This window comes from Juglans microcarpa x Juglans regia, chromosome 3S, assembly GCF_004785595.1.
Source record: "Juglans microcarpa x Juglans regia isolate MS1-56 chromosome 3S, Jm3101_v1.0, whole genome shotgun sequence".
NCBI classification, from domain to species: domain Eukaryota; kingdom Viridiplantae; phylum Streptophyta; class Magnoliopsida; order Fagales; family Juglandaceae; genus Juglans; species Juglans microcarpa x Juglans regia.
Window position 1 is genome coordinate 6,592,765 of NC_054599.1, and position 59,139 is coordinate 6,651,903.

The following is a 59,139-nucleotide window of genomic DNA, read 5'->3' on the forward strand; positions in this document are numbered from 1 at the left end:
CGGGACACCCTGCAGGAGTCGCTGGATACTCAGACAATGGAGTTGGGGAAGCTGGAAAAGGTTATCCGGTGACTTCAGGAGGAGAACTTGAAGTTGAAGAAGCAATACAACTCTGGCACTCGGTCATACAACTGGCTCAATAAAGAGTACGAGTCCCTTTCCGACTCTCTGAAGAAGAAAAAAGAGTCCTACAAGTCTAAGTCACGGAAAGTAGAGGACATAGAACTCGAGATCGCCCTTGCTTGCGCTACAAAACTCGAACATAAGTCCTGGGTAGATGAGGCGATAGCCAAGTTGGCTGAGGTGGAACACTAGTTGTCCACCAACAACATTCTTGTCAAGGAGCTGAAGAGCGACTTGGCAGACGTGAATGACATGGTTCCTCGCATTGAAATGAAGAAGGACCCATTTGTCTGAAATCAAGCCTAGATGTATGGTTACATAGAGGGCCTGAAAATGATGTGGGACCATGTGCTAGAGGGCCCCCAGGGCAACTTAAGGTCCCTTGACTTGGCGAAGCTACCGTCGAACCTACAAGCACTGAAGCACGGGACTTCCATAGGCCTGGAATGGATGCCAAACGCCTTCCCGGATGATCATGCTAGTTGACTTTTCGATGTTTTTTTTTTTTAGCTTGCACACTTTGTATCACATATATTCATTAATAACATACTTTTTCTTCTTCTCGAACTCTTTGTCTTCCTCTCTTCTTTTACTCCTTTTTCTGTACTTTCTCTGTTGGGGAGTGTAACAGTGTTGAAAGCAACTCAGATCAATCAACATAAAAAATCGAGCCCTAGATGCAAGATGATTAAACTTCGTTAGGGAGGTTGAGCAGTTCGTAAGACTGGACTCACCTGATAGACTTTGCCCTGTAAACTTGTACATTTGTAGGCTTAATGGTTAAAGTTGTAAGACTCGAGCAGTTCGTAGGATTTGTAAACTTGATGGCCTTGCCCTGCAAACTTGTAAACTAGATGGAGGTCGAGTAGTACATCAGACTAGACTTGACTTGTTGACCCTCAGCGCTAGGGGTGTAGAGCAGTACGTTGAACTGGACTCACCCTATGCCTTGTAAACTGGATGTAGGTCGAGCAGGACGTCAGACTAGACTTGCCTCATTGACCTTTGCAAGTGTGATGAGGGTCGAGAAGTACATTATACTGGACTTGCCCTATGCCTTGAAAACTGGATGGAGGTCGAGCTGTATGTCAGATTGGACTCGTCTCGTTGACCCTCGCATGTGCGAGAGGGTTCGAGCAGCACTTTAGGCTAGACTCACCCTATAAACTTGTAAACTAGATGGAGGTCAAGCAGTCTGTTAGACTAGACTCGCCTCATTGACCCTGGAAGGCGCAAGGGGGGTTGAGCATTACGTTAGATTGGACTCGCCTTGTAAACTTGTAAACTAGATGGAGGTCGAGCAGTACGTCAAACTGTACTCGCCTCATTGATTTGGACGGGAATAAACATATTCCTAGGAAACAAACACAATTTCATTTATTGCTTAGACGTTATTGAAATAAACTACAGCTTACACTTTCAGCAAAAGAACTTCCGCATGTGTTCGGTTTTCCATGAGTGTGATTAGTCATTTCCTTATGAATCTTTAAGTCTATACAAACCTGGGCGATTGTTAGCCGTGACTACGTAGGGACCATCTCATCTAGGCCCAAGCTTTCCTTCATCCTGGGTGGTTGTCCCAATTTATCTCAGCACTAAGTCTCCAACTTTGAATGATCTCAGTCAGACTCACTGGTTGAAGCAGCATTCAACCCTTCTTTTGTTGACCATCGTCCTTACCTCTGCCTCCAACCTTCTTTCTTCCAATAGATTGAGCTCTTCTTCCAGTCTCGAACTATTAGAATCTTGATTGAAGTGTTGGGTTATGTAGGTGGGCATCCTTACTTAAATGGGTGCCACTGTCTCATGTCCGTAGTTGAGGGAGAATGGAGTTTCGCCTGTCGGGGTCCTGATCATAGTTCGGTAAGCCCACAGAACCCTTGGGAGTTCTTCCGCCCACACTCCCTTCTTGTCGTTGAGCCTTTTCTTTAAGGATCCCCAGCAATGTCTTATTGGTCATCTTGACTTGCCCATTGGACTGCTGGTGTCCTAGGAGGAATACTTAAACTTGATCCTCAGATCCTAGCACCAATCATGGTAATGATCCAAGTCAATCTGTCTTCCATTCTCCAATATGATAAAACGAGAGATACCAAATCTACACACGACAGCCTTCCATAGGAACCGGCTGACATTGCTTGTCATTATCGTTGTCAGGACCTCTGCTTTAACCCATTTAACGAAGTAGTCTACAACCACCACTGTAAATTTTACCCTTCCTTTGCCCAGAGGAAGGGTGCCAACCAGGTCAACGCCCCACTGTACAAAGGGTCATAGTGGCGTGATTGACGTCAACTCTTCTGGTGGGCAATGAAGTACCGGGAGACTCCTGACTTTGAGGGCACATGGCCAGTAGTATCTCACACTCATTACTTTGCCCGCCAATACTTTTCCTCCCTAGTGGTTACCACACACGCCTTCATATACCTCTGCCAGGATCTAATGCGCTTGCTTAAGCGAAACACACCATAGGAGAGGCATGAAATAGCCCCATTTGTATAGGACCCCATCAGTTAGGATGAAGCAAGCCGCTCTATTCTTGATTTTTCTTCGTTCCCACTTATTGTCGAATTGTCGAGTAACTCGTTAGCATCTAGGTACTTAATTATATCCATGGCCCATTCCAAAGCTCTTAGCCTCACCTTTGAGATGTCAACCCCTATCGCAAGCATCTCTATTATCTTGACCACTATCTGCTCTAGTAGGGGTGAGTCTTCTTGCCCAGATGCAGCTCATGCCAGCTTGTCAGCCTTTTGGTTGTTAGCTCTCGATATTTGCTGAATCTGAAAATATCTAAAGTGGCTGCGTTTGTTTCCCACCAAAGTCAAGTATTTTTTCAATTTTTCGCTCTTTGTGATGAACTCTCCCTAGACCTGGTTGACAACTACCTGGGAGTTGGTTTTCACCTCTTATCTCATTAGCTCCTAGCAACTCAACGACCGCTAAGCCAACCAGCAGCGCTTTGTACTCTGCTTCATTATTGATAGTTTTGAACGTCAATCTAATGGCGTAGTTATATTTTTCTCCTACATCACTAACGATATGCACCCTTACTCTCCCTCCAGCCCAACAGGATGAACCATCGACGAAGACCTACCATGGCTTCACGGGAGGTGCATCTTGTATCTTTTCTGGGAAGTCAGTGAACTCGGCGACGAAGACTGTCAGTACTTGCCCTTTGACAGGGCTTCTAGGGACGTATTCGATGTCGAACTCACCTAGTTCTACTGCCCAATTCATCAACCTACCTGAGAAGTCTGGTCATTGTAAAGTCTTCTTCAGAAGAGCTTCAATCAAGACCCGTATTGAGTGTGCCAGGAAGTATGGTCTTGCTTCGAGGGTATCTTGCTTCTATACTCCAGAAAGTAAAGCTAGTGTAGTAGACTGGCTTTTGGGAGTCCTTCAAATCCCGCACTAGAGCCGTAGAGACTACATACAAGGAGTTGGAAAAATACAGGATCAAGATTGCTCTTAGGGTTGGCTTGCCAGAGCAGGGGAGGGCTGGTAAGGTACTGCTTAAGGTTCTTGAATGCCTGGTCACATTCATCATGCCAAGTCTGCGCCTTCCACAACACTTTGAAAAACGGTTGGCACTTGCCCTTTGCTTGGGATACAAATTGATTAAGAGCTACCACTCGACTGGTGAGCCTTTGCACATCGTTGATGCTTTAAGGTGGAGCCATGTTGACTATGTACTTCACATTTTCTGGGTTTTCCTCTATTCCCCGCTTTGAGACCATGAAACCCAAAGATTTCCCAGACTCTACACTGAATGCGCACTTTGCCTGGTTAAGTTTCATCTAGTAGTGCCTTAGCACCGCGAAGGCCTCGCGATGATCGACTAAGTGATATTCAGGGGCCTTGCTCTTCACAAGCAGGTTGCCCATGTAAACCTCCATGCTTATCCCAATCTGTTCCTTGAACATGCGGTTGACTAACCGCTAGTAGGTGGCAACTAAATTTTTCAAGCCGAAGGGCATGTTCATGTAGCAGTACAACCCCTATTCGTGAACAACAGTGTTTTCTTCTCATTGTTGGGGTTCATACGGATCTGGTTGTACTCTGAGTATGCATCCATGAAACTGAGCATACGATGTTCCACAGTGGAGTCCACTCTCAAGTCAATCCAGGAAAGAGGGAAGCTGTCTTTGGGGTAGGCCTTATTTAGATCCATGAAATCAGCGCACATTCTCCATTTATCGTTAGCCTTTTTCATATGCACAATATTGGATAGCCAGTTCGGGTAACGTGCCTCGCGTATGAATCCCACTGCTAAGAGGTGGTCGACCTCCTTTGTGATGGTTGTGCATTTCTTGGTGCTAAAGCTCCACCTTTTCTACCTGACCTTCTTGGCTTCTAGGTTTATACACAGGTGATATTAAATGATGTCCAGGTCAATTTGGGTATGTCTTCGTGGATCCAAGTAAACACATCCTTGTGAGAAGTTCCATTATATCTTGCCGCATGCTAGGTGCCACTCTACTACCAAATCTAATCATGGCCTCGGGACGGTTTGGGTCCACGAGAGCCACCTCATGTGGCACATTTGGCTCTACTTGTTAGAGAGCTTGCTCGCCCCCGAATTCTAACCCCCCCCCCAATGATGAACTCAGGAGGAGGCGGTGGGGTGCGGTCGTCTTCTAGGGCTCTATCACGCTGACCCCACTTTTCATTAGCCTCAGTTCTTGCATGTCTTCTGATAAGGCTTCTAGCCCTCGATCTGTTTGAGAACGGGTTGTCGTCAGCATAAAAAGAACACGTTACGCCTATAGGAAAGATCCCACAGACGGCGCCACTGTTAGTGTTGTGTTATGCCTGAATGAGGTTCTAGCACTCGAGCCAAGGTCTGCACTTGCGAACACAAGGGAGAAAATGGGCTTGGTGTGGTCCAGGAATCCTCCAATGCCTAAGTTAGTCTCTTTGTGTATATAGTAATGGATGGATCATTATCGAAATCTGAGTTTTTTGTACTTGGGATGTGGTTTTTATACAAAGCTCAGAGGGAACATTCTGTCCTTCGTGTCAGGGTCGAGTTGTTCTGCCTGTATCTATTTTAATAGGGGCATTCATTGTGACATGTTATTCTGAGACAAAGCTTTTAATGCGGTGTAGCCTCAGAAGCATGTGCCGTGGCACCCAGGGCGTGTCTCGGTAGTGGATGAACGACAGTCACTTCTGGTCATTCCCCCCCCCCCCCCCCCCCGGGATCAAAGAATGAAGGGTCGCCCGCATCCTCTACTGCTGATGTAAGTCCTTCAACAATAGGTGTAATAGGGGATGTCAAAGTCATCACATCCCATCTGTCCCCCCTTAGCCTAGTTTTCCGTATAGAGCACTTTCTTGATCTGATACAACTTAAAGGGTTGGACCCTTCGGGTGACTCCGAGGGCATTGGAGGGGAAGGCTTGGTCGAGATGGGCCTCACTACCCGGCCCAAGCCCGGTTAACATGGGTTGTATGGGAAATAGCCCTCGTAGTACTCTTGCCATATATAAGTATAGGGAGAGGCTGATGCCTTGACAACTAGTTAGGTTTCAAAGAGAAAACTGGAGCAAAGAAAAATACCTTATAGTTTTGTGAACAAATCCAAGTTCCAATTCCCAATCATCTGAATCAAGGGTATAAAGAAAAATGGCTTAAATATGCAACCCCTAATAATCTCTTCCTAATCAATACTTTTAGCCAAGACTAGCTTAATTATTTTGATGCTAGAAAATGAGAAAAATGGATAGGCACTATCAGGTCAATCTAGGGAAGAGGGAAGATGTCTTTACGGCAACTTTATTCAGATCTGTAAAATCAACGCACATTCTCCACTTGTCGTTGGCCTTTTTCACAAGCATAACATTGGATAGTTAGTCTGGGTAGCGTGCCTCACATATGAATCTCACTACTAAGAGGCGGTCGGCCTGCTCTGTGGTGGATTTGCATTTCTTGGCATTGAAGCTCCTTCTTTTCTGTCTGACCTCCATGGCTTCTGGGTTTACACACAGGTGATGTTGAATGATGTCCGAATCAATCCTAGGCTTGTCTACGTGGCTCTAGGGATACACATCGTGATGCTTTGTGTGGAGTTGCATTATAGCTTGCCGCTTGTTGGGTCCGGGAGCCAGCTCAAGCGGCTCATTTGTCTTTACTTGTAGGAGAGCCTTGCTCGTGCCTAATTCCCCTTCCCCCCCCCCCCCCCCCGGCGCCCCGGCATGATGAACTCAGGAGGAGGCAGTGGGGCACGGTCATTGTCGAGGGGCTCTATCACGCTGACCTCGCTTTCGTCGGCCTCAGGGGCGTTATCATCGTAGTACTCTTGCCATATATAAGTATAGGGAAAGGTTGTTCTCTTGATGGCTAGTTAGGTTTCAAAGAGAAAACTGGAGCAAAAAAAATACCTTATAGTTTTGTGAACAAAGGCAAGTTCCGATTCTCAATCATCTGAATCAAAGGTATAAGGAAAAATGGCTTAAATATGCAACCCCCAGTAATCTCTTCCTAATCAATACTTGCAGCCAAGAATAGCTTAATTATTTTGATGCTAGAAAATGAGAAAAATGGATAGCCACTAGCAGATTGATCTGGGGATGAGTGAAGTTGTCTTTGGGGCAGACCTTATTTAGATCTGTGAAATCAATACACATTCTCCACTTGTCGTTGGCCTTCTTCACAAGCACAACATTGGATAGCTAGTTCAGTTAGCTAGTCTGGTTTGCATACCTCGCATATGAATCCCACTGCTAAGAAGGGGTTGACCTCCTCCATGATGGTTGTGCATTTCATGGCACTAAAGCTTCGCCTTTTCTGCCTGACCTTCTTGGCTTCTAGGTTTACACACGGGTGATGTTGAATGATGTCCGGGTCAATCCCAGGCATGTATTTGTTGCTTTAAGCAAACATATCATGATGCTCTGTGAGGAGTTGCATCATAGCTTGCCCCATGATGGGTGCCATTCTACTGCCAAGTATAATCGTGGCCTAGGGACGGTTCGGGTCCAGGGGAGCCAGCTCAAGCGATTCATTTGGCTCTACTTGTTGGAGAGCTTGATCGTGCCTAATTTCTCCCCCTTCCCCCCCCCCCCTTATGATGAACTTAGGAGGATGCAACGGGGTGCGATCGTCGTCTAGGGGCTCTATCATGCTGACCCTACCTTTCGTTGGCCTCAGTTCTTGCATATCTTCTGATAAGACTTCTGGCCCTCGAGTTGTTTGAGAACAGGTTGTCGTCGGCATACAAAGAACACGTTATGCCTATAGGAAAGATTCTATAGACGGCGTCACTGTTAACGTCGTGTTTCTTATGCTTCGACAAGGTTCTAGCAACTCGAGCCGAGGTTTACACCTGCGAATACAAAGGGAAAATGGGCTCGGTGTGATCCTAGGAACCTCTGATGCCTAAGTTAGTCTTTTCATGTGTATAGTAATGGATGGATCATCATCAAAATCAGAGAGTTTTTTGTACCTGGGATGTAGCTTTTATACAAAGCTCAGAGGGAACATTTTGTCCTTTGTGTTAGAGTCCAACCATCCCGCCCGCATCTATTTTAATAGGGGCATTCACTATGACGTAGTGTTTTGAGGTAGAGTTTTTATTGCGGCACTGCCCCTGAGGTGGTGCATTTAATGTGACGTGGCTTCCAGGGCGTGTCTCAGCGGTGGGTGAACGGTGCGGTCACTTCTAGTCCCTCCTTCCGTCAAAGAATGGAGGGTCGCCCACATCCTCCGTTTGCCTCTTGACGTAAGTCCTTGTAATAGGGGATGTTATAGTCGGCACGTCCCATCTGTCCCCCCTTAACATAGTTTCCCGTATTGAGCATTTTCTTGATTTGATACAACTTAAAGGGCTGGACCATTCTAGAGACTCCGAGGGCGTTGGAGAGGGGGTGGGGGGGGGGGGGCTTGGTCGAGATGGGCCTTACTACTTGGCCCAAGCCCGACTAACATGGGCTGTGTGGGAAATAGCCCTCCTAGTACTCTTGCCATATATAAGTATAGGGAGAGGTTGTTCTCTTGATGGCTAGTTAGGTTTTGAAGAGAAAACTGGAGTAAAGAAAAATACCTTATAGTTTTGTGAACAAAGGCAAGTTCCAATTCTCAATCATCTTCCAATTCTCAATCATCTGAATCAAGAGTATAAGGAAAAAGGGTTTAAATATGCAACCCTCAATAATCTCTTCTAAATCAATACTTATACCCAAGACTAGCTTAATTATCTTGTTGCTGGAAAATGAGAGAAATGCCATTCTATCTGCTCAAAAAATAATAACAGTAATATTTTGATGCTGCTCATCATTGGTCCTATTTCTTGTGTTGTGGTGCTTGTTTAGCTGGAAGCCATTATGGGGGCTTGGTGCGTGGCAAAGCTTACATCCTCCTCTCTCACCCCACTCAAACCTATGGAAGAAGCATTAGTAGCCAGAACAAGATTATTAGTTTTGTTGTGAAAAAATCCATTCATTGACTCATTAAACACACCATTAATATATAAGCAAAAGTATTTGTTTTGAATATTTTTAAACTGTTTTGAATCCTTGAGAACAAGTAGAATATATATACGCCAAACTTACAAGCAGTAGAACATGCACATGCATATGCAAAATGAGCGCTAAAGAAGAAGCTCTTCTGTTTCTTGCCGCATAGAATGCTAATCAATCCTATAAATTGAAAGTTTTCAATGGTTATCCTGTCGGTAAATAGGCGAATGATGCAAACAAAATGAACCAACTCTTTCTTCTTATTATTCGTGGTTGACAGGCTCATTTTTTATAGGGCATGTAAATCCCACGGGGCTGGAAAATTGAACTTGAATCCAACTGCTCAAGGATTGAAAACATCCATCTTGCTTATCATATCAGAAACAAAAATAGTTCATAAATCATTCACAAAACAAACGGAGACAGCCCAAACAATTTCAATGAACTAGCATCCCATTCTGACACTGAAAAACATCACAGATAAACTATAGCACTGGAAACAGATGCCCCTTTTAATAGCTCAAAATGTAGACAAATGACTCGTGCTTCAAAAGGGCACATTGTACTTAGCAATGGACTATCTACTCTTTCTTGGTGAAGCTTCGGACAGCAAAGGCTAAACCCAAGATCAGGAGGGGGACGAGAAACTGTAAAATCTTGATCAGAAACTCGGGGGTCTTATCAGGATTGTAAGGAGCTTGCTGGGGTGGAATGTAAGTCCGTTTGGTTGGAACAGTGGATGCATCAATGTCACCAATGTAGTATTTGTCCATCATTTCTCTAGCAGAATCGCTGTGGCCAACGTCTTCAAAATCATTTGTTGCATCCTTCCCTACATTAAAGACAAATTATCTTTCATATGGAGTTTTATGAGGCTCATGTCATTATTGCCTGTAAGACCGTGACAGAGTAGCCTTACCTGTTGCAGATAGAAGGACTTCATCACCTCCAGGATGATCATCCATGAATGCAGTTACATCATAAACCTAATCGAAGTTTTAAAAAAAATGTTTTTCAATAAAATAACCATAATAAAACAAAAACTTGTGTTCAATAGAATAAACACCAAAAAAATACTCATGCTTTCACTGTCAGTAGATTTTCCTTTGACTTGAGTCTCAACCCGACTTCAGGTGGAATCAATCCACATAGATGTGTACTGTGGTGAGCGTATGTAAAATTCTTTTTCATGAAATAGAAGCATGTAGTGTTAGTTTAGTTTCAAACTATGTAGCAATGACACAAAAAAGGAGAGCCGTTGTCTGGCTGGTCAAAACTTCTAGAACTCAATGCTCATCTCCAGGGATGCTCTTCTTCAGTGCTATATCCCCACGAAAAAAAATGCATTCATATTCTGCTTGCTTTATCCATCTATTGGTCACTTACCAGCATTTAAACTAGCCATTGGCCCGGAGTCGGGCATATAGCACTGAATAAAATGCGGGGATTTGATAGGAGTTGATCATAGATGGATCAAGATAAAGCTTTGCACTACAGACTACTGGCAAGCTTCTTATACCCACAAGACAGTGCTAAACCAACTAGAACATGCAAGGCAGCACCCAAAAACATATCAACAAGGAAAAATAAAAAGTAGAGAACATCTATAAAGAGAGTCCTTACTCACAAGGATCCACATGCAGTAACTGATATTGCTTTAGAGGTGTTCTCATGCTGTTAATTTTGATGAACTTATGTTTTGGATTTGATTTGACTGGTTCACTTCCGGGAAACTTGTCTTGAAGTTTTAGAACCTAGGTTCTTTTTTGGTCGGTTATTTGTTGTGAGCATGGTTGATTTTGATTGAGTTGGACTTTTTAGTTGGTTTTTGCGAGTAGCTGCTTGTGTTTAGTCTCACCCTTGAATTGTCTGAGCAAACCCACTCCTTGTTTCTTTCTTTTTTCTTTTGGGTGTGATTTGATTGCTTCTCTTAAAGTATTCTAGCTGAAATTGTGGGAGCCAAGGTTTCTAATATGATGAAATCATTCCATTTATTTTTTCACAGATTATATACATGGACTAAAACAGAGCACAGCCCCCTCCTCCAGGCACAACAAACTGCCAAGCCGCACCATCCTCCTCCAAACGCCACCAAATTGAGCCGAGAGGAAAGAAACAAACCACCGCCAGCCCTACTGCACTTCGCCTCACGACCTGGTGCACATCCGACAAACGTTAAGTGCTCTCTGCCCTATTTTCCTTTGCTCCGGCCTCCACCAGCCCTTCCCATCGTCAACCATCGCCCAACTCCAACCCACATCTCCTCGGGGTAGGCATTGGTGCACTATTTTCCTTTGCTCTCTGCCCTATGAGCAAAACCTGGTTTGGTGGGATAGGCATTGGTGCACTAGTGGTGGTTTAGTGAGAGCTTGGGATAGGCGCAACTTTGGGCTTGGGCTTTGTTAGGATCTTTTTTGTAGATGGGCTTTATGTTCTTTTTTTCCTTGTATCTTTTTCTACACCCCAACTAGGTGTTTCTCTCGTATATATCCAGTGTACTTGGCTACGCCTATTGGTATTAATAAATTTTTACTTATAAAAAAAAAAGGTGAAAAATAGCATTTACATTGTTTTTTTTTTATTGGCACTGGGTGTTTGGGAATAGTGTCCCAACTAATCCAGCGGGTGCACAGGCCCTCAACGAGGAGTTTTCCGCAAGTGCACATCGGGAAATTCAAGGAGAAAGTCCTCCAGTCCGATGGCTCCTAGAGATTGTTTACACCCAAGCGGATTTGAACTTAGACCTGGGAGGAGCATATCCCTAAGCCCAAAGCCTTTACCACTTGAGCCAACCCCTAGGGGTTATAACATTTACATTGTTATGATTGGGAGTGAGGTACTCCTTACAAGATCACATAGCCAGGTACTCCTTATGGAGCCAAAGCCTCAAATTGAACTCATTAAGTGGATGGGAAATAAAGAACCCAACCATTGAAATGTTGTCATGATAATTTTCTTAGGGAACATTTGTAGGTTGTTCTTTTTTGTTTCATGTTTTGTGCTAAACAAAGTATATTGGACAGTTTTTTTTTTTACTTCATGCTTTAAAAATCCCTTTGGACGTCTTTTTAGCTATAGTTTATGTTAACATCTGAAATTTGTGAAGGTACCATTATTGCCTTGATACATGAATTTAAAGACTTGTATTGAATAAATGTTTTATATTACCAATATTTGAATGCAGCAACGATCCAGTATATGAATACATCAACCATCAAATGTATTTTCTGTGATTACCCTTCCAGAGACCAGGACAAAAAAAAAAGTGGGAAATTAAATTAAAACTAAAAAACTGGTCAACATCAATATGTGGCTACATCAATCATCTAAAAGCAGTTTTTTGTTTTGATAACAAACGAGCGCAAGAACTTCAAAGCATTTCAGACATGTACACCTAAACAGGTTTTTAGTCAAGCAGTTTGAACATGACCCGAAAAAACAAAGAGATTCCAGTCCCTTCATAACGTACGATACCATCCATGATATTGCATGAAAGAATTAGGAAAAGTTACAAACATATTAGTAAGATTTCCTATAATATATGACCAACTGAAATAATACAGTGTATGCAACCACACATAATACAGCTGTATGTATAGTCCTTAACAAAAATTCCAGCAACAAAAAGTACTCAGAAAAGCCCTCAGTATTCTCTTTTCGTTCAATTTTCTCCCTTTTTTCCCGGCAATTAAACAGATATCCATTGAATCAATCCAGAAACAAGAGAATAAAAACACAAAAAAGTAAGTCAAGAAAGATCTGACCTTCCCAGATATAATAAGCCAACAATCTTTGGTCGTGTTGTGCTTTTCCACTTCTTCAAAATGGTGAACCTTTGGATCGGAAGCCATTTTTCACTGAAACCAGCCACAAAAACACCAAAAATTCAAAAACCCGTAATTGGGAGAGAATTAAATGACCCAACAAAAGAGCCACTACCAATCACAAAAGCACCCACAGAGGCTAAATATTGAAATTTAAGCAGAAAATATTGAAAATTTAAGCAGGGAAAAAAAAAAAAAAAAAGATCCGGAACGATTGTAATCTGGGATCAAGGAAAATAGTGAATCTTCCTTACCGACCACAGAGGCGGCTTTGAGAGATACAAGGCTGGAGCAGCTATTCTCTTAGTTATTGTCGAAGACTGGGAATACGACGGAAAGGCCGAGGGACCATGAAATTTATAGGGGTAAATCTTCAGGGAAGCCAAAATGCCCTTCTTGTTAGAGTTAATTACAAAATTCTCAGTGTTGGCCCTTGGGCATGGAACTCCGGTGAGAATGTGAGTGTGCACGAATAATTCAACAAAAATAATTTTTCGATTCCAAATGTTTTAACTATAAAAGAATTTTATAGATTATAAAATTATTTTTATTTTAAAATAAATATGAAAACTTAATAACTTATAAATCTATTTTTACGAATTTCTTTATAATTATAGTAAGGTTTTTTTTTAAGAAGAGCTGGTAGCCACTCACATAGTAGCCCCGTCCTAAGTTTATTAATCAACCTTCACGTATGACGAAGGAAAACCGTGGTTACAAAACAATCACCTGTGAAAAACACAGGTGGTGGTGAATAAAAAAATCCAAGCTCAAAAAAACAAATCATAAATCAAAATAAAAATTACATCCGTAAATATGGAAGTCCCCAATAATCCGTCCGTAATAAGCCTCTAAGAATCCCAAACCCAATGTTAGAAGCTATAAAATACTTACATCGATTATAAGCACATTCTTTAGCAAGATAATCCACAACCATATTAGTTTCTCTATACATATGATGAATGGAACAATTTAATTTAGAAAGCAACCTCTTTATATCATCTCAATAGTCCCACAAATACCATAAGTTATAATTGACATCCTCAACTCACCTCACAATAACTTCAGAATCTGACTCCACCTTTATATCTCGAATACCCAATTGTTGAGCCAATTTTAACCCATCCATTAAAGCTCTTCCTTCAGCCACATTATTGGAAACCGACCCATAATGATTTGCAAAACCCGCAATTAAACGACTTCCATGATCTCTAATCACACATCCTCCACCGCCAAAACCAGGATATTTCAATGTTAATAAAAAAAAAGTATTAAAAATTATATTTGATGCAATTCAAGCATTTTATATCATTTATAAAAGAGTATAAAATATAAATTTACTGACTAGTTTCAATAAAAATATTATATGAATCTAAATAGTTTTAATAAATATATAATTTATATATTTAACCTCAATAGTAGACAATTTTTTCACCTTATATACGAAAAATATAAAGACAAAAAAGTTATAAACACATCACAAATGCAGTACTTTATGCACAACCATAAATTTAATATAAAATACTTATCCATCTCCTTAATTTTTTGTTCAATTAAAAAAAATAAAGAACTATACGTTTTATCTTTCAATTTTTCAGCAATTCTTATTGAATAAAATGATGAAAAAGTTAATATATGTTTAGTTCTATTATATTTTTGTACAAAAAATTAAAAGAAAAACTCAGTTGTTAGACAACTTAAAATAAAACAATTTTGAATCGGTTAGAATCGGTTCAAATGTCTAAAATGGGCTTGAATCGGTCAATTGAACCGATTCAAAATATTCATTAAAATCAATTCGATTTCTTACCAATTCAATTTAAATAGAGTGAATCGACCTTAACCAAATCGTTTTTTTGGAGCATTGAGTTATAGTACATGTCTTTTAAGAATATGAATTTAAAGATAGGACGTCCGATTTATACAACTCATCTTAGTACACCATGCATTAACATTTGGGAGTTTACAAAATTGTCTAATGAAATAGGGTGGAAGAGACGAAGAGAAGCGGCTATACATACTTTTGTGGGTAGGTAGGAAAAATGATATTTGTGTACAATATGTTATTATAGTTGTAATTTGTGGGGCTTACCTTTTTTTTTTTTTTTTTACATTATTATTATTAATTCGAATAAAGGGTTATATGCACTTTCCACCATATATAATGTCAACTTGTCAATTGATTAAAGTTGCGTGCGTTCCACGATTTATTTTAAAAAGTTTATTTGATGGGAAATATATAAAAAAATATATATATGGTTTGTCTTTTACATCTAGAATTATTGAAATACGATAAATATGTTTATCTTTATTATCTCTGTTCAAAGTATTCATAAATCTAGAAATTCATGCGCATTTAAAATAACACATAAATTCATATAAGATTTTAAATTCTTTCTATGAATTTATTTTATAGTAAAAATAGTATTTCTTTTTCTTAATTTAATCTGAATAAATGTGGGACCACTTTCACCCTAAAAACGACGCACTAAATTTATTTCCCTGTGAAAAGTGGGTAAAGTCAAGCTTTCTTTCGTTGAAAAAGGCCAAAAATAATAATAATAAAAAAAAGAAAATAGCCACATCTCATGCGTTGAAAGTTACAAAGCTAAACGTACTTTAGGCCATCTTTTGTTTTTTCTGTTTTTTTTTTTAGGCAAATAAAAAGGAAACTGAAAAGAAACAAACAAACAAACATAAAAAGGAAAAAAATAAAATAAAGAAAAAGCAAAGAAAGAAAAGCTCACCAAACTGGTCTTTTTCCACTCCTCTTTCTCAAGTCTACTATTCTCTGTTTGTGCATGCGTTATCTCTGATCCAAGTGATATGCAGACATGATGGGAAAGGTCCCTTCAATTTGAGTTCATGTTCACTCAGGGGAAGGGGTTTAATCCCCTTCTCTTCTTACGCATCCTCTAGACCACTTTTTGGGCCTAAGCCCAAGTCTGGACCAACACGTCTTGAGCTAATGACTCGCTTGCTAAGAAAATATGATGATAAATTCTCCTGGATTTCAAATAAGTCATCACTAACAAACAGCTCCAAATATCAAAGATAACATCGAAAGGCAAGGGAAGTTCAAATAGTTATCCCATCACTTGAATTCAAATAAAAGATCAAGCGGTTACCACATCCAGAAAAGGGTCGTTGAGGGTTCTATTTATACCCCCTGGTAAGGTAATTAGATCATGATCTCCTTCATAAAAGATCCTGATTATTTTCACTAACTTAGGCATCAGATGCATTCTACGCCACACCAAGCCTCTTTTCTCTTTGGTTGTAGGGAATCATGCAAGCGGCAGGGCGAAACACGTCCATAACAGCTAGCGCCGTCTGTGGGATCTCTTTTCCTACAACCAACGTGCTTTTAACATGCCCGCCACCACTCGATCTCAAACAACCAAGGACCAGGAGGCATTGTCCAGAAATATGGAAAGAAGAATTGCAAATACGGAAGAAATAGTGAAAAAGCTCACTACCGAAGTGGAGACCCACCAGAAAGAAAACAAGGCTCTCAAATGTAAGAACAGGCCATCGGGAGAAGATGTGGCACCTAGCCATGCCGATAGGGTTGAAATGGAAGCACACAGCACAAGTGAGCCTCCCTACGAGAACGATGAAGCAAAGAAGATGCATCACAGCCTACATAGCTTGATGGATAAGTACAAAGAAATGGCAAAGAAGATAGGGGTGTCTTCTTTAATTGATCAGTTATTTGCCAGTACAAATCTGCCATATAGTGCAAAGGTCATGGCGGTATTGCTCCCGCCAAAATTTAAAGTTCCGGCGATAGAGATGTATGAGGTCCAAGGATCTCATGGAGCACCTGGAAACCTTCAAAGCTCACATGATGCTCCATGGATTCCCCGGAGAAATCGTATGTTGGGCTTTCCCTCTAACCTTGAAGGGAATGGCCCAAGTGTGGTTTGGAGCATTGTAGCCAGGATCTATTGATTGTTTTGAATAACTGGGTCGGCAGTTCTTAACTCTGTTCATGGTGAGCCACAAAAGAAAAAGGCCCGCAACATACCTTCTTATTATGAAGCAAAGGGAAGACAAAAGCTTAAAGGCATATCTTACACGATTCAATCGGAAAAGGATGACAGCCGACGATCAAGATGAGAAAATCATGTTGGCCGCCTTACTTTGAGGCATCTAGCCAAGAAGTCCCTTCATGGCCGAACTGGCAAGGAAAACCCCTTCTACTCTACGAGAATTCATGGATAGGGCTGACGATTTTGTCAATGCCGAAGATACGTTACTAGCCCTAATGACACCAGCCAGATCGAAAGTGGAACGACAAGAAAGGCGGGCAAGGAAATAGGGGGATCAAAGAGAGATCGGAAAGGCGGTCTGAAGGCTAGGAGAGATCAACACAAAGGAAGGTTGGAAACAACAGTTCACATGGGCGGACAAAGTGGCTCTCATGCACTATTCCAATATGCAGGTCCAACATAGAACACAAAAGACTCGACGAAGTGAAGAGCAAGGGCGCTGAACCCAGAAGTTCTATACTTACCACAGAACTGAAGACTTCCATACATTAAAATAAAAAATTGAAGAAATGAAAGGCAGCGACGAGCTCGGGAGCATAGTCGCTCGAGACACCATTCCCCTGCAGCTCTCGGGTGACAGGAGGCAAGATCGGGAATGCGCGAACGGAGTGAAAGCCTAAGGAGAAGAGGTTCACCAAGAAGAGGGAGGAGATCCCAAGAACCACAAGAACAATCCCCTAGAAGGAACATAGACTAAGGAAACCCACCATTGGGCGAGATACGTACGATCGCCTAAGGATATGATGGAGGCAGTCCCACTTCCTCCGGCAAAATAACCTCGAGTGTAGCTTTCGCCCACTATCTCCTTCAGTGATGATGATTGCAGGGGGATGATGACCTACCCATACGATGACGCACTGGTTGTGAAGATGCTGATGGCAAATTATAACAACCCGAAGAATACTAATTGATAATGAAAGTTCGACAGACGTCTTGTTATGGGACAGGTTCATAAAGATGGGAATAAGCTTGGATCAATTGCATCCAACATCAACCACCTTGAAAGGGTTCACTGGGGAGGCAATGAAACCCATTGGGCCTATCACCTTGATAGTGTCAATAGGGACAGAATCCCACATCACCACCACCATGATGAACTTTCTTTTCGTGAGGACGCATTCAGCATATAACGCCATCATCGGTCGGCCTACGCTAAACGCCCTGAAGGCGAGGGTATTGAAACTCGGGTCTACGTAGGCAAAGCCCTAAGGGTGGTTGAAACTCGGTATCCAAAGATAGAAATGTTTGCCTTCGTAGTTGTAACAACCGCACACCGACTGCCACCATACTTTCAAGTGCATCCCATAAAGATCATTACAGCAGCACCCTCGCAGAAAGTGTTACAACGACTAGACACCTCAGGCCAATTAGTCAAATGGTCGATCGAATTGAGCGAGTTCGACATCAGTTACATCCTTAAGACTACGTAAAGGGACAAATTCTGGCTGATTTTGTGGCAAAGTTCATGAACTTTCAGGAGGAAGTACCGGAGGCCCTTAACAGAAAATCGTGGCAGGTATATGTTGACGGTTCATCTTATTGAACGGGGAGAGGGGTAGGTGTGCACATGATAACAAACAAGGGAGTTGAGGCGCACCATGCAATAAGATTAGACTTTAAAATAACAAATAACGAGGTTGAATATGAAGCAGTGCTCATAGGACTTGCCGAGACCTCGAGAGGAAGGGAGCTTGAAATGAAGGCAGATTCACAAGTCATAGTTGGCTAGGTAAAAGGGGAATACTTGGCAAAAAGCGGGAAGTTAATAAGATACTTCCGAATTAAGCGCATCCCGCTGTCTGATAACTAGAAAGCTGACCGAGTAGACCGCTATCTGATAATAAAGAAGGTAGAAACCCTACCTTGGGAGATTACCACTCGGGCCATAGATACTCCAGCTATAGGAGCTGAGGTTCTGGAGGTAGGTAAAGACACACCGAAGTGGGCTGGTGACATAGCTAGATACTTAGAGATCGGAAACCTCCCAAACAACTGAGAAGAAGCAAGGAAGATTAGGAACAGGGTCACCCGTTTAACCATGATTGACGGAATATTATATAAACAAGGGTTCTCAACACTGCTCCTAAGGTGTATTTCGCAGGAAGAAGCCAATTATATTATGGAAGAAGTACACGAAGGAATATGCGGAAACCATTTAGGAGGGAGAGCCCTCGCAGCCAAGGTCATGAGAGCAAGGTATTATTGGCCAAACGCCTTCAAAGACGCCAGGGAGTTTGTCAAAAGATGCGTCTAGTGCCAATTGCATGCGCCAATCCCAAGCAGTCTACCCAAGGAGCTTAAGTCAATAACCCCCTGGCCATTCACCCAGTAGGGTGTAGATCTAGTCAACCCCATGCTGCCAAGTAAAGGAAGAACTAAATTTATCATCGTCGTTGTCGATTACTTCACAAAATGAGCAGAAGTTGAGATAATGGCAGCAATAACACCCAAGGTGTTACAAAGTTTCTATGGAAGGCAATAATATGTCAGTTTAGGATACCTTACAGTATTATCTCTAACAACGGCAAACAATTTGATTATGAACATTACCGCAATTGGTGCTCCAAACTCGGAATCAAGGTAAAGTACCCATCTCCTGGGCACCCACAGGCAAATGGACAAGTTGAATCTACCAAGGAAACTATTGTGAGAATATTGAATAAGAGATTGGGAAAGAAGAAGAGGGCCTAGGCGGATAAACTTCCAGGAATATTATGGGCATACAAAATGATGGCAAAAACTTCACCTGACGAGACACCCTTCACCCTAGCCTATGGAAGTAAAGCAATGATACCAGTTGAGGTCGGGTTACCAAGCCACAAAATGAAGAATTTCAGCATAGAGGCAAACAATAAGGCATTAAAGGAGAATTTAGACCTGTTAGAATATAGAAGGACGGACGCCGAAGCCAGGGTAGCAGCCTATAAAAGAAAAACAGAGCAATATTTCAATTAAAGAGTTAAGCTGAGGTCCTTCAAGGTGGGCAACTTAGTCCTTAAAGAAACTAGGGGTTACCACTGCAGAAGGAAAACTCGGACCACGATGGGAAGGGTCGTATGTCATGATTGCCAACCATCGCTCAGGAGCCTATCGCCTCAAGGACTCTGAAGGAAACGAACTGCCACACCCTTGGAACACCGAATACTTGAGAGAGTACTTTGTGTAACTCACACTGTAATGGTTCCAACACAATGAATAAAGTTGTTTGTTTTCGTATATTTTATTTTTGCTATTTCGCTACACTTAGTCGCCCAAGTTATGCGATGGAGGCATCCTCCCTCTACACTTACTCGCCCAAGTTACGCAGTCGAGGCATCCTCCCAATACACTTACTCGCCTAAGCTACACGGTCGATGGGTCTTCCCGCTACACTTAGTCACCCAAGTTATGCAGTCGAGGCACCCTCCCACTACACTTAGTCGCCCAAGTTATGCAGTCAAAGCATCCTACCGCTACACTTACTCGTCGAAGTTATGCAGTCGAGGCACCCTCCTGCTACACTTAGTCTCCCAAGTTACATAGTCAAGGCATCCTGTCGCTACACTTAGTCACCTAAGTAGTTACGCAGATGAAGGGGGTACCTGTCAAACGCAGAAAAATAGGGAACAATGTAAAGGAAATAACAAAGTGCAACTGGTCAAGCAGAGTAACAATCTATGAACTCAAATTAACATAAATGAAATAAAATATCGTGTTTTGAAAAAACATGAAAGCACCTTGTCCAAACGCTAAAAACATCTTGTCCCCAATACATATATTCCATTGAATTCAAAAACATCCAAAACATAAACATAAAAGTTAATATCATGAGCAAGGTTTTAGGAACGACGAGGAGGAGGGAAAGCATTTGACATTGTTTCTCACCCAAGGGAGTCAAAAACATGGTAGGCAGAAGGACTAGCTCGAATCGACGTCCAGTCTAGAGTATGGAGGTCTATCTTAGGGTGGGCGAGTAGGAGCTCTTTCAGCTGCTTGATCCCAAGTTTTTACCCAAGACCCCATGCTCGACGTTGAACAGCGTAAGTGACTATCAATTGAGGGAGAATACGGGCAACTATATCCCAAGAGCGAGCTAGCTCAACATTTAGCTCGGTCACCTTCAACTCCATTTCTGACAGCTGCTTCTTATGTGACTCCAGAATCTCATTCAGCTGCAAATAACGGCGGTCAAGTTAAGCTCTCTCTTTGCCTCCGCCAACTGCTCTTCCACCTTAACTTTCTCACCCTCAACAATGCTCAGCCGGATGTTTGATTTCCGACGTCCCTCCTCAAAAGCAACCAGGCGAGCGGCATAATCAACATTCTTCTGCTTAATTTCCTCTGCCTCTTTCTCCATCTTGCTTAGGCATTCGAGTAGGTCCTCTCGTTCTACTCCCCTAGCCTCTGCTTCATGGTGATACTGGCTAACTTCTTCCTTGGAAATAGCTAACTCTGACTTGAGCATGTCAACCTGCTTAAGCAGAGAGACAACTTGATCTTCAAGCTAGAATTCGAGCCTAGATAATCCATCGGCCATCTCCTCCTTCTTCGTCTGGGCGGCAAGGACAACTCTATGAGCACGGCAAATGAAAAAACACATGGATTGATTTTCATCTTCTAAGTCTAAACAGTCATCAACCAAAGCGGCCACTAGACTATCCACACCCTAGGGAACACAAACAGATCAGGAACAAAAGAATAAAGTCCATGAGAAAGAAGAATGGCGAAAGCAAAGAAAGCTTACTAGAAAGATGATGCTTTGGAGATTACGAACGACGGCGTGAAAGGCCTCCTCCCGACAGGCGCTTGAAGGATGAGGAGGACCTTCAGGATGAGAGATAGATGATCCAAGATACCTAGAATGTTGAAAGGACACGCCGACGAAAGGCACAAAACCTCTTGAAGGCGGGGAGCCCTAAGCAGACAGAGGGGGAGCCAAGGAGGAATCAGGAGTGTTGAGCAAAGGAGTAGGTGCTTCCACCCGAGTAGATGGGGGGGGGGGTCGATAGAAGGCAAGTGAAAGGGACATCAACACCTGCCCGATTAGGTGACGCCTGAGGAAACTCGGCAAAAAGAGGGTCTACTAGGAAGGCCGAGGAAGGCATGCAACTCCTGTTGGGGAAACGCTTAAAGACAGAGAATGAATTGACACACCTTACCCCCACTCACATTAGCCCCCAAAGATCCAGTGCGAGAAAGAGTAGGAAAGGCAAAGGGTACCTCAGGAATGATCCCACATGAAATGGTTGAGGTGACAAGAGAGCTCGATGCAGTAAGTGCGGCCCTTATCGATGGGCCCTCAGCCTTTTCAACTTGGAGAGACCCCTCAAAAGCATCAAAAGCACAAGGATGGGTTCTCAACGTGGCATACGGAGCTCCCAGGAAGTCAGGATTTAAGGTCGCGATAACCTTATTCTCGTCCAGGCTAGCATCATCTACTTGGGTTGCCAAACAAGGGGAAGTCGGTGGAGCAGTCTCGCGACCAGGCATCATGGTAGACTTGACCTCTAACAACAATTCAAATTCAGCTTCAACCTGTGCCATAATCTCATCCAGGGAGTTGGCCACAGTAGCCTAAGGGCAGCCCAAATCCTTTCTACCACTCAGGGGAGGCGACGAGGGTCTGCCCCTTATGGAGCTCGACTCATCTGAAGGTCTTGTCATAACACGAGCAGAGGATGTCCCCAAGCAAGCCTTTTTTGCTTTCTTGCCTTCCTGTCCTAACGAAGGCCCCCTTTTCAAACCACTAAGCAACGACGGAGCGCCCATAAATTGATGGCCAAAAACATGTGCCTAGTTGAGCAAACTCACAAATTTGTCAGTATTTGCACGCGTTAGTATAACATTTGACCAGGTGGACTTGTTATTCTCATCTGCCCAAGCTTGCACCAAGCGAATACTAACCTCCTCGCGATTAGAAAGGATAATCTAAAAACCACGCTCATCTGGACTAGGACTTCATGAAGCCCTAACTGGAAAATCTCGATTCGTTGCCCCGCCTGGAAGGAACTCCCAACCTTCACCATACATAAAGAAAAATTTTCTTTGTCATTCTTTAGCATGGGAATATTTGCATTCTAGTTGAACCAACCGATTGTGAGCCTTGAAACTACAAAGGTTCTCATCCAAATGCCTAACACCATGAAGAGAGAGTAATTCACGGGCAGTCACATCAAGGTACTCATCTCCCGTGGGCTCCAAGACCTATTGCCAAAGAACGCAACAGGCCATCAGAATTCGCCAAGCATTGGGTATAAGCTAGGCAGGGGCAAGACCCAAGAAGTCCAGCACGTCGCGCACAGGACGACAGAAGGGTAAACAAAGCCCCATCGAGAACATCGCCAAGTATAAGGCCACAAAAACACTCAAACTCTTAGGCAAGCCTCACGATGCTATATAGGCAAGCCCAAAACGATGAAATCGGGGATCCCGTAGCAGTCCCGCACAGAATCCAGCTCGCGGCGAGTCATAACCGTCGCCCAATGATGACCTTCGAAAGCAAAACGATGGCCAAAGTCAGCCTTCTTAGCGCGGGGAGGAGGATTGCAGGGTCAAGAATACCTGTCTCCACGAGAAGAGGAAAGGCAAGAGGATTTGAGAGAAGCCATCGACTTAGAAGAAGCAAAAAGGGCACTAAGGAAAATAGAAGTTCTGAAAAGGAAAGGAAAGTGCCAAAAGAGTTGGAATAAGGATTGATGGAGGGCTATGCAAAAGAAAAAGAGTAACTTAATACAAAATGGCAAGAGACATGCCAACAACAAGAGGGAATACAAAGAGGCACGAAAGTGGAATGACGTTCTAACATCAGTAATGCGAAATGATAGGAAGCCCAAAACGCGAAGCAACGCCATCATTATAAGTCTCATCACACTACGCATGACGAGACTTCGCGGGGTAACTGGAAGGGGTTTAATCTCCTCCTTTTCTTACGCATCCTCTAGACCGCCTTTTGGGCCTAAGCCCAAATCTGGACCAACAGGCCTTGACCTAATGACTCGGCCTACTAAGAAAATATGATAATAACTTCTCTAGGATTTCAAATAAACCATCACTAACAAACAGCTCCAAATATCAAAGATAACACCGAAAGGAAAGGGAAGTTCAAGTAGCTATCCCATCACTTGAATTCAAATAAAAGATCAAGCGGTTATCACATCCAAAAAATGGTCGTCGAGGGTTCTATTTATACCCACCCAGGTACGGTAATTAGATCATGCTCTCCTTCTTAAAAGATCCTGATTATTTTCACTGATTTAAGCATCGGAGGTGTTCCACGTCACGCTCAAGCCTCTTTTCTCTTTAGTTACAAGGAATCGTGCAAGCAACAAGGTGAAACATGTCCATACCACTTCGTATCAAAGGAACTTGGATTTTGAGTATGCTATTGGCACTCATTGTCGAAAGTTGTCTCGGCTTATTTTAAATTTTTAGGTAAGGTTGTAATCGAGTTGAGTTTGAGCAAACAGTACCCAATCAAACTCGACTCAATTATTAAAAATTCAAGCTCAAGCTCGAGTCAATTATTAAAATAACTTTTCAAAATCTTGATCAGAATTCAAATCTAAATCCAGATTTTTCTATGCAAATACAACTTTAAAATGTTTGAAATCACCGAATCTGAATTAATTCAAGTATTTGGACGATCATGTTGCAACTTGAACCACTAAAATAAAAGGGCCATGCATACAAGTTTTGTAAATATCTTTCATGGTATACAGAAACACACATCCATACCAATATTTATAAGGATTTTCATACCCAAATATAAGGATTAAAGCTAAATCTATCTCTTTGACAAGATGTTGCCTTTTATTTTTTATTTTTAAATACACCAACTATACTGATTACAAGGTTACAAATAAAAATAGAAAATAATAAAAATGAACCAACCTTAACTGAGTTAGGCTCATTTAATAAATTAGTCAAAAGTTTTGCTCAAAATTGATTTGTTAATTAAATGAAGTGGTACGGCAGAAGTGGTGGAAATAGTAGTGGAAGTAATGTTTATAACAGCTGATATATTAATGGTTATGGTCTGTGTTAATTAAAATTCCCTCACACACCTACCTTAAGAAATAAATTTGGAGGCTGTAAAAAAGTGAAACCTAGACATCAGCAAATGAAACTCAGAGCAGCCAACAATACAATTTTTGAGCAAGGTATCCCAAAACTCACTTAGATAAACTGTAGATGTTAGCATCTGAATTGGTAATTGTCTCTCTCATATGGCACACCCAGCAAGTTTACTTGTTTGTTTACACTATCGATGGAAAACGATATAGATACAACCATTTTCATTCTACTTTAATGGAAGACATTTTTGTAAAATAATTATACTCCTATAACTATTTTACAACTTATTTGAACAAAAATGCACCCCATTTAATACAAAATTGTAAAAATGATTGTATTTGTATCATTACTCTCAGAGATCAGTGCTTCCATACTACTTGAGCTCATATGCATATAATCCTTTAAAGGAACTACTCAAAATGCTGCTTTAATTCCTGGATAGGGATAGATACCGAAGAACTCACATAGTTCATGGTGATTTAAAAATCAATGTTGTTTATTTTGTACCTTTTAAAGAATTCACATAGAAATCGAAACAGAGATTATCATCCCTACGCTTGTTGAAGATTTATGTGTCATGCCTGCAATAAGCTTTACCTGTGTTAGCCTACCATTTATACTCTCTCTCTCTCTTGAAAAAATTCTACCTGGACGGAAAGAAGCTCATGCAGTTCAGAGGACGTATATTGGCCAAAGCAAGGATTGATGAGGGAAGAATCCATAATCCATCTCCACATATCAAACCAGAAGCAGCTGCAGGAACCATCAAATTGGCCTTCTTGCCATTTAGCTTGTGCCAAGCAAATGCAATCAAACTCCCGACACACATATCAATGGCAAAGTAAGCACCAACAAGGAAAGGCACAGCCATAGCCATAGGAAGTGGAATCCATTTCCCAATACCCTTTGGGTTAAGATTTCTCAGCAAGTTGGCTGCTATGGCAAAGGCAAAAAACCCACAGCATATTTCCAAGCAGTGTTGGGGAAGAGCTGAGGAGCCTTCAACACCTAGAATTGCCATGTTGCGGTAGATGATGGCATAGGGGGCTTTGTATTCTCCATCTGGGTTCCCAACATCAAAAGCCTTGTAGAAAAGAAAGAATGTGAAAGGAGCAACCACGCAGCCTATAGCTGTCCCAATACCTTGGCTTACAAGCATCAATCGAGGGGAAGTGAAAGTGAGATGGCCAGTCTTGAAATCATGCATCAAATCAGAAGAGATGGAAACTATGGATTTAATCAGACCACAGCCCACAAGCCCTGCAACCACGCCATTGTTTTTTCCACTCATGGCAGCAAGCACAAAAAGAGAAACTTTCCCATAGTTATAGGCCATGTTCATGTCAGTTAAACCCGCACCATAAGCATTGCAGAAGCTAAGAGAGGGTGCAAGAACATAAGCAACAACTACGTAATACCACTTCAACTCAGGGAACATGAGTGGAATCACAATGATGGAGACAATGGAGAAGAGTGTGTACCCTGTACATGCAACCCATGTGGGAATGCTCTCTCTTATGAAGACCTCATTTCGTTGCAGATCATCAAGAGGCTGATTCTGGTCATCCAAAGCTGCAGTAGTAAAAGAAAACTAAGTAAGGCTATAGTGGTAGAAGAATGAAAGGCTCACCTAAATTGTAATAGCCCTCCAAGTGTTGTGAAATGGTATTAACTAACCACCAATTTCCGCATGCCAACCCCTTAAACAAGTCAACTAAGTAGATTTATGAAGTTCTCCCATATTTTGGTAGGATGACTGCATCGTTTCAGTATTGCTAAACTGTAAGTTTGAAAGGGTAAATTGGCTATACAGATCGCAAGAGAGTAGAGAAACTTGGGAAACATCAGATAAGTGACCCCTTACATGTTTTAAGGTCTTTGTTCACTCTGGCATGGATGTTTCTGGTGGTGAAGTACAGTATCTTGAGAAAATTGAAAAGCCCATCTCCGAGGATCAGAGAAATAGAAATAAAAACCTGCAGCATAGATGAGGAGATGGTAAGACTGGATTTGTCCAAACTGAACATCATGGTAAAATATAATTCGCAACTCTGCTAAGAAAATGGCCTTAAGAGTCCAGACTTAAGACCTTGTAACCATTAAGACTCCTCATGCTGCTTTCCGATAAAGTTTCAGGGTACCAATCCCCTTTGAGCCCCCTTATCAGTGGCCACATCACCCCCCAAGAGAGCACCGCGCCAAGAAGCAAAGACAAGTTTACGAGATGGGAACAGATCATTCCTGCTCCAATATAAGTCATACTGAAATCAAAGTAAAACCTGCAAGTTTCATTAATCAATGATACAGTAAAGATCACTCCCAGATAAGGCTACAAAGAGCAGATCAAAGCTACAAACTACGCACGAGTTGCTCCGAGCCAGCAATCCAAACACAGGAATCTGAGCAAATCCGCATTGCTCTCCACCTGAATAGAACCACTGCAAGAAGGCCCAAAGGAAACTAAGCGAAAAGCATTTCATGAACCTACGAACCTGCTCCCTGCAAATAGAATTCATATTTGTTTGAGTTGTTTCATTTTGAAACTTTTGATTTAATTGAACGAAGAATTATACAAACATGCGTACTTGGCCATCTTGTCTCCTTTAGAAGTATGGAAACCATTAATAAGAATAGCAGTAGCAGTTCCACTAGGATAAGTTAATTTGTAGTCGACTATCATTATCTATAGAAGAAAACAAAATTGAATTACCAAGCCAGTTCAAGATCCAGACGAAAAGGCTCTCCAGGAAATGAAATTATCAGGAATGGAAATGACCAAATAGAATTACCGAGACTTGGAGGACATTAAACCCTTGCATAATTAACTATACTCCCAATACGAGGATCATTAGAATAACTGACACAATCACATAAAGCAAACCTTTCTGAGAGGAACCAATGATAAAAGCCCGACAAAGCTGCTTACAAAGAGGAAACCAGTCATCCAACCAATCCCAGGCTCCTTGGTGCTCCCTGGCATATTCCCCTTTGTATCAAACCCTGCTTGTTCATATGTCTTTGTGTTCAAACCCAACAGATAAGACCCAAAACCACCTGAAATCCCATAATCGAGAAAATTAAAAATCATGAATTGATTGCTGTTAAAATATATGAATTTAATCAAAGGAGAAACCTGTTTGATAGCAAACAACAAACATGATCAAAATCTCCAACCTCCAACAGCAATACTATAACATGCCACTGCACAAGTCTGAATGATAGTATTCTCCTGTCGGGTGAATGGAATTGATACAATTCCAGCCTTCTCAAGCAGTGTAGTCCATGCCCTGATGAAGATAAAGGTGAGGAAAGCAACTGAGGCATTAAGGTTGGGGACTAGCCCAGTTGTGAGGTTGAGCTTCATCACTATCACACTGTAAATGATTCCAATAGCTAAGCTAGCTAGAAGTCCCCGCAGTGTTATCTGACTCTTCCATGATGTAATTCTCTTGACTACCTCTGGCACTTCTCGAATCTCTTCAATGACCTTTCTCTCAGAACTTTCAATGTCATTCAGTTCTTCCTCATTCATGTTCCTCATGTGATCGATCAGAACTTCCACACAAGTCCAAAACAATCAATCAACAAGAAATCTCAATTTCATAATTCCAACTTGATGAGAAAACGCCCAATATTATATTTCATGCGTCGTAAAATCCCATAAACATGAATGATTTTACCTTAGTTTTCTTTTTATGTTCTTCCTTTGCTCAAACAGAGAAAGTTAGAGCTCTAGAAAGCTTAGAAAGTCTCAAAACTCCTCTGCATTCTACAGAACTATATTAACAAGAATTCTCCACCAATAAAATGAGCCAAATGAGTTTTTTGTCACCTTCTTCAACGTATACCTTTAAAAACCTCCACTTGCCAAGAAATCAAAAATCGGGACAGGCATTGGTGGAGCTGATCGTTGAATCACAGGAAACCTCCAAAGAACAACATAATACACAAAGCCCAATCGGGTCTTCGATTTCAACCTCTGGAAATATTACCAGGTACCACACCAGAACGGTGAAAACCCCACGAATCCCCAAAAATGGGTATCTCAAATTCAGAATCCCATATATATTGCTGTCTTTAGTACCACTATAAAGCTAATACAAGAAGAGAGAGTAGAACGCCGCAAACCTTTCCGTGAGGAGAAGTTTGCATATACGACACAGAAGTAGACCAAGAGCCACGTGTATATACACTCATCAACCTTTCAACTGCAGCTCCATTGTATCGGAACGCACGTCCGGCAACAAAGGTAAAATCTTTCTGGTTGTAAGGTGGGTGTGATCTAGACCCGGAATAAGGAACTTCTTGAACTCTTCCAAAAGGTCAACAGTCGCACAAACACATTGAGAAAACGAGGAAAAATTTTCTGAAGCTGTCCGGTCGAAGTTGAGGGAAAAACATCTATAGTTCTTTGTCATTGTTATTTTTATTTTTTATTTTTTTGAATTCTTTGTCATTGTTATTTTGACACCAAAAGTACGATGTGAAGTTATTTTTGCATTTTTTTGTATCTTTATTAATTTGATTGATTGATTGCGTTATATTTTTTAATATAAAATTATTATTTTAATTAATCACATCGATAAACTATAAAAAATATATATATAGAAATTATTGTAGTTAACTGGACTTATTTATTTGTATTCATTTAGATTTCGTTTAGTTCTTAAACTCATATTAATTAATCTCAACTTATTGTTATAATTTTTTTAAATTTTAATACAAAATATAATAAACAATTCAATTTTTAAAATTTTAAAATAATAATAATATTAAAAAATAATATTCTAATAATATTTTATTACCTCAATTCAACTCAATTCAATATCCAAACGCAATCCTAGTGGTAAGAAATTAAAAAAATCCTTATCCAAAGTTTTGAACGAATGAATAAGAGATACATCTATCAAGCAAGTTTTTTTGTGTTTATTTTAAATATAATGATAGATTTATTATTTGTTATTACCTATTTATTACTCTTTTAATTTTTTAATCTTTTAATTTTTTTTACTTAATGATTAAAGAAGTGATTATTATTAACATTATATATTTTTTTAATTTTTTCTTAATGATTAAGGATGTTAAAAAATATTTAAAATAAAATAATAAAAATAAATAAAAACTCAAATATACTATAGAGTAATAAAAAGTGATAAAAAGATAGTAACCATATCATTATCCTTATTTTAATATTATATGAAATTTCTATTCGATACTAATAATTATTATAAGATCTACTAAATAAATCTACTTTCATTTCTTATTATTAGATTATAATAAAATATTAAATTTCACTTAATTAGAAATCTTTTTTCCTTTCAAGTTTTCGAAATCGAGTCAAAAATTTAAAAGAGACCTTAGTATGAAATATGATTGATTGATGTGTCCTCGTGAAGGAAAAAAAAAAAGCTTAAAGTGGTTGATTGCATTTTTTTAGTAATAAGAAAGGTACAAATCAATAGGGTGTAATCACTTTATTTCGGTCTGATTTTAAATATGTTTTAAAACTGAATTGATATAAATCGATTTGGAAAATTTAAGGATTAATATCTGATGGATTAATCATCGAAATTGAAACTTATGATTTTTTAAGTTTTGATTCGATTCGGTTCAATTTTTTTATTTTACAAATAAACAAAATTATATTCCAATAAAATTTTAACAAGTGATTGTCTCATATCCTTCGTTCTATAATTTTTTATTAAAAGGTTATAAAATTAAAATATATATATTATATCAAAACTCAAATGTTATATTAAAAATTATAAGATTAATTCAAATTATATCATAATCAAATATTGTATTAAAATTTATAAGATTAATTTTATATTATATCAAATATTGTATTTTTATAATATTAATACACATGAATAATAAGATTAAAATTTCATGGTATATCAATTAGCAATTAGCATATAATAAACATATATACTAAATATACAAAATCATATAGAAATTGTAACACCAATACCTAACACCAAGTCCAAGCTAATCGCAAGTTCTATAAAAATTTTTATAGGTTAATATGAATGAAAAATCCACTTGAGATTTAACAAGAAATTTTGAATAGGTTACGGGCTCAAAAGTTTATTTTGGTGGAATTTAGATTTTTTAACAAAAATTATGTTTAACGGGTCAATATTTTGAAAACTTTAATTGAGATTTATTATATGATTTTGGGTAAGCCCTTAGGCTATAATGTTAGGGTTAACCAGGAAAACTTTTTTCTAGCCCGAAAGTTCAAAGACTTTTAAGCCCATTAAGATTTAGTAGATTATTTTTGGGATAGTATTAATAGATTAATATATTAGGAAGCCCAAAGGATCAAAACTCATGAGAAGGCCAAGGCTGCAACCCACATACAAACCATGCACACGGACTTTTCTCTTTCACTAGGGTTTTTTTTAGCTACCTATAAATATAAACACAAATGCACATTTTCAGGCACAGCCCCACATAAGATTTTCCCTACCTAGCATGTGATCACAACGAAATTCTCATCTTCCTCTAATCTCTAGGGTTGTTCCAACCTTGAATGATTTTTTTTTCTTTCTTCCTCTGAAACTTCTATCTCAATATGCTCAGCCACCGTCCAACCCCTTCACGTTGCCAAACAGTATCCCGCAGAAGACACTGAACGACATAACCGTCACCCACGTCCAATACAGCCGTAGGAAAACCATACAAAGTGATCGTCCCCATGCACCATAGCCACTTAGTTACTTCAACCGTAAGCCACCACGCACGTCCAGCAGCACCACCTTGATCCCCTTCCATAACTGGCACCCACCTAAACACACGGAAACAAGCCACAGTTGCAATGCTGCCCTCCATGTCTAGAAAGCAACCAAACAAGTCATCTCAACAGCAACCGTGAGCCACTGCATGCACCGCTCCACGCACACAACCAGCCTTTCTGCACCAATGGCCACGGAAACCACCAAGTGGCACGGCCACGAGCCACCCAGTCACTGCTCTGCACCCCCCTCCCCTCATATCACCTATCGATTTCTTGGCTACAAGTCACAGAAAAGCTCCTCCCCTTACCGCCAGCCTCCATCTCACGAAAAACCACCTCCCCAAGGCCACAACCCAAGAAAACGCACTAATCAATCCAACCTCCCAGTCGTGAACCCACAAGCGGAGCCACAGCAAGTCATCGTGCAAAAGCCTCTATTTTTTACACTACCGAAACATAGCAGTCCGAAATTGGCTGCTTCCCTGTCTCAGTAGAGAGCCACCGTGGTCCTACCAAGCTCAGCCTCTCCAAGCTCCCTAGCTCCGTCCAAACTTATAGCCCCACCGTAAACCACCAAACAGGTGCATGTGAAGCCTTCCAAGCACGGCAACGCCGTGAACACTCTCTCTCTCTTTCTCACTTTGCGTTCTGCCTCATTGGAAAGAAACCGATATTTCTCACCGGAAACCGCAACGACAAACCACGTTGCATGGCTACCAATGACCTACATCGCATATCTACTCTCCTTAAGCCTGTCTCCTCCACTTCATTTGTTAAAACACATGTATAGTTAATCCCTTTAGTGAGAACATTACATGTATGCCCCTGCACAGTAAATGGTCGTAGCATTTGGTAGCATATTCTCGTGATTAAACTAAGAGAAATTAGATGTTTGGAACTTGAGGATATTTTAGAGTTTAATCACATGATCATTTGGAGTAATTATACGAAATCAAGTATTTTGGGGAGTGACGATATTTTAGGGTTTCGAAAATGTTAGACATCAGAGAATATAGATTTTTAATATCTCGGGTGTTAATTATGAAGTACGTGTTCAATGAAAAATTTATGGAAGTTATGTGATGACTATTTTATGTGTGATGATTGATACTCCTTTGGCACCGTTGTGAGAAAATTCAGAGAAGTTAAAAAGTCTAGGTAAGCGAGATTCCTATATTAGAATTTACATAAAAAGATATGGACTGAGATTGATTTCTAAAAAATATACATGTTATGTTTTGAAAAGAAATGTGAAAACAACCTCAGTTATGTGTTTTGCATTATTCGTGAAATTTGTATAAAAGAGAAAGTATTTTTATTATGACTAGTATAGACATTAGCAATATTTTGACATTTTAATTATGTTGAAATGTGCAAAATGAGCGAATATGAAATCTAAAAATTTGTGTATTTGATGTGAAAATGTTCTGAATCTGTTTTTAAATATATGAAGATGATTTAAATTTTATCAGTACTCTGTTTTGATATGATGTGACATCTAAAGAACTTTTAGCATGACTTTCTAATTCAATATCTGATTTTGTTTATGTTCTATTCTGTTAAGGCCCTGCCACAGGTATAATAATGGTATACGGCCTTGTCACGGGTATGTTAGTGGTACATAGCCCTACTACGGGTAATAATAGTGGTATACGACCCTATCACGAGTATAACAATGGTATATTGACCTGCTACGAGTGATAGTAGTGGCCTATGTTTGAGTGCACACCATTAGGTGACAGAGTGATTTATGTTCTGCTTAACTATTTGGAGATGCACAATCCTACCATGAGGCTTAAACACGGCCTCTGTTTTGATATAATGCTTTGATATAATGATGATGATGCTCAATTATGCTATGCCAAATGATACTTTTTGAATAAAAATATTTCTGAACTTTCGCTTTGATATTTTTTAGAACGTGTTTTGATTTATACATTCTAAAAGTAAAAATGTTTTGTTCTTCATTCTGAGCTTTCTGAAAATGTTCATATTTACATACTAATATATATTCTCTACTTATGAAATTGTTGATAACTCATCCCTTATCTCCATAATATTTTTCAAATGATTTGAATGTTTCAGTTGAGGATTAAAATTAGGGATTATTGGTGAGATTATTTAAGTATATTAGATTAAACACAAAAAGATGCCATGGTTATTGAAAAATGTTATTCGATAAATTTGTCGTGTTCTGATGACGTGGTATGTGAGAGACTGACATTTATATTAAGACTTTGTGGTGTTTTTAGATTAATTATGTTGGAGCAGTTGATTTGAAACAGTGAGTTGTATGTGTAATTAAGAAATTTGAGTTTATATCTGCACTTTGAAATATGATTTTAGGTGACAGTTAGTAACTCTCTAACCCATCCGGGACCAGGGAGTTACAGTATTTTATATATAATATAAAAAATTAAATATATATATATATATATATACACAACTACAAGTTTGGTTTGGTTCGAACTGGTGTTCTAAATATCAAAACTAGAACTGGGCCAGTTTCTAACTGGTTTGGATTATTATGAACCGGAGCTGGACCATCGGTTCAAATGGTTTTACTGATTCACTATTTTTTTTACAGCCCTACAAATCAATTATAACTTATATACAACTATACAATAAAATAATATTTTTAAAAATTCTATTTTGACTTTTTTCTTATATGCCATGTTTAGATTTAAAATAATAATAATTTATTTCAAAGTTACGTATGAGTAGTCCCTTATCACTACTCTTCCATTTTTATATGTACTTGTTGATTTAGCATTATTATATATTCTTTTATAATAAGAATGGTATAAATATAACTAGTATATTATTAAAGAACGATCTAATTTATAATCTATATAATTAAGATTGGATATAGCATTATATTCTATTTTGGGCAATGAAGTTATATTATCTAATCTCCATTCGGTGGAAAGAGTAATTTTATTTCAATTAGTTTTTCTATGAATTTGTATGCTAGAGTTGAATAACCTTTAGGGCTAGTAATTAGAGCATGTGATTCTATTGTTGTTTTCATCATTTTAAAATGGATATGATAGACAATGTTTAAAGGGTGTGATCCGTTCATCATATGATAATTGCTAGTCTTAATATTCAATAATAATGCATGCGCAATATTGACATCAAATAATGATAAGGAATAATTAGAATAACAATTAAAATAAAGGAGATCTTAGTATAGACTGGATTCTGCTATACTAAATAATGAATCATGAAATTTATAATGGTGTCCATCTCTTTAGCATAATAATATCGAAGCATTTAACCCACTTCTTATAAGTGGTTTGATAGCAACTTGAATAAATTCAATATGAATAAAAGAATATTTGTGGTTAATATGTTGTTTAATAGCTTATTTAGTTAATATTTGTAATGATTCATAATCATTATTGAAACTAATAGTTTTCACAACAATTTTAATTAAATAATTTGTAAGAAATGATCATTTAAAGGAGAAAGTAGATTGTTTATAAATTTGATTTTTTGGAACATGAGTGGAAGGGATATTCCAACCCCTCCCCCTACCCACTAGGTTGGCCTGGGCAAGACATTGGAGCCTATCTTGGCCTAGATCATCCCCTCCTATGACCTGGGAATCTCCAAAAGAATCCAACCCATAGAGATTGTATTAGCAAAAAGGGGATACCTCACGTGGGAAACAAGTCGGGGGGACAGACAGGACAAGCCGACCCAAACAGTCGCCTGTGACACTTAGCATTAAAAGATCTATCTCGGCAAGTAAACAGAGAACACGGATAAGCATCCATTCTCTGACGATGGGGACGAGAAGTGACCGCACCGATCGCCTACCATCGAGATGCCACTCGGGGGAGCCACACCGCATTAATGACGCCACCTTAGACGCCACTCTGCATTAAAGGTCATGACTTGGACAACTGTGGGCATGACGCAGACCCCTAACATATGGTACAGGATGTTCTCCGAAGCCTCGTATAAAATTCATGCTTTAGGTATGAATAACTCTCTCTAAACTCTCTAATCCTCCTACAACATTCTCAAAAGAAGTATTGATTTTGGCATCAGAGGCTACTCGGACTGCCACCGAATCACCTTCGTCTCTGTGATTGCAAGTAGAAAGATCCTGACCCGGGTTGTTGGAGCTTAACCCAAGTATACGAAGCACAATATTAACAATGAGGAATAGTCAATCTTACAAATTTCTTTCAATATCTAATATATTATAATCCTCATGATTAATAGAATCTGAGTCTATTGGAATGGACATTGTAGGTCTATTTGAATCAGATATGAATAAGGAACTCATAAGAACATAAACATTTGGTATAAGGAGAATAGATAGATCGAATCTTGAGGGAACACCATCGGAAACTCTTAAGCTCCCTAGCATTAATGGGCTAACCAACAAATTTTCTTGACTTATAAACACAAGACTTTGATATTCTCTACGAGTCTTCTCCCATTTCCCTTTCTGAAAACTAGTTTTTATATGTAAATGGATGAAAAGGAACGGCTAACGAGTTGTCAAATTGGTCTCTCAAAATTAACACTGCTATAAAACTAGACATGAACACAATACACCCATAGGCCACCCTAGAACCGGAAAAAAAAAAGAAAAAAAAAAAAAAAAAAGAAAAAAAGACGGTGATTAAGGTGTGAACTTAGTGAATAAAAAAAAAAATACTTTATTGAACCCAAAGGCTCAAGATTTGAACCAAATAATGTCCATTCCTTTCCTCGAGGGGTGGCTCTACAGCCACTGTTGGGAGCTCTCATTAGGAGCTCCCGCTAGTACATTTGATCTCTATTTTTTTTTCACATGTATTTTTTTAATCATTTTAAATATTTTTAAAAAAATACAACATCATTAAAAAATATTTCCTTAATCATTAAGTAAAAAAAAAATTAAAAAAAAAAAAAACTCAACGGGAGCCCGTAGCGGGAAGACTAGCATTTTCCTTCCTCCAGAGTCCAAAAGGCAGAAGTTATGCTTATAGAATATCAGAGGACAAAAGTGAAATTAAATTAATATCCTTTACATTGAAGATCTTCAAAAAGATAAAAATAAATAAATAAATAAATATATAAAAAATTAAAATTGTATTCATTATTTTCACACCACACACCACACATAATTTTTTTATTTTTTTTATTTTTATCTCTTATCAAATGTGTGATGTATGAAAGATAAGTAGAATAAATCAATTAGTTTAGGAAAAATAAAATGAAAAAAATAAATAAAATAAAATAAATGTATGTGAGGTGTGTGAGAATAATGACTAGCAAAGCTCAAAAAGATTTGTCCCCTGTCTAAGCTGTCTTATCCCTTTCCCCTTCATACCACTATTCACATAGCAGTGTAAGATAATGTTGTTATAAAAAAAAAAGACAACTTTACGTTGGTTCAAAGCTTCAGATAAAAAGCAACCTCGTATAACACCACTTGTCATACATCTATTGGGATGTCTCCTTTTGAAGCCCTTTATAGGTATGTGCCTCCCAAATTACTTTCATATATTCCTGGAATAACTGCTAATGCAGTTGTGGATACCAATTGAAGTCTAGAGAGGAGTTGTTGTCCTTATTGAAGGAGAATATATAGAAGGCTCACCAAAGGATGAAGTTCTTTGTTGATATGAAGAGAACTGAGAGAGTTTTTGAGATAAGGGATTGGGTTTTCTTGAGGCTTCAACCTTATAGAAAAAAAAAAGGTTGTTATGAGGCATAATATGAAGCAATCACTAAGATTTTATGGTCCAGGTGATTGAAAAGATTGTATCAGTTGCTTATAGGCTGAATTTACCAACATCTTCAAGAATACATCCTGTCTTCCATGTATCATGCCTAAAGAAGAAGTTGGATCAAGGTGTTTCTCCACTACCAGTGTTACCTCCAGTGGATGTGCAAGGAAGACTTCAACTCAAGCCTGAGGCAATATTGAAAAGAAGATTAAAAAAGGTGGGGGAAATCAGACAGCAACAAAAGTATTGTTAAATGGTTCGGAGTACCAATTGAGGACAGCTCGTGGGAACTATTATGGAAGCTTAGGAATCTTTACCCACACCTTGTGGGCAAGGTTCTTTAAGGAGGGGGAAATGTTAGGGCCTTGTAGACAAGGTCTTTAAAGGGGTGGAGATTGTAAGGTGTATGGGATGAGAGGTTGAGTTATGAAGGAATCATGCTGAGAAGAAGGAAGAGAAGCAAAAACGGTGTGCAATGAATAACAAAATTAACAGATTGAAGTTGGGAAACAGTGGGTTTTAGTCCATTAGTGAAGCAGTGCGTTTGGCTTAGAAGGGAATAAAGGCAAATAGAATTCTTAAAGATCATTTTTGAAAGTGTAAGAAGGTTTGAAGTTCCTCAAAAACCTTATTCAAGAATCAATAAAGTGGATTCTTGGTTTCTTTCTTTCTTTCTTTCTTGATCACTTTCTCGTTTTCATTCTTTAAAAAAAAAAATGAAGAGAGAGCCAATCAATTTGAAGCCTACACCACCGAGGGAGGTCAGATAAATGTTTGCTCTTTACACAAATGTTTGGCACGCGAAGAATTCGAGGGAAGGAATATTTTATGGCCAAAATATGATTTGGCTAGTGAGTTTGGTGTTAATTATGTATTTTCTCTTACCTTTTTGCACCCTTTTCTCCCATCCCCTCTATTCACACGTAAAGACTTTTTTCATTTTTCCTTTAGAGAAAAAAAGTTGCAGAATGTACACTATCTCAATAATTTTTTTTTTTTTTTAGTTATTATCCCTCGTTCCATTTTTCTATCCATAGGTAAGGAAGAGAAGAGTTAAATAAAAATTATATCCGTTGAAATAATATGAACGTTAGAAAATTAATGTGTACTTTTTTAATAATAAATAAATATTCCAATTACAATTAGAATTAAAATAAATGAAAATATCAAAATCAATATTTTAATATAATAGTGATAGATTTGAAGAGTTTGTTATTTGGTGTTGTTGAAAAGTGACTAGCTAAATTTATAAAAGTGAACTTCCTAGTCAAAATTTTGTCAAACTTTAGCTAAGCCACTACTAGTGCTCTTAGCAAAATCAAGAATAGAGTAGTAATATACTTCTAGTTTTACGCATAATATTATAGGTATTGAGTGATAGTCTCATTTTATTAGTATTTTCTTTTTAATTTAAATTTCAAATCTTGAATTTTAATATTGTGTTATTTGTAATAGTTGATATAAAAATATCAACTAGTATAAATATAACTTGTATTTTATAAGGAAGTATTAGGATAGTTAATATTAGACTAACCAAAGATTTGATGGCTCACGGAAGTAACATGCGATTATATCACTAAGTGATAGGGTTGGGCAAAACCTTCGCCTGCTCCGATTCTACCCAACGTCCACTCCGATTCTGACTTTAACAGAGTCGGAGTAATCGAAATTTGGAGTTAGAATCGAAATCTGATTTTTTTTAGAAAATATTGTTGGAATTGGAGTCAGAGTCGGACCCGACTTCCAAACTCCGAACTCCTAACTATTATTATTTGTTCACTATTCTGAACCAATTTTAGTAAATTTACTAATTACTTTATACGAAGTTGCTTTTTATTTGAAGCTCTGAATCAACATAAAGTTGTCTTTGTTTTTATAACAACATTAATTTACACTGCTTTGTAAAGAGTGATACAAAGGGGAAAGGGATAAGACAACTTAGACAGGTGACAAAATTTTTTTAGCTTTGCTACTCATCATTCTCACACACCACACACCACACATATTTTAATTTTTTTTCGTTTTATTCTTCCTAAACTAATTAATTTATTCTACTCATCATTCATACATCACACATTTGATAAGAGAAAAAAAAATTATGTGTAGTATGTAGTATGAACTAATGAAATGACATGTTTGCAAGATCTTCTAATACCAAAAAATAGAAGATAATTTATATGGATTTTTCGTCAAAACTAAGTTCATTAAAGAATAAAGTGATCTATATATAACTTAGTAAAGTCACGTCATCCAATCTTGTATTAAATAATCTGAATTAAGTTGTTTAAGTTTAAAAAGAATCTAAAAACAATATTAATAAATATAATAAATTAAAATTTTAAGAGTATGAAACATTTATAACTTTATGATTATATGATTAAACTGTTCTAATCTTATCTTTCAATTGATCTTTATAAGAAAAATATTTGCACATTGATTTCGGTGTAATTGTCTCACACAATTTGGTGGACTTTGGACTTTTATTTATAGAGTAAACTTGTACATAATCTATTATTTACATGATAAGTTATATACACTGATTTTTCAAATATTCAAATGAGATAAGATGTTATCTTTTGCTGCTGTGATTTGCTTTATCTTCATTTGATTGTTGCTGAGCGTTATCTTCACATGATTGTTGAACTTTATCTTTATCTGATTGTGTAGCTGACTTTGAATTGGTTTCTTCTTGATGATGTATTCCAATATGCCCCCGCAATCCCAATGGTAGATCACGTACGTTGAGATTGGTATGTAAGATGGAGAAGTGTGGATTTGGTAGCGGCTTGGTGAGTACGTTGGCTAATAGGTCACGACTGGATAAAAATTGAACTTTGAGTTGTTGAATGGCAACCTTTTCTCAGAAAAATGGTAATCAAGGTCTATGTGCTTTGTTCTAGAATGGAAAGTTGGATTAGCTGTCAGGTAAGTTGCACCAATGTTGTCACAATGTAAGATGGGGGTAGAGATAGAGTTTATGCCAAGCTCGTTTAGTAGATTTTGTAGCCATGTTAGCTCAAATGCTGCATTAGAGACCGCTCTGTACTCAGCCTCTGTGCTCGAGCGTGATACAATTGATTGTTTTCGGGAACTCCAAGAGATGAGGTTTGCACCCAAAAACACACAGTAGCCACTTGTGGATTTTTGGTCATCAGGGCATCTAGCCAAGTCTGCGTCTGTGAAGGCAACCAATTTTTTAGATGAATTTCGTAGGAGCAGAAGACCATGTGTGATGGTGCCTTTCAGATAATGAAGAATTCTCTTGATGGCTGTCCAGTGTGTGGTGCAAGGTTGACGCATGTACTGGCAAACACGGTTGACTGAGAAGAAGATGTCAAGATGTGTTAGTGCCAGCTACTGAAGAGATCCAACTGCACTTCGAAATAATGTGGGATCCTAAGAGAGTCACCATCGAAGGCAATAAGTTTAGGGTTGGAGGCCATGAGAGACGCAATTGGATTTGCAAGAGACATATTACAACAGTTAAGAATTTTTCCTATGTACTGTTGTTGAGATAAAATGATACCTTCAGGTACTTGAACAGCTTCTATGCCCAAGAAATAATGAAGGGTGCCAAGATCTTTTAGAGCAAACTCAAATTGTAGCTGAGAAATGATAGATTGTACTGCCATCAGTGAAGAACCAGTGATGAGAATATCGTCTACATAAACCATAATGTATACCTGTAAGGCAACTGTGTTGTAGACGAAAAGAAAAGAATTGGACATACAGCAAGTAAATCCAAGTGCAAGAAGTCTGCTGCTAATCCTAGGGTACCAAGCCATTGGTGCTTGTTTCAAGCCATAGAGGGCACGTTGGAGCTTGTAAACATGATGAGGTAGTGAAGGATGAGTGAAGCCAGGTGGCTGTGACATATAGACTTTTTCATCCATAAACCCATGCAAGAAGGCATTACTAACATCAAATTGTTGAATGGGCCAACCTGCACAAAGAGCCAAAGACAAAACCAAGCGCATGGTTATGGGGTTTAACATAGGACTGTAAGTTTCTACAAAATCAATTACGGGTTGTTGGTGGAACCCTTTTGCGACCAGACGAGTTTTGAATCTCTCAACCGCAAGGAGACCAAAGATGGCTTAGCGTAAGGCATCCCAGCCTCTCTCCCCGCGGAGTATGGGCCCAGTCTCTCCATAACAAGGCTTAACTCCCAAGGAGCTCCATCCCCAAAGCCGACGGCAGCAAATTTGGACTATATGATTACAACCAAAAATAGATTCTGGTTACGGATTGTTCGTGATACGAGTGATATCTCCCTTCACCCGGTACACTCCCCAGAGCACGCTAAAGGAAAGCTAAAAGCGAAGAAGAAAAAGAACCTAGGAAGAGGAGAAAAACATGTTTGAGGAATTCCATTAACATTATTACAAAATACGAGCAAAGGAAAATGAAAGTACATCAATACATGGGGGAAAATATTCAACTGGCAGGCATGGCACTGGTGGGGTTATCTAAGAGTACGCTTGGGATAAGCTCTTTCCCTATTGAGGCACTTCACTTCAACACCACCGGGTTCCAAGGGAGTCCTTGCACTTTCAGTGCCCTCAAATTGCTTCAGGGATTCAGGAGCACGTGATCTCTCATTCTCTCCAAACCCTACAGATAGCCATGTCTCCACAGACTTGCTTCAATCCTTGCCTCAGTCTACGAGGCCGACGAGAAGATTAGGGAAGCCAAGTGACATGTCTCCACGGACTTGCCCTAACCTTTGCCTCAGTCTACGAGGCCGACGAGAAGATCAGGGGAGCCAAGTGTTGTGTCTCTGCAAACTTTCCTTAACCCTTGCCTCAGTCTACTAGGCCGATGAGAAGATCAAGGGAGCCAAGTGCCGTGTCTCCACGGACTTGCCTTGGTCTACAAGGCCAATAAGAAGATCAGGGGAGTCCTTGCACTTTCAGTGCCCTTAAATTGCTTCCGGGATTCAGGAGCACGTGATCTCTCATTCTCTCCAAACCCTTCAGATAGTTGTGTTTCCACGAATTTGCTTCAATCATTGTCTTAGTCTACGAGGCCGACGAGAAGATCAGGGGAGCCAAGTGTTGTGTCTCCACAGACTTGCCTTAACCCTTGCCTTAGTCTACGAGGCCGATGAGAAGATCAGGGGAGCCAAGTGTCGTGTCTCCACAGACTTGCTTCAACCCTTGCCTCAGTCTACGAGGGCAACGAGAAGATCAAAGGAGCCAAGTAATCAAGAATCATGTCTCTGCCCTGGGTGCAGCTGTGCTCGAGAGCGTCAGGGTCTGGGGGGAGGTCGTGGGGATCAAGGGCTCTTAAGTGTGCCTCGAGAGCTCCTGAGTTGGCCTGAGGGTTCTCTAGAATGTAGTCTCATATCCTCTTGAGGCCTTCACTACATTCGTATGACCAAGCCTAGTCGTGGATGAACATAGTCGACCTCAACTGCCCTTCTAAGCAGGGAACAACTTCCTGAACTTGAGACAGGTCACTCGGTAGATCTTTAATGACCACCCTCTGGGTAGCTAGCCTTTTCTCAGCTCTCTTTAACTCTTCAGATGTTTGGTTAGCCCTTTTCTTCTCTTGGTCGACAGCAGCCTCGGCAACTGCCAAAGAATCTTTCTATCCTTTCAAGGCTTCAAAAAGGGACTGTCAATCTTTTTCCAACTGCTCAAGCCGCTGAGCCTCAGAATCTCGACAGCCCCTCAGGTCAGCATTCTCCCCTTGCAACTGGCTCAATGACTCATCGAGAGCAGCCACCTTTGCAATCAGTTTATCAACTGACCCCTTAGCCAAGATCCTCACAGTCACTTTAGTCAAGACATCATTGCGAGCCAACTCGGCCTGCTCTCGGCTCTTTTCATGAGCAAGCTGGGCTTTCACTAGCTCTACCCCCAGACGCTCCTTCTCCTCCCTCTCCCCTCGAGCACATCGCAAGGCTTTTCGTGCCAACGAGCGAAGGGTCTAGTTCTCTCTTTCAACTGCTTCCTGGCCATCTACAATGAAAGCAGCCAGCCGAGATGCGCTCTGTCACCAACAGAAAAAAAGGTAATAGTCAGTATAGGATTCCTAATCGATACGATGGCAAAAAAGAATAAATCAGTGCGAGTGACCTCTTAAAAGAAGTCCATCAAACACTTGGTCACTCGTTCGAGGGACTCTACCCGAGCTCCTCCCATCGCTGATCGAGGAATGGCCTCCATTGTGCTCTCTTCGAGGAATGGCCGGGTAGTTGCCTCCATATCTTCAACTGCACCCACAACCCTCTCTGCAGGGTGGATGAAGGGTTGGGAGAGAAGGTGGCCCTCGATGGAGGAAGAAAGTTCCTCACCAGGACTTTGTGGCTCCCCTCTCTCACTAGGGCTCCACAGATTCTCTCCCTCGGTCCTCGCCTCCATAGCCATTTCAACTTCAGCAGCAGGCAACCTTGCGACAGGAATGAGAGAGAGAGAGAGAGAGAGCAGTCATCTTCTTAGCAGCAAGGTTAGGAACCACGACCAACTTTGGTTCTATTCCTTCCCCTTCAGAAGCTCTCTCGACAGGTTCCTCGGTCAGGGACACCTGAGCTTGACAACGGAGGTGGGAGAAGCAGGGCCCTCTTGTGACAACTGGACTCGAGGGGACTTGGGGGAAGACATCCTTTCTACGCCTAGGTTGGAGCCTCTTGTGCAACCCTAAGCAACACCCTCGAAAACTTGACCTTCAATGGCAAATTGCGCTGTGGATGGAGAGGAGGGGATCATCTCCATGTTGAACTCAATGAGAGGTTCTACCAGAGTTGACCGATGAGGAGCCGGTTCCAAGAGGGCCCCATAAAAGTGCGTTGAAGCATGTTGGCCCCCCGGGACAACTTGCGCGGTTCCATCGGTGCGGTGGGCCTCGTAGGTACTGTGACGGGCTCCGAAATCAAAGCAGCTATGGAAGGAGGAGTGGTCGGTACCTCTGGGATGGCTGGACTCTCCCCTGCCTCCTTAGTGGATTCGATGGATGGATATATGAGCCTGTCGGTGGGATAAGCACAAATGATGGGGGCGTCGTACTTCAATCAGTGCCGATGACTACCCTAAAGGAAATTGAGGAGGGGACACTGGGCTGCTATCAGCCCTGGCACCTCGAGGACTGCTTCTGAGCCAGGGTGGCTTTGGGTTGCATTTTAGAAACTTGGAAATCTTTAATCCATCATATTAGCAAAATAAGGATGGAGGCTTATGCATGATTCTCATTTGTTATTTTCCTGAGTTTTTAAGGCAAAGTATTTTCCTCACTCTACATTTTTAAAGGCGAATTTGGGCAACAATCATTCCTATGTTTGGAGAAGTATTTTTACTATCAAGAACATTCTATCTCAAGGGTTTATTTGGAAAGTAGGGCGAGGTAATTCTATCAACATTTGACATGAAAAATGGCTCATAACAAATTTGTCTTCTTATTTCTTAGTTGTTGACCCAAATTTACTAGAAGATCCCACTGTTAATGCATTGTTTGATAGTATTCTTTTACTTGGAATGAGGCCCTAATTCGTATTGTTTACCTCCATATGTTACTGCCTAAATAATAAAGATTCCTTTGTCTTTGAGAATTGATGATTATTTTGTGTAGAGTAGGAATAAAAGTTGTGCCTATTTAGTGAAGTCAGGTTACCACTATGCTTTTAATTTGATGTCTAAAGAGAATAGAGCTGAAAGTTCCCATGTACAAGTCAATTCTAATTTTTGGCGAAGGCTATGGAATATAAAGTTATCAAATAAAGTGAAGAACTTTGCGAAAGCATGTACTAATAGTTTACCCACCAAATTGCGATTGTTGTGAAGAGGTATTCTACCCATTGCGACTTGTGATCAATGTAAGATGGAAGATGAAAGTTGTGGTCATGTTATTTATGGATGCTTACATTCTTGGGTCAAGTATTGTTTTTTTTGATAAAATGGATATTACCCTTCATTAAGAGAGGACTTACAAAGTTGACTTGAAAACCAAGCCAATTACAATCGTTAGTAACTTCCCAGTACACTTTCATGACTGACATGGTCTAGTCCAGACAGTAAATCTCTAAAGACCTAGATCTTAGAGAAACTACCACCTCTGTCCAAGACAGAGGTTACGAAGCCCCGTACCTCGACTAAGCAGGGTAGGGTATACCAAACCCCACCAAAACCCGTCAACGTGGAGAGGGGACTACAACTCCATTCGGACCAAAGTCCGAAGGCACTACTTTTTTTAGATTTTTATTTACCTAGAAACTATTACACAAAAGAAACTACAAAGAAAACACTGCACAAAAAGGAAAAAGCAGTGCACAGAGGCTGTTGTGGCGCATGTAGTACACGTGCCACTCTGCGAAGAGAACCGACAGTCGACCTTGGAGATTCCGGACTCACAGACTCTAGAAATGCCGCGCGTGGCGTTGGCAGAGGGCTCCCCGGTGGTACATGAATGCCATGCGCCGAACGATGCCGGAACTTCGACTCGCGCGTGCGGGCTACTCGCTGATCCGTTTGGTGCCGCATTCGGTGGTCTTGAAGATCGGCGGCTGGACAACACCATGGCGGGGCACGTGCTGGCCTGTGGGTGGCGGGAAGACCCAGATCTGCAATTCTCTCTTATTTCGCCTGAAAATATACAAAAACAAAATACTACATAGAAGAGAAGGGAGGGAGGAAGAAGGAGGGAGGAAGAAGGAGAGGGAGGGAGGGAAGCTCCTACCCCTCCAGCCGGATCTGTAAAGGAAGTTTTAGAGAGAAGGAAGAGAGTTTTAGAGAGAGTTTTTAGAGAGAAGGGCCTATTAAGATCGAACCATAAAAAGTTTTCGGGTCTAGTATTATTAGATGCATCATTCATGTGTTATGTGATTGTTAAAATGAAAAAATTAACATTTATATTAATAATTTTAATAATATATAAAATGACACAAAAATACGTCTTTCCAAGAACTTTTTGAGAACTCCCACCATTTCGTCATCCCCAAGCCAAGCGATTTTGCGTTCTCTCCCAAATTCCAAAGCTGCAAACATTGAAGTTTGAAAGTTTTAACGCACAGAGCTGAAAAGAAAATCTCGTGAAAAAAAAAAAAAGTTTGAAAAAAAAATGGGAGGGTCATCGGAAACGAAGTTTTTGCAAGAACTGGTACTGTACGCGGCGAGCGCCGCTCTAAGTTGCTTGGTGTTGTTCGCGGGATTCCGACACCTGGACCCGAACCGAGAGGCCTCGAAGAAAGCGCTCGAGCACAAGAAGGAGATCGCCAAGCGCTTGGGTCGCCCCCTCATCCACACCAACCCTTACGAGGTATGTTTAGATATCTCGCGGCTGTGAATTTGGAATTTTGGCATGTATAGAATTTGAAGAAATTTTGTATTTTTATTCTGGGTTCTTTTGGTGGATTTGGGTTGTGTGTGTGGGATATTCCAAGCTAGGAAAGCATGCTATATTTCTCAGTAATTATGTATTTTGATTATTCGAATTCGAGTTTCCGAGGCCCATTACGGAGTCAATGTTAGGTTTTACTGGGTAATGGCATCGTTCGTGGGATGATAATCTCTCAGCTCTGGGCTGAAGAAATATTTAACAATCACCAATTTACATGAATATTGAAGAATCACGTTTAAATGGGCAGTACTTACCATATATGGTCAGCCGTCAGCAAACCTTTTATTAAGCGGTAATAACATACTTTACGAGGAAAGTTAACATCAAAGTTCATCTTTTTTGCGAAAGATAATTGCATAAAAGAGGATATTCCTTCTTGTTCTGCTAAAATGACTTTACCTATGAGAATGTATAAAAGAGCACGATGAGATAATATTGATGAATAAAGCCAAATTGAATGTGGTAGACTCTTGAATTGCATGAAGCTGTCATCTCGTATACGATTTAAGGAAAGCCTAAGTCACATTTGGGCTTATAATCCAAAAAGACTAGTCAAGGATATAGACTCTATGAGAATCATCATAAAAAGCAAAAACTTCATCCCAAGCAATATGAGATCCTATTTACTACATTCTCATACTAAATCCGAGTTATAACAATATTTTTCTACTTAAATATTTGACTTATTCGTTTGGTCATTCCTTTGTAGATATCACGGTTCAAGCTTCACATTTCTTATTAGTGTTAGTTTTGATACCATTTGTAAGGATCCAAGGAAAGACCAAGTGATATCTGGATCTATACTCCAAAGGGATTGGTCAAGGTTGTAATTGGAGCTCCTTAGAATCACCATAAATTGCAAGAATTTCTCCCATGTGGGGCGATCCCATTAACAACTCTCTTGTACTAAATTCGGGAAACCCTAGGAGTTGGCTCAAGTGGTAAGGGCCTGCCTTGGTGGTATGCTCCATTCAAGTCTAAGGTTTGAGTTCTCTTGGATGCAAACAATTTCTAGGGGCCATCAGATTGGGAGAACTTCCCCTTGAATTACTTGAGGTGCACTTCTGTTGCAAGTTGCAATTTTCTTTAATGGCTCCTATCCTAGTGATGGGTTTTAGCAAGCACAAAGCACATATTGCTATGGAATGCAACCATTTTAATTGGCTAAGGCATGAGATTTTAGACAGGAAAATACTTTCTATTGAAATAGAAATGACCTTGTAAGGATTCTCTATTGCTTAATGTGGGTTAGGATTTAGGCATGCTTGCAGAGGTGAATCCACTTGTTAAATTTGTGTATTCTTTGGTAATTGAATGCATGTGTGTCAACACTTGCATTAGGAAGATATTTTTTTTATTGGCACCAGGCGTCTAAGAACAAAGTCCTGACTAATCTTGGGGGCACACAGGCCCTCATCAAGGAGTCTCCCACAAGTGCATCTCGGGAAATTCAAGGGGAAGTTTCCCCAGTCCAGTGGCCTCTAGAAATTGTTTACACTCAAGATGATTTGTACCTTAGACCCATGGGAGCATTCCACAAAGACCAAGGCTTTTACCACTTGAGCCAACCCCTAGGGGTTACTTGCATTAGGATGATAATATAAAGAATGGAATTTGACCTTTTAATCAAATCTCCTTCCAAAAGACTATTTGGCTTTTTTAGTACATGGAGCTGTATATATAATGTCTCGGATTTATATGAGAAGGTGGTGAATGTGATTTCATATTGCACTTATAAAAAAAAAAAAAAAATTGATTTCACATTATATGGGAATGAGAAGTTGTATTTTGATTTGAATGGACTTAAATTATAATATTGATTCGTACTTTTGGAGTAAAATCTTAAATAAATTGGACTTTCCTTGGTTTGTTACAAATTACAATGGTATAATATTTAATCATAACCAGACGAATAAGATTTGAGCCTCGAGTTAGAAGAATGGGACTTGAGCCATGTCAAGTCTCGAGTTGTATCACAACAAAATGATCTGACAAGGACATCAGGCGTATGATTGAGGGAAAATGTAACCTTAACTATTCTTTTTGGAGATATAAGCTCAAATGTGGTTTTGTTTTCTTTGGTATATTTATAACGACTCGAAAAGCTCAAACCATATCTAAGTTTATATTCATAAGGATTAGTTAATGCTACAATGGGAGTTAGAACTTCTCCCTCCCAGACAATGTGGGATCTCATTCATTATATATTCACTATCTTCCTATATATGTGAGGTGTTACAATATGTGACCACCGAATTTCGAAATGGAGACCTAGTTTTGACTTTTTGTTGTATGCCAAATGCTTTTGAGTATTATGAACCAGAATAACGATACATAGAATTAATGTAAAAAGAAGATTCAGAATATAACTTTTTACATGCTTGAATTTGCTTCTTGTTACTTACAGGATGAACGTGATTTCATGCTTGACTTTTTTTCTCTTTACTTACAGGATGTCATTGCCTGTGATGTTATAAATCCTGACCACATTGATGTGGAATTTGGCTCTATTGGAGGACTTGAATCCATCAAGCAAGAATTATTTGAACTGGTTATACTACCCCTACGGAGGCCTGACCTCTTCTCCTATGGGAAGCTTCTTGGTCCCCAGAAAGGAGTATTGTTATATGGACCTCCTGGTACTGGAAAGACAATGCTTGCCAAAGCTATTGCAAAAGAGTCTGGAGCAGTTTTCATTAACGTGAAGATATCAAGTCTTATGAGCAAATGGTTTGGTGATGCGCAAAAACTCGGTGAGTGAATATTGTAATTACAATTCCACTCCTGTACTTTAGGGTTTTCTTCTGCGCTTTCCAAACATAAAATTGAACCAAGTTATTTTAGCCTTCTAATTTATTTCTCATGGTTAGACTCATTACTTATAGGTTGTCAAATTTAGCTTGCCTCTTGATCTCGAAGTGAGCAACAAAGAACACATGACTTACCTGATTTATTCGATTAAATGTGAAAATAATGATTACCTAAGATGGCTTCAGCACTTTTTATTATGGTTTGAAATTATATGAGATGCTGATATTGTAGGTATGTTTGGTTCTTCTGCAAAAATGCTAATTGATTTCTTTTTTGGGTTTGAGATCGTCTTTGATTTTTATTTTTAATTATTTTTGCATTTTTTTTGTAATATCAGTAGAGTGCCCTGCATGAGGAGTATTCAATCAGCGAGTTATATTTCATAGATATAATTTGTTAATTTTAATGTCATCAATTATAATTTCTTCTGACAAGCTACCTAACTAATCAAATGCAAAGAAGGATAATTTTTTCTCCACAGGAGTGTATTGACAATTACGTATCTGCTTAAGGATAGAGATTATGTTACACAGAGTAGTCGTGTCTTTCGGCAAGTGTGGTGGTTTGGTTTTTTTTTTTTAATGGTAAAAACTTGGTTATGTTTTTGGGCAGTTGCTGCTGTATTTAGCTTAGCTTATAAACTTCAGCCAGCTATCATATTTATTGATGAGGTGGATAGTTTCTTGGGGCAGCGTCGTAATACAGATCATGAAGCATTAGCAAATATGAAGACTGAGTTCATGGCTTTATGGGATGGATTCACCACAGATCGTAAGTTTGCAATTAAAACAGCAGCTATATCGTATGATTTTCTCATTAAATATTCAATCATTATAGTGGTTGTAAATAAGATGCATGGTTCTGATCAATTGCATGTAAACAGTGTCTTAGGTTTTGATGATTTCATATTATTCTTGTAGAGAATGCTCGGGTGATGGTTCTTGCTGCTACTAATCGTCCGTCAGAACTTGATGAAGCAATACTCCGGCGTCTTCCTCAAGCATTTGAAATTGGGATACCCGACTGCAAGGAAAGGGCTGAGATACTGAGGGTGATTCTGAGGGGTGAGAGGGTTGAAGACAACATTGACTATGACCACATAGCTAGCTTGTGCGAAGGTTACACAGGTTCAGATCTTCTTGAGCTCTGTAAGAAAGCAGCATATTTTCCTGTCAGGGATCTACTGGATGAAGAGAAGAAAGGGAAACAGTTATCAGTGAGTATCTATCATTTTCTCCTTCCACCCTTTTTTCCTCTTAAAATTGAAGCAATTCTTCTTTCTGGGGCATGTTGGGTATGGTAGAGCCTAGTGACAGCATATGACACATCATGCCATTGGTAATCTTTGAAGTTCGCTAGCATTATGTGGTAAATTATCTTGGGTACTGTATGCAGAGTTTCTTACCTCACATCTGTGTCATCAGTAGCTTTGTTGTCATCAAGTTAATGATTCAAGAGTCTATTTTACCACTGCTCTTGATCGTTGCTCATTTTATCTCACTTTTTACTACTAAACATCATGTTTGTCCTTGGGGTTGCAAATCCAATTATAAGATTTTTGGCAACAGATAGTTGTTTGTATGTCATGAACTAAAAATAAAGGCATAAAGTGACCTTTTTCTGGACACTGTGTGGTTATTTCCATGCTGAACAGGCTCAATTTGTATGGGGTGTAAAGAAAGGTAGGTATGGATAGTATAAAAGTCAACTTTAGTTGCTTATATACCTTTATTACCAAAATTAACATCTTATATGTAGCTACATGTCATCGACGTCTGTTTTGCATGTTACCAAATACCGACTCCGGTTTGTTTCAGGCACCAAGGCATTTGTCAGAGTCAGATTTGGAGAAAGTTCTTGCCACATCACAAAAGACAAAGGTAGTTGCTAGTGAATACACTGGATTAACCTCACAATCACCAGGGTGGTCCAGGAATAGGGAGCCAGGTGATTATCAGGTTCAAGCGGCAATAAATGAGCTATCTAAGCTTGTGGTTTCCCAGATTTTCAACCTTAAATCAGATTCCCAGGAGCCGTGAAGGCGGGGGAAATGCTCACATTGAACCCAAGTGCCCCGAAGCAAATTTGATCTATTGTTTTTAACTGCAACTCTCACAGTTAGTCATAGAGAATTTGCAATACATTTCTGAAATTTGTTAATGGACTGTCATTTTTGGGTGATTTTTTCAAAGTTCCACGCGATTGGAACAATATAATTAGTATAGTTCTGCATCCTATTTTGCAATTTCTAGAAGATAAACGCAAGCAGTGGCTCAAACGGAGATAAATCCTATTTTGCGGTACCAACTATCGGTGGCTCTAGTACCATCCTAAAGCAAAAGATAAATACTACAGCCACAAATAGTTCAAACAAAAATAAATTTATAAATTGACACGGCTTTATATGATACGTTAAATTTATTTTATAATAAATATAGTTTTACAATTTAACGTATTACATTATAACATGTCAATTTGTCAGTTTAATTTTATAGAATCTCTTTGTACATAGAGCATTTCTCAAAGAAAAAATAGGATTTATAATTTTATTTTGTGAAAATCCCTTTAGGCCCAGGGTGGCCACTTGATGAGTACCTTCAAAGTTACTGATTCTCAAAGGCCGTGACATTATAAAGTGACCTTTTCATCAGCAACTGGGATATGTGCAGTTTTAGGCATTAGGCCGATTCATCAAGGATGAGTTATGAGAATTTAAAGGTCAAGAACACCTTGACTTCTTTTTATCTATAACATTTTATTTTCTTTCCCCAATATATAATTCATTAAAATTAATAATCGAAGAAAACCATACAATCAAATTATTAAAAAAAAAAAAAAAAGAGAGAGTAATGATACCCACAAATATATTTCACAACATATGTTATAAAATAAGGATATTTTAGTAAAATGATGTTATTTTTACAAGTTAGTTTACAAAAATAACCTTCATTTTAAAACATTATTTTGTAAAATATTGTGAAAAATAATGTGTATTTATTATAAAAAATTTTAGACATAAGTCTCACACCCTGTACATTACTTAAAAATATATGATATTATTTTTTTATCCTCATATTTTATATTGAATTAAAATATGAAATATAAAAATAAAAAAGTAAAATTATATATTTTTAAATAGTGTGTAGGGATATGGGTTTATGTGTAACACAACTTATGAGAAGAAGGTGAAACGCTTTCAAACTTGCAAAAGGTTTTAATGATAAACCATACTTTATTGGCTGGAACTGCACCAACTTTAAGGAAGAACGCCTTGACACACCAACACTACTTCAACCTTGGGCTTGAAAAGTTATGTACCCCACACCATATGGCAATCCCATGACCGCCAGCTACTTCCCAGAGGGTCCTTCATCATTGGCAGCGGTTGCAACTCTCTCGCCAAATGAGCTTAGGAGTTTTTGACAAGAAAAATGATAAATGAGTTGGGTTACACGGAAGGCCAACGTACCTACATATCACTTCAAAATATATAATTTTACATTTTTATTCTTATATTTTATATTTTAATTTAATATGAAATATGAGGATAAAAAAGTAATATCATATATTTTTAAATAGTGTACAAGGTGTGAAGTTTATGACTAGAATTTTTCTCTTCTCACATTCTTTAACTACAAAGGCATGCATGCAGGACCACATGTTATATGTCAGTTAAAATGTAATCTATAAAAACATTAAGAAGTGATTTTCGGTTGGTCAAACTGAGAGATCACAAATTCAGATCAATATTTAGCAAAGTCAATGTATTGATACCATTCTTATGTAATCTATAAATAATATGAATAATATTATATAAAGTTTTAAGGTGTGTAAATTGTTTCGTTTGTTTTTACAATTCATTTCAATTCATCTCATCTAATCATGACAATTTTTTCAAATTCTCACACAAAATAAAATAAACAATTCAATTTTTTCAAATCTCAAAGCAAAAATAATATTAAAAAAATATATTTTAACAATATTTTATTCAACTTTTAACTTCAATTTCTACTCATCTTATCTGCAAAAACAAAAGAGGCAGTCAGAAACTCATCTCATCTCATTTGCGAAAACAAACGAAGCCTTAGATTTCTCCTACTTCTTTCAATGGGAGTACACACTCTAAGATTGTTTACCATAACCAATTGTCACTTGAACTTAAATTTACCTGAATAAAAAACAAATTTAGTCCCGGTCTAGCAAACAACTATATCAACAAGATGAAGTACCAATTGCCAATTTAAATCATGATTCATTTCATCTGCATAATTAATTTAGTTTGAACCAACAAAATTTATAAATATTATGATCATATCACCTAAGTCAAACAGTATTCCATCAAACCAAATACTTTGTAGCCAACCAAAAGAATTTCAACCTTAGCATGGAGATTTTCTATTAGCATGGGGATTTTGGTATAGAAGAAATAAGATGCTGCATGATAAGGTATCTCTGACTCCTACTCAAGTGATTGAGCATGTGTTATCTATGCTAAAACTTCACAAGGAACTGAAATCCTCTCCAAGCTTAAAGCTGACAACTTATATCAGTTGGAAACCTCCCCTTGGGGATTTTCTGAAACTGAATGTTGATGGAACTATGTTATTTGACTAGCATAAGGCAGGTGTGGGTGTAATCCTTAGGGATATTAATGGAGATGTTGTAATGGCTGCAAGTAAACTGGAACATGAGGTTCAAGACCCAGAAACTGCTGAACTTCTTGTCATGTTTCGTGGATTACAGCTATGTGCAAGTATGGGCATTGTGGATATTATATTGGAAAGTGATTGTCTTCTAATGATCCAAGAGCTTCAGAGTGCAACAGAATCTCTTTCCTCTCAAAGGGTTCTCATACAAGAAACAAAAATGCTTATGAGTTTATTCTAAATATACACAATTCAACATGTGAATCGAGAAGGGAATCAAGTAGCCCATAGTCTTACTTGATATGTTAGGAATGTTGAAAACATTGAAATGTGGTGGGACAATGCCCCTTATATTGTTTCTCCGGCTATTTGGCTTGACAAAATAAAATTTTAATGTTTCCCTTTTAATAATACGATGATTTCCTATAAAATAAAATAAAAGGAAAAAAAAAATTCAACCATGGTGAAATTCTAAACTCTATGAGATTCAATTGAGACCATGCTTAATTCTAACATAAACTTTTATAGGAAGAGATGTTGAGTAATATTAGATGATAATTTTGTAAATAATAGTAAGATAGTTTGTAAATAGTAATAAGATAGTTTGAGTTAAGTATTTTGTAAGTTTTGAGAAATGAGAATAAAAAATTGAATAAAAAATATTATAAAATTAAAATATTGTTAGAATATAGTTTTATAATATTATTTTTGTTTGAAAATTTAAAAAAGTTGAATTATTTTTTATTTTTGGTTTGAAAGTTTAAAAATTTTGTAATGATTAATTTAAAAATCTTATATTTAAATTATATTTAAAAATAATATAAGATGAGATGAAAATTTTAAAATAGAATCTGTTTCCAGAAAACATGACGTATCAAATGCTAATATGAGAAATCTCTGTACTTCCACGAAACGGGATTCTACCAATCAAAATCGTTGTCAGTTTTTTTTCCTGGTGCAATGATCATGGCAATAAGACAATTATATATCACACTAACCGTTGTATAGATCAGCTTTCCCAAAACAACTTTATAGGAATAATATTTATGATCATGAAAGATGCCGATTGGGACCTAGTCCACTTGAATATCTTGTTAAAATTTTAAAAATGATATTTGTAATCATAAATTACGTAAATACAGTACATTTTTTTCGAAAAAAAAAAAGTAAATATAGAATTTAAATAAAAAATTAATTTTTAATAATAAATCACACTTTTTTTTTTTAAATGTGCATGACAACATAATATCTAGTATTTCTTTTAAAAATTTACTTCTCAGGATTTATTTTGGCAACTGAAATGTCAAAAATACGTAATTGTATGATGGAGAATTAAAAGGTAGGGACCAATTAAACGTTTGAATGGTTAGGTAAGACTATTTGCAAAAGACAGAAAAGAAGCTGCGGATGGAAAACTTCAAAATTTCAGTTTACTTGTTCAAAGCAAGCAAACTTTCAAACAGATCCAGCAACCAATGCGGTGTGGCTTTTGCATGTTATCTGCTATGAAACTTCAGCATATATGATCATGTGTTTCTTACACGTGAAATTATGGCTGTGCACACATTTAAGAACAAAGACTTTTGTTATGCTTACATCATCATTTTAAATTTTACTAATAACTCATTAGAGGTAATATTCCTTTTGATGCCGTAAGATATTGTGTTAATAGTAATGATTTGTGAATAGTAATAAAAAAATATTTGCTATGTTAGATGTTGAATTGATTGTAAATAATACTTCATGTATCAAATACAACTTAAGGTCTCGTTTAGATATTGAATTGAGTTTAATTTTTTAAGAATAATAATGAGTTGAGATGGTGAAGTAAGTTTTGTGAGGTCCATCTAAAATGAATTTAGATGTGTTTGGATATTAAAATGAGTTTAGATGTATTTATAAAAAGTTAAAAAAAATTGTGAATCTTATATGTAAAGAAGTGTTGAGTTGAAAAAAATTATAAATTTTATGTGTATTGAGATGAATGATTTGAAAGTTAAATATTTAAATATTAAATTAAAATTAAATTGAATTGAATTGAGTTAAAGTTTCAAACCGCGGGCCTAGGGTTTGATTTTTTACGGGATATTGATATGCCAGTCAAATCAACAATATTACCTGAGTTTTATGTCGAGGGTTTTACGAGTAACAGGACTCCAACGTGTAATATGGCCCATAATTGCTAAAGATCTAAAAGGTGGGGGAAAAGTAGTAATGATACAAAATAAGATTCAACCAAGAAAGCTATGAACTAATTGAGTACTTTAAACAAAAGTAAGTACTGTTGCTTTAAAATTAAACCAAAAAGTTATAAATCTCAACATCAAACATGTACCAAGCAGCAACTTTATCGACTGGGTGTGACCCCTAATTGCTTAAAAAGCACAAAGGAATAAAATAATAATAATAATAATTAATATTCATGCCAGGAGAATGGGTGGCTTTTCGTTTCAATATAAAAAGATTTTTAATTTATTTTATTTTATTTCATCTTATTATTATAATTTTTTTAAATTTTTATTTAAAATATAATAAAAAATTTAATTTCTTTAAATTTTAAAATAATAATAATATTAAAAAATAATATTTTAATAAATAAACAAAAATTATTTATAATAATAATATTTTAACAATTCATCTAATCTCACCTCAACAGGAGGTATTAAACAAACAGAAGTTGTTTAGTTTCAAGAATCAAAACACAAACCCCTTTTGCCTTTTGGTCAAGACCATTGAATTATGTTCCCAGATGTTCCTCTTTTCAATAATCAACTCCTCATAATGGTCCTTAGTCAGTGGTCATACATTCACAGCCAAAGCCATGCAAAAATGTCTAAAATCTCTCTCTCTCTCTCTCTCTCTCTCGCATCTTCTGCCCGATTTTGACCTGTTAAAATCGAAGGATCTATCAGGATATGAATTCCCGCTACCCCATTAAAACACCCCATTTCTCAGGCTCTAGCTCAGTTTTCATTCTTCACCACCCATCATATTCTTCCTTTCATGCCTCATCCCTTTTTCTTTTCCTCTCATCGATCACACCCAAATCACCAGATACAAAGAAATTAAGAAAGTAAAAACTCTTCAATCTTTGCATCTGTAAGCCTAAGCCTTTGCGGTAATATATTTCACAGTTTCTGTAGCTTTTATCATCGATCATGTTTCTGGGTCTTTTCTTGGCTATGGTTTCTTCCCTGATAATACTTAGGTTCTTGTACAAGACATCTATATTTCACATTTTCTTGAAATGGTGGCGAGGTTTTGAAGACCAGTTTCACGTATACCAGACCTACAAAATTCCACAGTACAACGAGCATTACCAAGAAAACCAACTCTACCGGAAGATTTCAGTTTACCTGAATTCCCTGGTCTCCCTCGACGACTCCGACCTCACGAACCTGAACCTGTTCTCGGGTTCCAAATCCAACGAAATCCTTCTCCACTTCGACGCCAACCAGATCGTCTACGACACATTCTTTAGCGCCAGAGTGTCGTGGACGAACGAACCTGAAAGAGATGATGATGGAAACGGTAGGTCCTATGTACTCAAGATAAGGAAGAACGACAAGCGTAGAGTTCTACGCCCGTACCTACAGCATATCCTTTCGGCCACGGACGAGATCGAGCAGAGGAAGAAGGAGATTAGGTTGAACATGAATTTGGAAGGGGGGAATGGACGGTGGAGATCGATTCCCTTCACGCATCCGGCGAGCTTCGACACGGTGGTGATGGACGCTGATTTGAAAACCAAGGTCAGGTCCGATCTCGAGCAGTTCCTCAAGTCGAAGCAGTACTACCACAGGTTAGGTCGCGTCTGGAAACGGAGTTATTTGCTGTACGGTCCACCCGGCACCGGAAAAACCAGCTTCGTCGCGGCGATGGCGAGGTTCCTGTGTTACGACGTCTACGATATCGACATGTCCAAGGTCTCGGACGACTCTGAATTGAAGACGCTCCTGCTGCGGACAACGACCAAGTCGCTGGTCGTGATCGAGGATCTAGACCGGTTTTTCGCGGGGAAACAGACCGCGGTTAGCCTGTCGGGGATGCTGAACTTCATGGACGGGATTGTATCGTGCTGCGGCGAAGAGAGCGTGATGGTATTCACGATGAACGTCAAGGATCAAGTCGATCAGACGGCGATGAGGCCCGGGAGGATCGACGTTCATATAGAGTTCCCCACCTGCGATTTCTCCGCGTTCAAGAGTATGGCGAGTGGTTACTTGGGGGTGAAGGACCACAAGCTGTTCCCTCAGGTGGAGGAGGTCTTCCAAACCGGGGCGAGTTTGAGCCACGCCGAGATCGGAGAGATCATGATTTCGAACCGGAATTCGCCGAGTCGGGCGTTGAAATCGGTCATCGCGGCGCTGCAATCCAGCGGCGACGGGAGGGGAGCGATCAAGGCCGGGCCGAGATTGAGCGGAAGTAGTTCCGGTCGGTCTGTGGATGATTCGGTCGAACCACCGGCGAGTGTGTTCTGCCGGGAGAGCGTTCACACAGTGAGAGAATTTCGCAAACTGTACGGACTGTTGAAGATGGGAAGCAGAAGGAAAGAGTCGTTGGATTTGAGTTCAGTTGAGAAGGACAAGGAAGGCTCACGACATAACGTTTAGTTATTTTTTTCCCTCAGCGACACGACGTTTAATTGTTTAAACTTGGTCCTTCATGTTTATCTATGAAGCTCCAAAACTTGGAGATTTTTCCCCTTTTTTTTCCATTTCTTTGTAAGAAAGATTTATTTTAGTCCAAAATGCAAAAGGTAGTTTTTTCATCATAATGTAAAACTTTTCATACCAATTAAATTTTTATGTGAATAAATTGTATATGCTAAGTGTTATGAGGTGGCTTGAATTCAGATTAAACAGTGTATGTGTCGTAGGTTCGCTCGAGCGGAGGTTCACTCAGCTCGAGCGAAGTCAGACAGAGAGCTTCGCTCGACATTCGCTCGACACTCAGCTCGAGCGAATTCAGACAGAGAGCTTCGCTCAAGTATCGCTCGACATTCAGCTCGAGCAATATCTAAGTCAGAGAGCTTCGCTCGACCCTCGCTCGACACCCAGCTCGAGCGAGTTCAGGCAGAGAGCTTCGCTCGACTCTCGCACAACTGTTGGCTTGAGCGAAGTGCAGAATATCTACGTTCGCTCGACACTCGCTCGACGTTCGCTCGAGCCAATGTTCACAAAAGTGAATTCTCACTTTTCCTATAAATATCAAACGGCGCCCATTTCTCTTCCATCTACTTCAGAATTCATTTTTGCTCTTGTTTTAGTGTTTTCTTGAGAGAGAAGTCTAGAGAGAGTTTGAGAGATAACTTCCTTGTGAAGTTTTGTTGTATTGATCTGTACTCCATCTCTGTTGA

General features: G+C 39.0%; 4 protein-coding genes across 6 annotated transcripts; 2 read left to right on the plus strand and 2 right to left on the minus strand.

The window, feature by feature from the left end:
• Positions 1-8,935: 8,935 nt before the first annotated feature.
• On the minus strand, positions 8,936-12,817 carry LOC121257564 (cytochrome b5-like). Of its 2 annotated transcripts, none has more exons than XM_041158611.1 (4): positions 12,664-12,817; positions 12,350-12,442; positions 9,505-9,571; positions 8,936-9,417 (listed from the first exon to the last, which is right to left on the minus strand). In XM_041158611.1, the coding sequence occupies exons 2-4, from the start codon at positions 12,434-12,436 to the stop codon at positions 9,167-9,169; spliced, it is 405 nt and encodes a 134-aa protein (XP_041014545.1). In that variant the 5' UTR covers positions 12,437-12,442; positions 12,664-12,817; the 3' UTR covers positions 8,936-9,166. The 2 variants fall into 2 exon arrangements, with proteins under 2 accessions (XP_041014545.1, XP_041014546.1); XM_041158612.1 differs by having other exon boundaries at positions 12,350-12,452; positions 12,664-12,806.
• An 11,908-nt stretch (positions 12,818-24,725) lies between these two features.
• On the minus strand, positions 24,726-28,902 carry LOC121257563 (metal-nicotianamine transporter YSL3-like). Of its 2 annotated transcripts, XM_041158609.1 has the most exons (8): positions 28,197-28,902; positions 27,691-28,071; positions 27,398-27,570; positions 27,102-27,199; positions 26,881-27,015; positions 26,606-26,795; positions 26,381-26,492; positions 24,726-26,088 (listed from the first exon to the last, which is right to left on the minus strand). In XM_041158609.1, exons 2-8 carry the CDS (start codon positions 28,055-28,057, stop codon positions 25,160-25,162), a joined length of 2,004 nt encoding a protein of 667 aa, XP_041014543.1. In that variant the 5' UTR covers positions 28,058-28,071; positions 28,197-28,902; the 3' UTR covers positions 24,726-25,159. The 2 variants fall into 2 exon arrangements, with proteins under 2 accessions (XP_041014543.1, XP_041014544.1); XM_041158610.1 differs by lacking the exon at positions 28,197-28,902 and having other exon boundaries at positions 27,650-27,833.
• Positions 28,903-45,864: 16,962 nt separating this feature from the next.
• Positions 45,865-51,366, plus strand: LOC121258426 (outer mitochondrial transmembrane helix translocase). The gene is made up of 5 exons (XM_041159936.1): positions 45,865-46,242; positions 48,776-49,076; positions 49,747-49,905; positions 50,055-50,350; positions 50,952-51,366. Exons 1-5 carry the CDS (start codon positions 46,045-46,047, stop codon positions 51,171-51,173), a joined length of 1,176 nt encoding a protein of 391 aa, XP_041015870.1. The 5' UTR covers positions 45,865-46,044; the 3' UTR covers positions 51,174-51,366.
• Positions 51,367-56,516: 5,150 nt separating this feature from the next.
• LOC121258867 (AAA-ATPase At2g46620-like) lies at positions 56,517-58,607 on the plus strand. Its single transcript, XM_041160398.1, has one exon. The coding sequence runs from the start codon at positions 56,939-56,941 to the stop codon at positions 58,391-58,393; it is 1,455 nt and encodes a 484-aa protein (XP_041016332.1). The 5' UTR covers positions 56,517-56,938; the 3' UTR covers positions 58,394-58,607.
• Positions 58,608-59,139: the final 532 nt, after the last annotated feature.

Bases quoted from the DNA above. Each gene is read 5' to 3' on its own strand.
- LOC121257564 (XM_041158611.1), bottom strand. From the start codon at position 12,436: ATGGCTTCCGATCCAAAGGTTCACCATTTTGAAGAAGTGGAAAAGCAC. The intron at 9,572-12,349 runs GTCAGATCTTTC...AACTTCGATTAG, and splicing joins GGCTTATTATATCTGGGAAG to GTTTATGATGTAACTGCATT. The intron at 9,418-9,504 runs GTAAGGCTACTC...TCTTTAATGTAG, and splicing joins AGTCCTTCTATCTGCAACAG to GGAAGGATGCAACAAATGAT.
- LOC121257563 (XM_041158609.1), bottom strand. From the start codon at position 28,057: ATGAGGAACATGAATGAGGAAGAACTGAATGACATTGAAAGTTCTGAG. The intron at 27,200-27,397 runs GTTTGCTTTATG...TTTCTTCTATAG, and splicing joins CATTGGTTCCTCTCAGAAAG to ATAATGATAGTCGACTACAA. The intron at 26,493-26,605 runs GTCTTAAGTCTG...TCTATGCTGCAG, and splicing joins GGAGTCTTAATGGTTACAAG to GTTTTTATTTCTATTTCTCT.
- LOC121258426 (XM_041159936.1), top strand. From the start codon at position 46,045: ATGGGAGGGTCATCGGAAACGAAGTTTTTGCAAGAACTGGTACTGTAC. The intron at 46,243-48,775 runs GTATGTTTAGAT...CTTTACTTACAG, and splicing joins TCCACACCAACCCTTACGAG to GATGTCATTGCCTGTGATGT. The intron at 49,906-50,054 runs GTAAGTTTGCAA...TTATTCTTGTAG, and splicing joins GGATGGATTCACCACAGATC to AGAATGCTCGGGTGATGGTT.
- LOC121258867 (XM_041160398.1), top strand. From the start codon at position 56,939: ATGTTTCTGGGTCTTTTCTTGGCTATGGTTTCTTCCCTGATAATACTT.